This window comes from Dasypus novemcinctus, chromosome 1 (genome assembly GCF_030445035.2).
Source record: "Dasypus novemcinctus isolate mDasNov1 chromosome 1, mDasNov1.1.hap2, whole genome shotgun sequence".
Taxonomy (NCBI): domain Eukaryota; kingdom Metazoa; phylum Chordata; class Mammalia; order Cingulata; family Dasypodidae; genus Dasypus; species Dasypus novemcinctus.
In genome coordinates, this window is record NC_080673.1 from 130602193 (window position 1) to 130674281 (window position 72089).

The 72089-nt window shown below is 38.7% G+C and overlaps 2 non-coding genes across 2 annotated transcripts; one reads left to right on the forward strand and one right to left on the reverse strand.

Annotated features, from left to right (window-relative positions):
- Positions 1 to 27569: 27569 nt before the first annotated feature.
- LOC111761040 (U6 spliceosomal RNA) lies at positions 27570 to 27674 on the reverse strand. Its single transcript, XR_002794520.1, has one exon. It is a non-coding gene; the product is annotated as a U6 spliceosomal RNA (small nuclear RNA).
- Positions 27675 to 62132: 34458 nt separating this feature from the next.
- Positions 62133 to 62235, forward strand: LOC111761041 (small nucleolar RNA U13). The gene has a single exon (XR_002794521.2). It is a non-coding gene; the product is annotated as a small nucleolar RNA U13 (small nucleolar RNA).
- The last annotated feature ends 9854 nt before the right edge of the window (positions 62236 to 72089 follow it).

Sequence of the window (72089 nt, forward strand, 5' to 3'; positions counted from 1 at the left end):
GTAGGCAAACCTGGCACAGGGCTTTGTTCTTACCGGGCCTCCTCTCTCAGACTTACTGGCTTCACTTTCTTCCAGAGTTCACGTGTAAGCTCTCAGCCATATGGCTCTTTTCTCCCTGGGCCTCAGCTCTTTGAGCCTTTTGGGGGCTTCTTTCCTTGTAGCTCAGCTGTGGGTGAAACTGTAGTTCTTTCTCTCATCAATGCAGGATAAAATATTGCAGCCTCCTCTATCTGTATCTGTGTCTGTCTCTCTTTGTGTCTCCGATTATATTAGATGCAGCCAGAGGGTGGAGACCCAAGCTGACTCATACCTCACTGAAGTAGACCAATCAAAAGCCCTAAACTGATTGTATCAAGCAATCTAATAAAAAGAGCCTCAACCAAATTTAATGCAGTCAAAGGCTATTGCACCCAGAGGAATAAATTAGTTTAAAAACATAACATTTCTCTTTTTGAGAGTCATAAAATAACTTCAAACTGTCACAAAGTTCAAATCAAGAAATTGGCAGGACTTGCTTTCCCTGAAGTCTGTGGCATTCCAGCAATCCTCCATCACATGGCAAGTTTGTGCCTGATCCTCTGGTTTTGCTGACTTCTGGCTTCCACTGACTGACTGCATCTGAATTTTGTCTGTTTATAAGGGTCCCATCATATGGATTAAAGCCTAGCCTCATTCAGTTGGGCCTCATCTAAATAGGATCTTCAAAGACCCTATTCCCAAATGAACCCACATTTTACTAATAAGAAATTCATAGTTCCTGTTTACAATGGGTTCACACCTGCAGGACTGGGTGTTGGAACTTGAACATGTCTTATGTGGGAATTACAACATGCCATAGGATAGGGGTTCTTAACCTTTTTTGTTCCATGGATCCCCTTGTCAGTCAGGTGAAAACCATGGACCCCTTACTAAATCCATACTATACTGTGTATTATTTAGTAAATACATCATACCCACACCAACACATCCCCATAAGAATAATGTTTTTTTGAATTTCAATTCAAGCTGGTGGACCCCTTGTTAAGAACCCCTGCTCTAGGAGCATGTAAGAGGGCACTTGCACCCAGCCCAGTTTCAAAGCAGGATGGGATCAAGAAAATATTTACAGATCAAAGTGTGTTTAAGTAAAGTATATATTAGGCAAGAGGGGCTGGAGGGAAATGAAACTGCCAGGTTGTCCATCTAAGAATGATGCTATTTTTTAAATAAGAATTAAGGATGCCTTGTGTGATGGTTTAAATGTACTTCAAGAGGTAAAGACTGTGCTGGAAAATTCAGGATGTGTAGTCATCATCTCTCTTCCCTCTTCCTCTCTCTGTTAAGAAAACAGTCAATCTCATAAGTGGGCCCTTTTCCTAGTAGTGAAAGGGAACTAACAAATTTAGCACCAATCATGTGTTGGATGCTTTTCTGATGCTAGCTCATTTAATCCTTACAACCGCTCCATGAGATCAATACAATTTCCAATTTATAAGTATAAACAAAACAAAATAAAAAAACCCAACAATAACAACAAAAGAAACAATCTAGCAAACAAAAAACCCTGAGAATTCACAGATTTAAGCAATTTACTTAAGGCCACAGAGTTAGTAAGCACAGGAGCCAGGATTCAAACCTAGGTTTGCTTGTTCCAGATATTGGACCCACTCCACTCTTCTGACTCCAAGGTAATATTTTAACTTTTCTTAGAGTCTCTGGGAGCTGATTCTCTGATCTTGGTCGTTTCACCATATGAGATTCTAATGATAGAAATTTAAATCTGGCGGCGGACTTGGCCCAGTGGTTAGGGCATCTGTCTACCACATGGGAGGTCCGCGGTTCAAACCCCAGGCCTCCTTGACCTGTGTGGAGCTGGCCCATGCACAGTGCTGATGCGCACAAGGAGTGCCCTGCCACGCAGGGGTGTCCCCCGCATAGGGGAGCCCCACACGCAAGGAGTGTGCCCCATAAGGAAAGCCACCCAGCACGAAAGAAAGTGCAGCCTGCCCCGGAATGGTGCTGCACCCTCGGAGAGCTGACACAACAAGATGATACAACAAAAAGAAACACAGATTCCTGTGCCGCTGCCAACAACAGAAGCGGACAAAGAAGCCGCAGCAAATAGACACAGAGAACAGACGATCCGAGGTGGGGGGGGGAGGGGAGAGAAATAAATAAATTAAAAAATCTTTAAAAAAAAAAAGAAATTTAAATCTAAGCAGGCAAGGAGGCATTTTGATGTTTTAGGAAAACCAATCAGAAAGAAAACTACCTATAGATCTGAGAGCAGTGATCAATGTTGCTTGCCCTGCTTACTATTCTCTAACCTCCTGGAACAGGGATTCTCAACTTGTATGTTGCCAAATATTGCTCAGTGTGGTAGAATGAATTCTTTGGGTCCTGTTAAGAGAATTATTCATCCACTGGATTGCCGTGACCTCATGATGGGTGGAATATATCACCTTGATTTTTTGGGGACTGTCTATATGCCTTGGTTTGGGCATTAAGACATGAATTTTAGGATCAGCTTGTCAAACATTGCACCAAGCAAGCTGGTATTTTGATAGGGATTGTATTGTGTTGGTAAATCAATGGAGAACGTTTCAATCTTGACAATACTATCTTCCAATTCATTAACACGGGATGTTTTATTTTAATATTCCTTAATTTTTTTCAATAATTTTTTTGCTATCAGTGTTTGCGTTTTGTACTACTTTTGTTCAATTTATGCTTAAATATTTTATTTTTCTGCTATATTTAAACAGAATTGTTTTCCATATTTTATTTTCATATTGTTCATTGATAGGGTGCAGAACTATAATTGATTTTTAAACTGATATTGTATCCTGCCATATTGACCATTTATTCATTCTAATAAAAAATTTTTTGCATTCCTAAAAAAAAAAAAAAAAAAAAGACATGATCAGATGTGAGCTACAAAGATGCTTGAAATGTGTTTGTGTGACTGGAGTTGCCCTTCTTGCATTCTTCCTGGGCCCCAGAAAGTAACATGTGTAGAAGACATACAACTCAAAGCTTGGAGTCATGCCTAGCTGACCTAGAGCTGAGGTAGGGCTGCTCAGCTGAACCCAACCCAGATTAGTCAAACAGTAGCTGCCCTGTAGTTTTAGGAGCAAGAGAATACATGTTTGTTGCAAGCAGTGGACTTTGGGGGTAGATTGCTACTTAGCATTGTTACAGAAAGAGCTAACCAGTGCAATCTGTGTATAATGTTTCCTCTTGCTACAACTGAGTTTACCCATTGTTTTGAAAACATCAGTTAGATATAAATTTGAGCTGAGATACTTGGGGGGTGCTTATAGAGAGGAGTACAATTTGCTATTGGTAAGAGGTAAAATGTCACTGAAAATACATTGAATGCTTACTGGAATGAAAAGAACTTTGTCTCAGGAGTTTATAAGGGAGGAAATGAAGGGCAATAAAGAATTCTAGAACAGTGAAAGTCTATAAGAATGAATGATTGGATATTGAGTTTTTAATAAATCTTGTAAGACATTCAGCAACAATCATGATTACATTGTGATCTTTTCTGAATTATTTCATGTTTTGAAGCTTTTAATCCCTTTTTGTAATGGGCAAAAATTCTTGTTTTCACAAGTATGCTATGAAAACAAAAAGTTGTGCACTACTCTTCTAGGGTTAGGTTTTTAGAAGTTGTTACAACTCTACTGATTAAAGAGGGTTATTTACTTCTTATGCTATCCAAAATAATACAATTGTGACTGCCAAGGCATGTGCTTTCCTTATGTGGAAATTATGTATGGAAGCTTTGGGATGCTACTAATTTTTCTGTTACACGTTAGATTTTTTTTTTCCTGGCTTATATACACTCTATGTATTAGTAATTATTGTGAATTTTACCTTGAAAATGCTGAACAGATAGGCCTTGTTTTAATTATTTATTCAACACCTCTATTGAATGCCTTCCCTATACTAAGTACCATGATAGGGCCTAGGTGTGCAATGGTGAACAAAATAGACAGTCTTTGTCCATCAAATGTTTACAGTGGGTTTTAAACCTTAATGTACATTAAAATAACTAATACATCATTTAAAATATGGGTGCCCAGGTCTTACCCCCAAAGATTCTGATTCACTGGAGCAAGAGCCTCAGTATCAACATTTAAAAAAAAGTCACCCAGGTGTCCTTAATAAACAGCCATAGTTGAGAACTGGGGCTTAGTTTATGCAAAGCATTTATAAATAATTAAAATATTGTTAATATAATAAGAGCTTAGATAAATTGAAAATCAATCAGAAGCCAGATAAATAAAGCATTTCTGAAATAAGGATATAAATCTATGGAGAAATAGGAAATAGTTTCCTCAAATTTGATTTGTTCTTATTTTTCAGGAATTTTATCTACTTTAGAAGTTTAAGTTTTCCTGTGTTTCTCCCTCCCTCCCCCTTCCCTCACTCCCTTCCTTCCTCTGTTTCTTTCTGACAATAGGCCTGTTCTAGAGAGGACAGCTCAGTCTATGGGAGATCTTGAGTGAAGTTCACTCATAGGACTTTGTCATTGAAAACTCCCCCACTCAACCTTGATTTCAAAAACTTTTAAGGCGCCATTAAATTATCAGGCTGAAATGTGGGAATGTACTAATTCAAATTTAATATTACTCAGGCTGCTGGTCTCAGGCAAGAAAAGCAATGGAGAAAATTGCCTTGCCGGGCATATGCCTATGTTCAAGGAATTGAGAATTCACAGCCTATTTCAAAACCAAAGTGACCTTAAACCAAACAAATCATCAAAGCATTCTGAAAAAACAAGTGTTAAAACTTTTTCAAAGTAGTGTTTGGGGTGTGAGTCATGCATATTCTTTGGTTCGCAGCTGGCACCCGGCCCAATCTGCTGAGTGGGAGATGTTACTGCTACAGGGGGAGACAAATGGACACAAGCTTAAATTGTTACACTGAGCCAGAATCAGATTTTCAGCCATACCCTTGTCATTAAGTCTGCCAGACCTACATTTGTGTCAAATGTACACCAAGCTGTTGTCATCCAAAGTAGAATTGTATGTTTCCAAACACTGCTGACAAATGATTTTCCATCAGTTGCTGGCTAAACCTTTTCTGCCTACATGGAATCCATGAACATGATACACACCAGGACTCACATGCTGGGTACACCACATCGCAGGCTATCCATGGTCCCCGTGACTGGCTTAGAGAGATTCTGTGGTAAAGTCAACTTTAAATGCAATCAACAGATCCGAATTATTGTCTGTGCCCCCGTGTTCCCTTTCATGGAGTCGTAGATAATTCTACTTTATCTTTGTAGTTGCTTCTTCTTTCTTTCTTTTTTTTTTAAAGATTTATTTTATTTCTCTCCCCTTCCCCTGCCCCACCCCAGTTGTCTGTTTTCTGTGTTCATTTGCTGGGTGTTGTTTTTGTCCGCTTCTGTTGTTGTCAGCCGCTCAGGAATCTGTGTCTCTTTTTGTTGCATCATCTTGTTGTGTCACTTCTCCGTGTGTGTGGTGCCATTCCTGGGCAGGCTGCACTTTCTTTCACACCAGGCGGCTCTCCTTACGGGATGCAATCCTTGCGCGTGGGGCTCCCCTACGCGGGGGACAACCCTGCGTGGCACGGCACTCCTTGCGCGCATCAGCACTGCGCATGGGCCAGCTCCACACAGGTCAAGGAGGCCCGGGGCTTGAACCGCGGACCTCCCATGTGGTAGGCGGATGCCCAATCCACTGGGCCAAGTCCACTTCCCATGTATCTTCTTTCTTAAGACATACAAGATCATTTGAGATGAACTCATCCTTGCATAAGGAAATTTCTTCCTTTTTATCCTCTCAGCAAAAACTATATGTAATTTTTCTGGCATCTAATTCATAGAACACCATGACTTCTCTGTTTTGTTTTTTCTAGAGATTTTAGTGATAAGTGGACGAGATTGCAGTAGAAAAGTATCCCAGCAGAAGTCGACATCGAAAGGTTTCTGCTACGATCTCTTACATAATGGGAAAAATTACAATAACAAATTTTATCCTGGTCAGATAGAAGTAGCCTCCTGCTTCTCAAGAATCTTAAGAAGCCATGTTGCACTGCATGTATGGTTGTACATGGACTGCATGTGTGATTATTGCACCCTGCACACTGCATGAATAATTCCCAGCACTGCATGTATGATTGTGGTCAAAGTTTTCGTGAGGTGTCTCTGGAAACAGTAGGAGTTCCTTACTTATATTTATTCTAGTGGATTAGTTTGTAGCATTTCCCAAACTACAGTCTTTCCGTCACCACTTTTTTTCCCCCTTTCTGATGCCCACCCCTATAGCATAAGCAATTTTTTTGGCTGGCCATACCTTGACTCTCCATTAATAGCTTCTGGAACTTTTGGCACAATAAGACAAAAAATAGGAGCAACTAGCAAGTACCTAGGACAAACTGAGTTATCAGTATATTAAAATCAATTTGTTAATTAATTAAGCAAGTTGTGGAGGCAGATAGAGGTGTGAAGTACATCTGGGTTCTGGCATCCCATTTGGTCAGTAAAGTGCCACTACCTGAAACATGGTTGTATTCTTGCCTATAAGTTCTTCTGATGCTTCAGTTTATCTAAATTTAAATTACTCAATGTGATTCTGGAAGCTCATAGCTAAGCCTATTGATTGTACTTATAATTATAGATGCCTATACCAGACTCTCTCAGGTCAAGGAGAACATCATTTTGGTCTTTACATGCTCTTACTGCATCTCCTTCTCCATCATCACCAAAATGTCATCAATATCACCATTGCTGATTGCCATTATACCATTATTGAGCAATAATATGTTCTGGGTATTATATAGGCACTTAAAATATTTCATTTAATCCTCACCACTAAACTCTTATTTCCATTCTGCAACTAAGAAATTGGAGGTTTTATTAAGCCATATGCCACAGGACAAACATCTAATTATGGCAGAGGTGGGATTGAACAACATCAAAACATCCCCATGGCCAAATAGCTGCATCTAAAGGGGCAAAGTCAAAATAGGTAGTTGAAATAACTCTGTCAAGTCATCTGGATATCTGAGATGTAGACAGATGTTTTCAAAGAAGTGTGAAGAATACATTTCTGCAAGGCTGATTAATTTAGAGCTATTAAATTTGCTACTAAGAAATGACTTTAGAAGGAATTTGAATATGTTACTTGAAATGCAAGTTCAAAGAAATCTCTGAAAGATTAAGATACTATTTGTGCCGATGCTTTAAAAACTGGAACAAACATTTAATACACTAAATCCTTCTAATGCTACAGCATTATTCAAAACAGAGTAAAGAAGGAACGATTTATGCCTGTAACAGTCAAAGCAAACCTGGTTATGCATGGAAAGCTAATGGTATTCTTGTTTCAAATACTGGGCAGGAAATTAATTTCACCAAATATTAGCCTCCAGCCGAATACTTCAAATAGCTTCACATTTACCGTTCTATAAATTTGATGAATTTGTTTTAAATTGACTCTATACCAAACACTTTTTATGACTATTTCTTTTTCTTATTATCTTTGTTTATGACAAAGATTTGACACTGGCCACTTTCTAAATAGTTAAATTTGCTTTCCAAAACAGTTCAACTTTTAAAGTTAAGCATAGTAATTCATTTGTATTTTTATACGGATTTTAATAGGAGAAAACTCATAAGGAAAATGTCTGATAAAATGCATATATTAATACAACAATAGCTAAATGAATAAACCAAACTATTAACACTAACAGTGATTATCTCAGAATGACATAGCTCGTATTTGCTTGTATTTGCTTATAGGTATTTTCTATTTTTCTACAACGAATTTAGGTTGTCTCAGAAATAAAACTAGATGTCTCTAGAGCCCTCAGGAGCATCCCTGCTCAAGGCACTGTTTATTGTGGCAGACAGTGAGATCCTTCTGAGACATGTATAGACATAACCTCTGGAATGACCTCCTGACTCACTTTGAAATCTCTTAGCCATAAAAACTCATTTGTATTTAATATTATCCCCCTTTGGTCTAGGTCTTTTTCCAAATGAATTGCTAGTTGACACTTGGTAATAATCCCACACTGCCAGGGAGGCTCCTCCCCAGGAGTCATGTCCTAAACCTGGGGTAAGGTAGTAAGTTTATATGCTGAGTTTGGCTTAGAGAGAGGCCACATTTGAGCAACAAGGAGGCTTTCAAAAGGTAACTCTTAGGCAATATATATTACTAGGCTAAATTTCAAATTCATAAGAACAAGGAGTACAAGCATCAATAGCAAGGTCCTGGCATAATGGTTTGTCCTCCTTCACTAGGCACTGCCCTTGTTCTCTAGAGAGTTTTGGCACTCTATGAGAGAATGCAGCAGAACTCTCCAGGATGGAAATCCAGTATTCCATTGGTTATTGTGTGGGTCTCCACCCACTGAGACGACACACCAGGACCACATGAACACATTCACATTCCATAGAGGCATGGTCTAGGTGCATCCCTCCCCACACATTCCCCCACAACCAACACCCCACCCCTGCCATAGTTGGAACTCCTCTTCAATCCCAAACTTCCCCAAAACAAAGCAAAAAGAAAAGTAATACAATGAAAAAAAATATTTTTGCATTGTGCCTTTCATCACTGTAGGATCTGTTATCTTTTATGTACAGTGACAATTTCTTCTGTATATTCCCTCAGTGTCTTTTTTTTTTTTTTCACTTTATTTTCCAAGAAGTCTTAGGTTACAGAAAAGTCACATAAAAATATAGGGGATTCCCATATACCCTTCTTCCCCACAGAAAAGTCACATAGAAAATATAGGGGATTCCCATATACCCTTCTTCCCCCATATCCTCCCCTACCAATAACACCCTACGTGAGTATGGTACATTTGTTACAATTGGTGTATAAATATTGAAGCTTTGCTACTAACTATGGTCAATGGTTTACATTATGGTTTACAGTTTGCATTGTATGCTTTCACAGGTTCTTGCAAAATGCATAATGGCCAGTGTCCATCATTGCAAGATCATGGAGAATGATTCCAATGCCCTATGTTCCACCCATTCTTCCCTCCCCCTCTAAGAACTTATGGCAACCACTAAATTTTAATTTTTGAAGATAAAGGGTCATAGTTACATGCGTAATTATATGCATCAATATTGAGAGTTTGACATCTAAACACTATAGGAAGGGCAGGCAAACCAGGAAATTGGCACCCTGTCAGTGGACTTCACCTTGGAATATATGATAATCTGTCTCCCCAGTGTATCAAAGTTAGACTCATTTATAATTTTCCCACTCATGGTTCTTCTTTCATTTGAACCTATAATTAGTACTATACCTATTAAATAAGTGTCCCAGAGACTTAAATCTTCTGACTGTTCATATACTGGTTGAGCTTCACTCTCGGCAGAGTTGCAGCCAGCACCTACTCTCCAGTTCATTGGACTCACCCAGGACAACTAACAAAAGAATGATGATGGACAATGCCCATCCCCCAAAAAGGAGAGTATCTACAACTGCAAGCAAGACAGTTCCATTCATCTGCCACATGGTATCTAAGCCTCTCTCAACTGGAACCAGAGTGGGCACCACCATCCCCAACTCTTCAAGACTGAGGAATGAACAAACATAAAGGGAAATGCAAATATGGACCAAGGTAGACTAATTATTATTCTAATAATGGAAGAACTTGTAACATTAATATAAGGACATTGGTCACTAGAGATTCTGAGGAGAGGGAGAGGGAAGAATAGATGTAACATGGGGCATTTTTGGGATTTGGGAATTGCTTTGCTTGATATTAGAAATGATGGATATAGGCCATTATATATTTTGTCAAAACCTATAAAATTGTGTGGTGCAAAGTGTAAACCATAATGTAAACTATAGACCATGGTTAGTAGCTATATTTCAGTAGGTGTTTATCAATTGTAACAAATATACCACACTAATGAAAGATGTTATTAATGGGGGAAAGTATGGAAGGGAGTTGAAGTGGTGTATATGGGAATCCCCTATATTTTCGATGTAACATTTATGTAGTCTAAAGCTTCTTTTACAAATAAAGAAAAATGTAAAGAAAACTGGCTCCACAAATATTTTTGGGAATAATTGAATAAAAGACTATGGATTGGAAAGAAAAATTGGAGATAATGTAGGTGTTACAGGAAGAGTAGATATGATCCCAATGTATTGATATCTGTCCCTTCAGATTTAAATTAGACCCCTAGCTAAAGAGGCCTTGTCTGGTTCTGGGGACTGGACAAGAAGCACTTAACCACCTGTTTTTCCATTTCTTGCTTCTCATTGGGGTCATGACCTAATTCTTCACTGGAAATGCCCACCTCTCACTATAGAGGGTGAAATTCCAGAGCTTGTTTTCCCTGCCTCTTTGCAGTTTGAGTTGGCCACATAAACTATCCTTTCCAATGGTCCCTGAAGGGAACTTCTGGGAATGTTCCCAGGTTCCCAGGAAGAACTTCTGGTAAAGATTTTCCTCCTAAATAAAAGAGATGATCAAGAAGAAATTGTTCTCTTTTCTTTGCCTCTGGAAAAGGATATGAAGGGCTGGTTTTCTTGAACCATGAGGGGATAAGATTGATGGCAAAAGCCAACCTCCTGAGGTTGGTAGAACAGAAAGATGGGAAGATCATGTGTCCTTGATAATGTCATTTAGTCACTGCACCAATACTTAAGTTGCTCTGCCTCTATACTTCTTATTGGTTGAGGTAATAATCCCTATCATTTAAGCCACTTTTAAAAGTGTGATCTTATGTAACCATCTCCTTCTCCTTCAAGTAATAAAGCAAAAGCCCCAATGCACATCAGTTCATAAAACCCATGCCCAGGAAATACAGCTAACATTGCTGACTGCTCATTCCCATCGTCCTCCAACACTTTCATGGGCAGGACACTATACTGGGATATACAATGAATTCACTGGGACTGGGCTGAGGTTTCAGAAATAGGCATAGGGGAAAGGCTCAGTTAAGTTGAGCACATTGAAGGGAGGTTACCAAAGATTTCTCCACCTCAAGCATTCATTTCATTTGGCATTTGTGGGATCATGGTGAGACATGATGCTATCTTACTTTCTATCTTATTCCTTGCCTCTCTCCTAATTTGTTCAGAACTCAGTTGGTGAATAAGAGTATTGTTGATTAATCCTTTCTCAGCCCCATTGTTATCATTTACTTATCAAAGTCCCCCACCACTAAACTGACTCACAGACAATTAGTCAATAGATGTTTAATATTTTATTGTAGCTCAGTGTGATCTGGGATCAAGGCTCAGGCCTGACCTCTCTTTCCTGGTCATTAGTCTTGCTTATAATTGTTAGGCTAAAGGTTCTGACTACCGTGAACATAGAGCCAGGTTATATAAACCAAATGAAGTTGAAAATTCACAATGACTCAGTAAAGTCCGTGCTGCTTAGTGGAGTTGCCACTTGAGTGTACTCCAAGTTCTATCATTGACTGTCTTATCTTTTATTTTTAACAAATCAATTTTATTGATATATATTAACAAAGCATAAATTCATCCAAGGATACAATCAATGGTATTCAGTATAATCACATAGTTGTGAACTCATCACTTCAACCATTTTTAGAACATTTTAATTATTCCAATAATTATAATAAAAACAAAACAAAACAGCAACAACAAAAAACTCATCACCTCTCAATCTCTCTATGCTTCCCCTGCCATACATAGGTGCTATTCTGTTTCCTTCTCTCTAGTTTATTTGTATTTATATTTTGTAAAAAATTCTTATATCTACAATATCACCCGTATTTGTATTTTACATCTCTTTCAATGACTGTCATACCCATATAATAGCTCTGCTAGTCACAAACACTATGATGTGTGTTCGCTATTTCCATTCATTTCCAAAGATATACAAACAACCTTTTTATCAATTCTGCACAGATTAACCCTCAGCTTTACATTCTCTACTCTCATTCTATTTTCTGGTGACCTGCATTCTAATTATTAACTCCATGACTTTACACAATATATTGAGTTCATAATAGCCTTTTCTTTTGAAGAGCAATTTTATTCCCCACTTTCCTTCTCTAGGTACCGTGAGCAGAGTAACCTCACTAAAAACTGAGCTCCTGTATGTATCTGTGTTTGTGTGTGTTAATGTATGTGATTTTTGAAGTGAGGAGTTGATCCTATATATTCAGCATATGTTTATTTCCTGGGATGAGAATAATATTTCCTATGTTCTTTCTCTTAGTTGCTGGACTGTTTTGACCCATAAATGCAGGTGTGACTCCACAGCCCATCTCGTCTTGCAGTCAGATGAATTAGGCTGGTCACAACAGAAAGTTCCAATAGTCAGTATGCAGGAAGCATATTTAGGACAATAGTTTGACAGCTGTTCTATAGAAAGAGAGAGCTATGAACAGTGATTGGAGGATAGGAGAGGTGGCCCTATCATGCACATGGCCAAAGAGAAAGTGCTGTGAAGAGTGCATGAATCTTGGCACTCCCCTGAAGTTGGTATGGTCACCTGGAATTAGCTAATAGGGACAGGATGCCATAAGGACCCCCCTGAAGGTCATACAAGGATGGGTTGCCAAGGTGAGGAGGTGAGAAAGTGACTGAAAGGACATATATAGGCAGAATGATTGAAACAAAGAGGAGAATAAGGTTATTGATCTGGAAACTTGAAAGCTATTTGTTAATGCTCTTGACTTAGCCATAAATGAAGTGTTTGTTGTGGTCACTCTATCTGCATGGTGCCTGGTACCTGTCTCAGAGGTAGGTGAGAAGATGCTAATAGGATCTATGGTAGACTGAATAGGGAGAATAAATGTAGTGAATAGCCCAGAGAGGGAACTTAAGGATGAGTCCTTGAGCAGTAAAATCTGATGTAGAATTTTAAATTACTTCCTATTTGGTATTGTGACAATACTACATTGTCACTAAAGTCTTGAGGAAATGAACAAGGAGCCAAGTCCAAGCTTGGAGGAAATGTGGCAGAAGATGGCAGCATGCACAATTGGGTTGTATTGAAGTGAAGGGGAAATGCACTGGCAATGAGAGGAGACAAGTGGTCATAAGAGAACAACAAGCTGCCACAAACCTTTGGAAATATTGGGGATGCTACAGGATTTCCTACAACTTTGTGCACTAGGAGCACAAGCTATTTTGTTTGACTAATAAGAAGAAGGATGATTCTAAAAAGCAGAGTGCTTGAGAGATTTGGTTTAAATTACTATTCCCTGGTGATAAGGGACTGGATGTTTAAACCACTGTTGTTGTTGTTTGCAGTGTAATTGCATACCAGTAATTAATTATAATTTATGATTATATAGTAAAATTATAAAGCTAACTAGTTGGGTCCCTTGGCATTAGAAAAAATATGCTCAGCATCAAAAAGAAAAATGACAATAATGGATTGTAACATATCAAATTAAAAAGAAAGAATCACTGAATTCCATTGTTTTAGTTTGTAAAGGTTGTCAAACAATGTATCAGAAATGGATTGGCTTTTACAATAGGGATTTATTAATTTAAAAGCTTATAGTTCTGAGGCCATGAAAGTGTCTAAGTCAAGGCATGATCAGAAGTTGTTTCTGTTCTTCTCTCCCTTCTCCTCTGGACCTTGTTGCTTTCAGCTACTGGCTAAAGTGGCTTCCTCTCAGCCTCTGTGTTCCATTGATTCCAACTTCTGTTTCATGGGGCCCTGTCCTTCAGCTTCTGGGTTCCTCTTCATCTCTGCAGATTTGTTCTGAGTCTGCAGCTTTTTTTTTTTTTTTTAAGCTTTATTTATTTATTTATTTATTTATTTCTCCCCCACCGCCCCAGTTGTCTGTTCTCTGTGTCCATTTGTTGCGTGTTCTTCTTTTTGTCCGCTTCTGTTGTTGTCAGCGGCACAGGAATCTGTGTTTCTTTTTGTTGCATCATCTTGTTGTGTCAGCTCTCCGTGTGTGTGGGGTCATTCCTGGGCAGGCTCCACTTTCTTTTGCACCAGGCAGCTCTCTGTACGGGTGCACTCCTTGCACGTGGGGCTCCCCTACGCGGGGATCAGCATTCCTTACATGCATCAGCACTGCGGCTCTCCTTGCGTGCATCAGCACTGCGCATGGGCCAGCTCCACACGGGTCAAGGAGGCCTGGGGTTTGAACCGTGGACCTCCCATGTGGTAGATGGACACCCTATCCACTGAGCCAAGTCCACTTCCCTGTCTGCAGCTTTTTATTCCTCCATTTATAAAGGACTCCAATAAGAGGATTAAGACCCACCCTGTGTCACACAATCTAATTAAAAGCCATTAACTGAGGTGATTCAATCATGAGGTCACACCTACAATAGGTTTACATGCACAGGAATGGATTAGATTTAAGAACAGGATTTTCTGGGGTCCACAAATGACTCAAACCACCATACCCATTGTGATTTTTTTGCTTTTTTAATTTTTAAAAATTCTATTAGGGAAATTGTAGTTTTACAGGAAAATCATGCAGAAAGTACAGAGCTCTGAATATACTCCCTCATAAACAGTTTCCTCTATTAATACTTTGTATTAGTGTGGTAACTTTTTATAATTAATGAAATAATATTATAATTATTTTATTAACTATAGTCCATAGTTTACAATGAGATTCACTGTTTGTTGTATAGTCCTATATTCTAGTAATGTATATACAGCCCTAAAATTTCTCCTTATAACCACATTCAAAATATATAATTCAGTGGTGTTAATTACATTCACAATGTTTTGCTACCATCACCACCATCCATTACCAAAAGTTTTCCATCCACCCAAACAGAAACTGCATCTGTTAAGCAGTAACTCCACATTTCCTACCTCTACCCCAGTCCCTGCTAACTTATATTCTTGTTTCTGACTTTATGAATCTGCTTACTCTATTAATTCATATCAGTGAGATCAACAATATTTATCCTTTCGTATCTGGCTTATTTCACTCAATGTAATGTCTTCAATTTTCATCCATGTTATCATATGTATCAGAATTTCTTTCCTTTTTACAGCTGAATAATATTTGTTTATATATATATATGGTGTATATGCACACACCATATTTTGTTTATCCATTCATAAGTTGATGGATATTTTGGTTGCTTCTGTCTTTTGGGAATTGTGAATAATACTGATATGTGCAATTGTCTGTTTGTATACCTACTTCCAATTCTTTTGGGTATATATCTAGAGGTGTGATTGCAGGGTCATATGGTTATGTTATACTTAACTTTCTGAGGAACTGCCAAATTATTTTACAAAGTGGCTGCACTAATTTACATTTTCACCAACAATGGATGAGTGTTCCTATCTCTCCATACCATCTCTAATACTTGTTATTTTCCTTTTTTTAAAAAAAATAGTGGGTGTGAATTGGTATTGCACTGTGTTTTTGATTTGCATTTCCCTGGTGTCTAATGATGTTGAGCATCTTTTCATATGCTTATTGGCCATTTGTATACGTTTTTTGTAGAAATGTCTATTTGAGTATGTCCCCCATTTTTAAATTCATTGTCTTTTTGTTGTTGAGTTGTCACAGTTCTTTATATAGTCTTTTTTTCTTTTTTCTTTTTTTTAAAGATTTATTTATTTCTCTCTCCTTCCCTCCACCCCCTAGTTGTCTGATCTTTGTGTTCATTTGCTGTGTGTTCTTTTTTGTCCACTTCTGCTTTTGTCAGCGGCATGGGAATCTGTGTTTCTTTTTGTTGCGTCATCTTGTTGTGTCAACTCTCCGTGTGTGTGGCACCATTCTTGGGCAGGCTGCACTTTCTTTAGTGCTGGACGGCTCTCCTTATGGGGCGCACTCCTTGCGTGTGGGGCTCCCCTACACAGGGGACACCCCTGCGTGGCACGGCACTCCTTGCGCGCAACAGCACTGCCCGTGGGCCAGCTCCACACAGGACAAGGAGGCCCAGGGTTTGAACCGCGGACCTCCCATGTGGTAGGCGGATGCCCTATCCACTTGGCCAAGTCTGCTTCCCATATATAGTCTTGATATTAAACCTTTATTGGATATGTGGTTTCTAAATGTTTTCTCCCATTCTATAGATTGTCTTTTTACTTTTATGAGTGAGTCTTTTCATGCACAAAAGTTTTATTTTTGATGAAATCCCATTTATCTATTTTTTATTTTGTCACTTTGCTTTTGGTATTAACAAAGGTTTTCAAAACCTTGTGTTAAGCAAAGAAACCATTGCCTAGCACAGGTTTTGAAAATGCTTACCTATGTTTTCTTCAGGAATTTTGTAGTTTGAGTTCTTATACGTAGGTCTTTGCTCTATTTTGAGTAAATTTTTGTATATGGTGTGAGATTGAGGGCCCCTTCATTCTGTTGCATAAGAATATTCACTTTTCCCAGCACCATTAGTTGAAGAAGCTATTCTTTCCCCATTGAGTGGGCTTGGTACCCTTGTCAAAAATCAATTGGCCATAGATATGAGGGCTTATTTCTGAACTTTCTTTTCAATTGTGTTAGTCTATATGTCTGTCCTTCTGCCAGTACCATGTTGTTTTGATTGTTGTAGCTTACCATATGTTTTAAAATTGGGACGTATCAATCCTCCAACATCATTCCTTTTTAGGATGTTTTAGCTGTTTGGAGCCCCTTACCTGTCCTTATAAATTTGATGATTAGTTTTTCCATTTCTGAAAAGAAGGCTGTTAGAAATTTGATCAGAATTGCATTGAATCTGTAATTGACATATTAACAATATTTGGTCTTACAATCTGTGAACATGGAATTTCCTTCTATTTACTTAGGTCTTCTTTGACTTCTTTTAGCAATGTTTTGTCATTTTCAGTGTACAAGTCTTTTACAACCTTGGTTAGATTTATTCCTAGATATTTAATTCTTTCAGTTGCTATTCTAAATGGAATTTTTTTTTTTTAATTTCTTCTTCTGATTGTTCATTGCTTGTGTATAGAAACACTACAGATATTTGGGTATCAATCTTGTACTCTTAAACTTTGCTGAATTCATTTATTATCAGAAGGTTTGTTGTGGATTTTTCAGGATTTTCTATGTGTAGAATCATGTCATCTGCAAAGAAGAAAGTTTTACTTCTTCTTTTCCAATATGAAAGTCTTCCATCTTGATTATTACATATATAGCTGTATATAGGCCAAGAAAGCTCTTCTATACACAGGAATGCCAACTCACACATGTAGAAGGAACTGATTGACTTGCAAAATAATCATTTCTCCACCAATGCTGTAATAATCAATTCAGACAAGAGTCATCAATGGATGCTTAAATCAATTAGTGAAAATTTGTCAGGGTGAAGAATATTCACATCATCACAGAGAATCATTTATTATTTTATTTTTTACAAAGGGAAAAGTTACATTTACAATATGAAGATTGCAGACTTCTCCTTAACCGAGCAATTCAACTTAATACCAAGAATCAAGATATATTATGTACCTCCTAATGTGATGTAATGGCAATGACACAACATCACTTTTATAATTGTCCTCAAATATTTTTGTTTAAGTGGATCAATCATAGGGAAACAATCAGGCAAATCCAGGTTGTTGAACATTTTACAAAACAACTGATTTGGATTGAAAAAATGCTAATGTGATAAAAGACCAAAAAAGGGAAGGGGGAAGGAGATAGATAGGGTCAAGTCTTTTGGATTAAAGGAAAAATGAAAGACATGGGAACGAAATGCAATGTATCCTGGATTTTTTTAAAAAAGGTCTTGGATTAAAAAAATAGGGAGGTCAATTGGAAAAGTTTGAATATGAACAGTATTTAATACTAATAGTGATACTTTGAGTACAGTAATGGTATGGTGCTTATGTAGGAGACTATTCTTATTATCAGGATATATGCACTGATATATTAGTGACTTGATGTCTGCAACTTAGTTTCAAATAGTACAAACATACACACACACCAAGAGTGTGTGAGATAAAGCAAATGTGACAAAATGTTCAAAATTGGAGAATCTAGAGGAAAAGTATATTGATGATCCTTATATTATTCCTTCAATTTTTATACAGATTTGAAATTTTTCAAAATAAAAACACATTCAAGAATTATCCAGAATAGAATATCTGAAACAAGATGGTTTCAATAAATTATCCAGACACAATACTAGTATCCTACTGAAACATGGAAAAGACTAAGGACAGAAGACTTGTTTGACAACTGTAAGTTGACTTTTGGGAAAATAAAGGAAGAAGAGTGACAGCAAAAAAGGGCTTGATGTGAAATAAATGGAATGCGGAATATTCAAATACAAATTGACTGTTAAATTTATAGCTGGGAGATTTTAGCTCAGTTCTTACAGTCTAAATAGTTACTCTTTTATGCCCAAAAGTTAGGGTCATAGTATGTCTCCAATTTTGAAAGAATAAATGAAAGAACAACTGTACCAACCAATCAACTAAACATGAAAAATTGTGTGACATCATCACAGGGGATAATTTTAAAGTAATTTAAAAAAAAACAACTGACTCCTTTTAATATTATATCATTAAGAAAATTATATACACATGAGCAGGAGCAGTTTTAGAATGGTTGTCTCCAATGTCCATTCTTCCTAAAAGCTTCTGGAGGATGTTGTTGAAATGAAAGTCTCCTGGGATTCTTTTTAAGAAAATTCTTTTTATTAAAAGGGAAAAAATATTCTTTTAATTCCCATTCTGTAAGAGTGTCCTGACAGGCATTCTATTACATATCATTACTCTCAAAAAGGGAAAGTGTAGCAAATGAATTAGTTAATGTCTACTGAATGCTCAGTAGACATTTGTTGTTATGGCTGGTTTGAAAATGCCTGGATTAGAGGATTTAGACAAAAAGCAAAAAACAAACCCCCTCCTCAAACTCTGTGAGTTTAATTTAGCAATGTTATTGACAGCTCCAGCTGCCAAAATTCTAATTCTAACGAGATATGGGGACAGCTATACTGGCTTTAAGTTAAGTAGTATACCCAGTTCTATTTGTGTCAGAAAGACAGGTTTCATGCTTTGAGGGGGTCACATGAAACCATCTTAAGAAAGAAAGATAGCAAGAGAGAACTAAATAGAAAATCAATCAAACTGCATCATCTCATTTATAATAGATAAATTATTATTTTGGTAATTATCTGATATCTATGTGATACAGATTCTGAATAAAGGATGTTTAGCAAGTTTAGGCTTTTTGCCTCTGCATTTGGAAAGACTTTATTTTGAACTGCAATTTCATATATATTATGAAAATCAGGTAAGAAAATAAAGAAATGTAAAGTAAGTGAGTTTTCCATGTGGACTGTTACAATCTCATGTAAGCAAACTATCTTACACAAAAACTCCATGAGGTCTGCTATAATCCAGAAAAGTATCACTTACTGTGTTTCTCTGTAACTCAATCATGGGAAATCTGGCTAGGCCTCCATGAATAAGACCAGCTGCTCATGACAGCCAGATGGTGGCTCTGGATTGGTGGGAAAAGACATGGTCCATGTGTTTCTCAATGTTGGCATCAGTCTCTTGCTTTGGTCTTTTGGTCTTTGGTCCAAATTCTTGGACCTAACAGTCTCATAAATTGACTTCTGCAGGCCTAGGACTGTCCTTGTTCTTAAGGAATCACAGTGGTACAAAGTGTTCGGTGGGGCTTGCTATAATCCTGTTCAGCCAATACATAATCTGGAAGTTTGGTTTCAAAATCCCAAGTACCACGGCTACTATGGGAGATGTCTTGAACTCATCAGACTTGAATTCTAGTGTACCTAGAGAAAGTCCTGGTGAAATAGGCATTTTGACATAGCTCTCTTCAAAGTGGTTCATTAGTATGAAAAAGTTAGTTTTTATTTATTTTTTTTATTTGCCAGGTAGTATGTTATGAACATTCCCAATTTCCACCACATACCACCTTAACCTTAAGCCTCACTCTCACTCCATGCTCTGTGCTTGGGTAAGGATCCCTGTTGCCCAAATTACCTGATATTTTTTGAAATTGAAATTTAATTTTTATTAAAGACCTACATGCACATAATAGACAAATAGTTCTATAGTTCTCAATCTCACAGGTCCCTACCTTGAAGTTTTAGTCACCAAAAGGGAACATGTTCAACACCTTAGCTGTTTCTTCTAGTATTTACCTCCACATTTCTAATAACATGCTTGTATTATTTTTCTTGATTTTTAAAAATTTAAGACATTTTCTCTTGTTGTCTGTGGTGGTTTTATAGCTATGTGCCCCCAGAAAAAAAAACATGTTCTTAAACTTAATCCATTCCTGTGGTTGTAAACCCATTATACATAGGATGTTTGATGAGATGACTTCAGTTAAGGTGTGGCCCAATTAATCAGTTCTTAACCCTATTCTTAACCCTATTACTGGAGTTCTTTGTAAATGGAATGAAATTCAGAAACAGAGAGAGAAAGCCATGGGAAGCAAGAAGTTGAAGGTCAGTGGAACATGAAAGAGAAAAGGAAAGACCAGGAGAGTACACAATATGCATTGCCACATGACAGAAGTGTTTAGGACCAAGGATTACCGGCAGCCAGCCCCAGAATGGCAGTCTTTGGAAAGAAAGCATTGTCTTATTATTTTTTTTAAGATTTATTAATTTATTTATTTCTCTCCCCCATCCCAACCCTAGTTGTCTGTTCTCTGTGTCTATTTGCTGCATATTCTTCTTTGTCCGCTTCTGTTGTTGTCAGCAGCACGGGAATCTGTGTTTCTTTTTGTTGTGTCATCTTGTTATGTCAGCTCTCCGTGTGTGCGGCACCATTCCTGGGCAGGCTGCACTTTTTTTGCACTGGGTGGCTCTCCTTACGAAGCACACTCCTTGCGCGTGGGACTCCCCTACGCGGAGGACACCCCTGCATGGCAGGGCACTCCTTGCGCGCATCAGCACTGCGCATGGGCCAGCTCCACACGGGTCAAGGAGGCCCAGGGTTTGAACCATGGAACTCCCATGTGGTAGACGGACGCCCTAACCACTGGGCCAAGTCTGCTTCCTGAGCATTGTCTTGATGATGCCTTAATTTGGACTTCTCCTAGCTCAAAACTATGAGTCAATAAATTCCCATTGCTTAAGCTAACCAATTGCATGGTATTTGCTTGAGCAGCCAAGGACACTAAAACAACTTCCTAAACTGGAGATAAGGAACTTAGCTCTTTTACACCCTTTAGCTTTTTTACACATTCCTCCTATCATCTCTATATTTACATCACAATTTTTTGTTACATTGGCACCAGTTTTTAAAAATTACTCTGATTATATAAACAATGTTTGCAAAAGAGCACCTCATTTTATTATTATCCTATTTTTTTCTTGTACAATTTTTTGTTTTCCCTAGAATTAGTCATTACATCTCTTTGTCTGTTTTCTTATTTTCTATGTACCTAACTGCACTGTAGCTTCAAAATCTCTGACAGGACTCTAAAATGCCTCTCAATGCAGTAAGGCCTTACTTACTTACTTACATTGAGGCCTCTTTCTTGCTATGTTTTATTGGGTACATCCCTCCTGGATCTCCTCCTTCTCTTCCAGTCTGGCCTAAGTTGCTGGTCTCATGTACAGTTGTCATCCTGGAACTTCTTCTTCTTTTTCTTCTTTTTTTTAGGTCAGTAAGTTAAGCATAGGGAGTTTAGCCAATATATAGCCCTAAAATTCCATAAGAGGGAAGCAGATGTGGCTCAAGCAGTTGAGCACCTGCTTCCCACATGGGAGGTCCTAGGTTTGGTTCCCAGTGCCTCCTAAAAACAAAAAAACAAACAACAAGCAAATAGATGAAAAAATCAACTCAGAGGAACCAATATGGCTCAGTGGTTGAGTACTGGCTATCCCACAGTTCTGGGTTCAATCCCATCCCTGGCCCCACAAAAAAATAAAAATTAAAAAATTAAAAATCCATAAGCGATATAGTTTGAAGTCAAAATGGGAGCTTAAGAATAAAGCCATACATCATTATTTCTAGTAATGGCAATGCTGAATTTTCCACCAATTTCCCTGTAGCTTTAGACATTCCCAGCACTAAGTCCTCTGCATAAGTGCTGACCAGGGACCACAGGGAGGTGAGAAAAAAAAAACCCTGAGTTGATGGCAAAGACACAATGGGTCTCTCTCCAGGAACAGGAACAGGGAGAGGGTTGATAGTTTTTGTTAAAAACTTAAACTTTAATGGCTTGTTTTATAGGCCCTGAAAAATGACTTTTCATCAAAATGACCTCATCTAATTTGGGCCTAATTTCCTCTTTCCAGGTAGCATTTGATAGTATTTTTTTGTATTCTTGTGCATTGGTCCTGGCTGTAGGACTGACCTCCTTCCTTGACTCTTCATTTAATAGCTCTTTCCCTGCCTGCTTACATATCCTTTCTGGCACCAGGACTCAGCCCTGAGCCCAAGATTAGCACCTGCTGGCCCTTCTTGGTTCCTGTACTCTGTAGCCTGTACTCTTTCTACCTTCTGGTGGGTTCTGTCATGTGAGGGCAGGTTTCTGGGAGGCTCCTTGCTTCTCTAATACTATATCAGGCTAAATTTCCTAGTGTTGAGTGCTTGTTTGAACCTTGGGTGCTTGTTTGAACATCTCTGCAATGCACTGGGTTTTGCCAGTCTGCTTGGCTGGAGTTAATCTCTGAGATCAGGAGAATCGCTTTCCAGTCCTGTTCCACCAGCATGGATTCCTACTCATCTTGATTTCCTTTAAGTTGGAACCTCAACTCAGAATAACCACATGCTGGTGTTGGGTTAAATCTCAAGACTTAGATGAAGTTTTTGAAATCACTGGGGAAAGCAGAGTATGCTATAGGAGAATCACGGAAAATTGTGTTGGTTTGATCAACTTCGCTTGCCCTCAATTTATAATGATTAGCTTCTTTGGGAATAAAGAAAAAAGAAAGAATGAATGAAAGGAAGAGGAAAAGAGAGGAAAGCAAGTAGAAGAAGCACAAATGGAATATCTGTTGATGTTTTGAAGTTTTTGAAACTTGAATTAGAGTAAGAACTTCAAAAAATGATGTATCAACAGAGTGCCATACTGCTTATTCCCAGTTCTTGTACTTAGCAAGACCTGATAAGGCCTGGGGAGCTTGAACTGAATGCTGGAGGTAGAGGTTGCCTATTTTTTTAAAAGGACATCTACTTGGGATAAAATCCAGCTCCTCCACTCTTATACTTCTAGGGCCAATATCAAAATGGTTGCATGGAGGAAAACCTTAGGTTCCAGGAGAGAGGCTGTTTAAATGGCAGAACAGTATATAGCAGCAAAAACTGTCAGGGGAAGAGAGACACTTGCTACCACCTCCAAGGGAGGAGTTCTAGTATGTGAACCCACTCCATGGTTTGCAGGTGTCGGGGTACCCAGCAAAAACACAACTCACACAAGCATTGGATGGAACAAAATTTACTCACACAGGGAAGAGACAAAGCAAGATCAGCTTCACTAGTGGGCTGTTCACCATGGCCAGAGGGACTTATTCTGCATCCAGCACAGGGAGACGTTCTACATGCACCCCTCTCTGTGTGCTATATATGAGGGACCCCACTCTTTCCTTACCAGGAACGGATATAGTAGCAGGGGTGAGCCAGGTACTGTAAAATGCACATACCTAGTCCGGCAGTCTTCAGTGAATGCTTAAATTTGCCCAGAGCAAGTGAAGTCAGCCTACAGTTATTATCTTGTCCTAGGAGCCAAGCTAGCATATCTAGTCTAGAGCACAGGGTTTATTTGTGGATTACTGGGAAAGGTGGCAGGCTGTTCTCAGATAGTTTCCCTTTCCACAGAAACCAACTTTAGCTAATTCCAACAGAAAGATTTATTAATAGGAAGTACAGATGGCCTTAAACAAATGAAAAGATGATATACCTCCCTCATAATAAGACAGATGAAATTTAATGTGACACCATGATATAATTTTTTACCTATCAGAATGGCAAAAGTCCAAGAGTTGGACAACATACTCAGTTGGCAAGGCTGTGTAAGAAATGGAAATGATAAACTTCTTTGAAGGGCAATTTGGCAATATTTATCATAATTACCAGAGCATTTATCCTTTGACCTAACAATCCTGTTTCTAGGAATTTCTTTTAAAGATATACACAGTAACAACAGAATCAGGACTTCTCTTTCATTAGTCTAAGACCCACCTAGAGAAGTGGATGCAATTCTTATCAGCTCAACTCCCTGCCTTGCTTAGGAAGATGAAGTTTAACCAAAATTAGGAATAAAATTTTTTTTTTGGAGTCAGGTAGTGCTGACTAATGCTAGACTTTTATTTTGACTGCTTTATTGGTAAACCAGCAGATTATAAACAAGCTAACACTAGCTCTGTTTTCCTTCTTTTCCCACAGCAGAATAATACAAAAATGTACTTTTAGAAGTTTCCATCAGTAACTATATTAGTGAATTCACATCCTAATATTTCTGGTGTATCTTTTCCTTTGCCCTTTCAAGATCTGAAACAACAGTTTTCCTAGCATGAGACAGATTTGCTAACAATAATTTTACTTTATTGACAATAAACCATTCAAAAGACATAATTTAAGGGAACTTATTGACAAGGAAATTTGTGCTAGAGATAAAGCACAGCCCATGCAGTTGTATACAAGTGAATGCAGTAAGATGACACAGCGTTTGTTGCACTATTTTATTTTGCAAGTTGTTAGCGTTTTAATATGGGGGATATATTCAGCTTAAAAAAAGTTAAAAGCAAGGTTTGTGGCCTCCCAGTCAGAGAAAGAAAATACCGTTTGAAATTGTTGGAGTCATTCCTCACACATCTCATTTCTACTTATAGCAACGAGAAACTGGGACTCTTTTTTGAAACTCATTTTTGGCAATATTAAGTATATTTCTGGTAGAGGTTTTAATTTAGGTACATGGTTCCTCCCTACACGATGCCAACAATCCGTTGTTTTTTGTTTTTTGTTTTTTAATTTCAATATTATCTTTCTTCTAAAGGACATTAAAGGTCCAGATTCTGGACTTTTAATCACAAAGGGGGCACAAATCAGTTTTCCAGCCTCAGTATTAGGAATGGCCTGGCAAAGTGAGGACTGTGGGGTCATGGAGAGTGAGGGAGGTGAAGGGGACAGAGATAGCAGGTTTGTTACTCCTGGCTATAGTAGGCAACAGCAGCTTCTTTATGGACAAGTTACGTTATGGGCTCTTCAGACTTCATGGTCTGTGATTTCACCCCAATCATGCTAGGATTTATTGCTATCTCACTGTCACTGACTTGATGGCAATGTCAATCATGCTGAAGAAATCCATTTGGTGAAAGCAAGATAATGGTCAAGAAACAATGGATTCAAAATTTGAGCAACAGGATTCTTATTTTATAGATATACTTTCATTATGGCATCCCTGAAATGGTTTTGACAAATTTTGACGTTGGTTTATTAAGACCCATATTTCTTTCTTCCCTTTTCTTTAGGGAGTAGTTCCCACCATAGCTTTTGGCTTTCCTCACTGTGCAAGGCAAACATTGGTCACTTACTGGTCAATGTATTATTTAACAACAAACAAAGGCTTTGATCGTTAGGGTGGGAAGCTCATATAGACTAAATTAACTGGATATAATTGCAAACACTCCACTTGCCCTGGAGTTGTCAGAGGCATCTCTCTCATGGTCTGCAAGTGGGATTCAACCCCAGGTCCTTCATATTGTCTTTGCAATCTGCTTTTCAGCACATCACAGTCCTGCACACATACCTGTTAACCCATCATAAATGCATGTAATTTGGGAAACATTAGTTGGCAAAAGAAAGAGTAAATTTCTCCTCCCCAATCTGTAATTTATGGTTTGACTTAAAATTAGCAGACTTTTAACAAATAGTGATTAATTTACTTAGAGAGTATTTATTAAAACATACCATGTGCTAGGCACAAGAGGATTCAGCAGTGACCTTCCTTCCAGAAAAGGGCTCAGCTCTCAAGAAACTTCCAATCTGGTGGAAGGAAACAGATAGTAAGCAATTATAGAAATAAATGTGGCAATTCTAGATAGTGATAAATACCATGGAAAGATGAAATAGTATGATATGCTTAGTTTGAGTGGTCAGGGAAAGCTTCTTTGAAGAGGTGGTTTTTGACTTCTTAAGCTACTATTTATTGAATTTATTTCTAGGTCTGCTCTAAGGGTTATGTATATTATTTCATTCAATCCACACAACAACCCTATGTGAGAAGTATTATTGCTTCCTTTCTACAAAAGAGGAAACTGAAGGACAGAGCCACGTGGGCTCTTGCCCCATAGGACATAGCTGGTAAATGGTGGAGCCAATTTTGAACCCAGGGCATTTAGCTGCAGAATCTGGACCTTTAATCACTATAGGATGCTTCAAGCCTTAAGCTGAAACCTGAAGAAACCAAAGATGCTGGCTATGTAGAGAGCTCGAAGCAGCTGTGCTAGGCAGAACGAACAGCAAGTGCAAAGTTCTTGAGCAGGAAGGGGTTTGTGGAGTCTGAAAAGCAGAACAAAGACCATTGTAGTAGAGCACAGTGAGCAAGAGCAAGAACATTGGGTGATGAGAGCTCAGAGGTGGGCAGAGGCCAGACCATGCACGGTCTTGTAAGCTTTAGTATGGATTTCAGATTTGATTCTTAAGGGAGGCCATGGAAAGATTTCAGCTAAGTTGCTGGTCTACCCTTAGATGGAATATATTAGTTTCCTAAGGGCTGCCAATGCAAAATTACCAGAAAACAGTTGGCTTTCATAATCGGAATTTCTTAAGGTAAATCTTATAGTTCCAAGGCTGTAAAAATGTCCAAATCAAGGCATCATCAGAGATCCTGTCTCACAAAATGTCATGTGGCAAGGCAAAAAGGCTGGTCTCTGATTTCTACTCCAGGTTCACTTTTTCCCTGAGCTCAGCTGTAGGTGATGAGGCACATGGCTCATCTCTTCCCAGGGTATGACTCTGTGCTTTGCGCTGCTCTGCTAATCCAAGCCTCTGGTTTCTCTCTCTGCCTCTCAACATTTATCTATCTTTTGGCAGCTGTAAGCAATCCTGGAGTCCTCTCTCACATGGCAGGGTAAAATGGTAGCTCTCTTTCTTTGTGTCTCTCTGCATGTCTCTCCCATGTATAAAAGGTTCCAGAAAGAGGGCTGAGACCCATCCTGGGTCATGCCTCACTGAAGTATTCAAAGACCCCCAATCCAATCAAAGGGTCCCACACCCATAGGAATGGATTAGCTCTAAGAACCTGATCTTTTCTGGGATTCACAAAAGCTTCAAACTGTCATACAGAGTGAGGAGGACCCTTGTCCTGAGCTCTATGATTTAGCGTGTCCCACATATGCACGCACACACACACACGATACATAATTTTCATATTGCTGTATGGACCTAAATTCTAGATATTGCTAATGGTGAAAATAGTGATATAAATGATAAAATTTTGGATGATAAAGTTCAAATATTTTGTAATACTCTCTGCATTAATAATTATCTGTGCAACCCCATTAAAAAATATCTGAACATGATATATAAAATTTATGGTTTATTTATTTTTCTCTTTCTAAAATGTGTTTATTTATCCATGTTTGTTTCCATCCATGCCATGAACACATGTATTATAAATCCTAAGATAATAGTTAAGAATCATAATTTTGTGTTCTATAATGTTTGAGTTAACATTCAAAGTTATTTTCTGATTGATTCAAAGCTGTGTTTAGAATTGCATAAAAAATATGGGAAGCATCAAGAATTTGCTGTTTCCTTGTGCAGGGGCCATGCCAATCTTCTCTGTATCTCTCCAATTTTAGTGTATGTACTGCGAAGGCGAGCACTGTGGTTTATTTTTTAACCCAAATGTTGTTTTAAGAATTCTGTAGATAATTCATATTTACTTGTCAAAGTAGGAGGATGGGATATATTTTATTTGTTTGCTATCTTGATGTATATATTTAAATAAACAGTACATTCTCTCTATTTGTCCTTCTACCCTGGGCCCTGTAAATGTTAGGGAAGTGACATGATATGATTCATGCTTTCAAAGGATGAAAAAAACCAGAAAAACTATACTTATTTCTAAAAGTGACATAATCTGATTTATGTTTTTAAAGGTGAAAATTCAGTAAAGCTATATTCATACCCAAAACATGATATTTAATAAGGGGTCTTTTATTGACTGATTTTTAAAATTAGTTAGACAATTTAGTATGGGGAAGAAGGCACAGGTGGCTTGGCTTAGTCCTTTCCAGATATGTCAGATATGGATTCATGGATGCAGTAAAATGCAAGAATACCTGTGGGTTAAAAATATAAGTGATGTAATCAGGAGGCAGCCTTAGTGGGATTTTAACTTGTGACCTTTTTTACCAGTCTCAGGGAAATGGCATAGGATATGATTAGAAATATTATTGGACAGAATAAATATACAGTGTATTCATATAAATCTACAAATCTGGATTTACAATGCTCATGAGAGGTTGTTCACAGAATCCCAAGACTGAAATGTGGTCACCATGCCAGTGGATCTTTGAATACATTTAATGTTGGACTGAGGACAAAGTTCATTCCCAAGCATTATGACAGACTGAGTGATGATGCTATAGTGAGGGACAGAGCACCTGAGCCCACAAACAAGGTGCAATCTCATGAGAGGGTAAGGAGCCTCTGCCACAAAATATCACAGCAATTAAAGTGGTTGTTGCCCAGGTTCCTGATGAGCAACAGCCCCGTCTTTGATCTGAGACAGTGACTTGCCTTTATGAAGGGAAACAATTAGGCTCTTGAAAGGACAGAACCAAGGAAAGTGCAGAATACAAGATGTCCTCAGGAGTTCTCCCTTGACCATAAATCACTACTTCTGGGGTTAAGCTGATTTATGGACTATAGTTCTTCGTTAGTGTTTTGTCTTTTGCTTTTTGATATTTTTCCATTTCACTGAACTCTTTCACAGTATTTTGTCTCTTCATATATATTTTTTATTGTTGTCAAAGTTTCTCTCATCCCCCTACCACTACCTTAGTTCAAGCCACTATCCCTTTTTTGCCTGAATTGCTGTAATGGTCTCTTAGCTGCTTTCCTTGCCTCCTGTCTTTCAAGCCTCTAAAGCCATTCTCTACATTCTCACCATCATGCTATGTCCTTTTTTTTTTTTTAAGATTCATTTATTTATTTCTCCCCCCCAACCCCCCCTCCCGCCCTAGTTGTCTGTTCTCTGTGTCTGTTTGCTGCATCTTCTTTGTCCACTTCTGTTGTCAGTGGCATGGGAATTTGTGTTTCTTTTTGTTGCGTCGTCTTGTGTCAGTTCTCTCTGTGTGTGGCACCATTCCTGGGCAGGCTGCACTTTCTTTTGCACTGGGCGGTTTTCTTTACGGGTCGCACTCCTTGCGAGTGGGGCTCCCCTACGCGGGGAACACCCCTGCGTGGCACGGCACTCCTTGCGCTCATCAGCACTGCTCATGGGCCAGCTCCACACAGGTCAAGGAGGCCTGGGGTTTGAGCTGTGGATCTCCCATGTGGTAGTCAGACGCCCTAACCACTGGGCCAAGTCCCCCGCCCATGCTATTTCTTAAGTGCAAATCTATTATGTCACTCCCCTGTTTAAAAATCTCATTACTCTTAACATGAAATCCAAAACTCTTAATAAGGCAACTTCAGAACCATCCCCTGCTTACCAATTCCATTTCCTCTTTTTCTGCTACATCCCTACCCTCTGGTCTCTGATTTCCAGCATAGGGTAGTCCATTGACTCCCTGCATCAGAATCACCCAAGGTGCTTGTTAAACACTCAAGATTCTGGCACCCATGCACTACTAATCGGGCCACAATCCCTGAAATGCCCAAGGTGAGTCTTCTATGCAACAAGGCTTGACTCTGCTACAGTCTGATATTTTGACTTTAGGTAAGTAATTTTATCTCTCTGAATCTCCATTTCCTCATCTGTAAATGGGTTTAACAATGTTGATAGGTCTAAAGGAAGTGAAGGAATCTTTTTTAACTGTTAAATGCTGTCAGCCAAGTTGGCAGTTCTTGTGGCTTTCTCAAGTCCTAAGAAAGAGGACGTAAAAGAACCCAGAAAAAGCAAGTGAGAGGATATTTAGGATTAAGGCTCATCTCACATGCTTTGAGCTTTTTCACCTTGTTTTTCCTTAGGCGGTAAATTAAACAAAGCAGAAATGCACTGTAAGCATGGCTAAAGGACTCCCCTGATCCGGCGCCACAAAGGAGAACCTTGTCTCTCAGTGAGAAGGTGATTTATTGCGAGTGCACAAGCAAGGAACTGGGAGAATCTTCCCAAAACCAGCTTGAAGTGAGAATGGGAGCTAGGGCTTTTAAAGGCAAAGGAAAAAAAAGAAAAGGAGTTTTGTGAAGAGGGTACATTCAACTTGTCCTGCGTTCATTAACCCTACATTGTCTCAAGGATGTTCAACTTGCCCTTAGTTTTAGCGCCTAATAAACCACAGCTTAGCAAGGTTTTCATGATTGCTTTCTCAGCCAACCACTCAAGGATAACAAGCTTTTAGTCTCTAAGAAAAATTACAGATTTACACCATTCTGTTTGGTTTTGCTTTGAGACATTATCTTATTCCTGTAAGCAAAACTGAGAAGGTCTGGTTAATATCCTTCAGAGAACTAAGTGCAAAGAGTAAATTTCTAAAATTAGATTAATAGAAAACCAGCTCAATTAGTGTGTCAGAGTTTTCAGAGTTGCACAAGAGAAGAAATTTTTAGTAAGCACATTTTCCATCTATCAGAAAGTCCTGTTTTTTAATTTCTGCAGAAGATTTATAGGGCCCAAAACAATGATTTCTAATTTGGAAAGGCAGGGGAAGGAAGTTCTGTCACTCCATCACTGTTTGATTTAAAGTACTCACAATCTCTCCCACCCCCTATTCAAAGTGTTTTATGGCAGAGAAAACAAAACTTTTTTATGATACTAATCCCAGTCCTGTGAACTGACTGTTACTTTAGATGTGAGTTGTAAGGACTTGCTGCAGTGAACACGATTTGGCTTGTGCTATATCCAAATTGATGCAACCCTCTGTCTGTCAATCTATCTCTACTTTTCTCTATCAGCTTTAAAATCCAAAGGTTATTTTCATTATCTATTCAAAATTATCTGTTAAAAACTATTGTTTTTCTGAGAAGGCTGAGGAAAATTGAACTAAACACACAGTTGTTCAGATGTCTGATGAATTTGACCACTCTTGAGATTAGGGTTGAAATTGTTAACCGTTCAAAAAGAATGAATGTGTCTTGCAAATAGATTGAAAATGATACCCAAGAACTTGAAAATGATAGAGATAAGATACCTTAAGAGACACTATGAAATCAATGTCAAATGGATTGGAATGGATATATACAAAGTCAAAACAATTCCTGGGCCAATAATAAACTATCTTAATTTGATTGAAGGTGTAAAAATATACATAGAAAAGGGTATTAAATAATTTGTCAGCAAACACAGTGTTGGTAGATCATTGAGGAATAGGACATTTAAAAAATTCAGTAGGAAAAGACTGCCTATACCCATTTTGAACTCAGTGTTGGGAAAGGATTTCTTGTTTGGCCAGAGAGGTTCTAGTCTACCTGGCTGATATATTCCTGATTTAAGATTAATAGAGCAGAATATTGGAGCCTCATCTCATGAAATATTCAAGATAGTTTTATTCCACTCCCACCAATTAACCCTCTGATAATTTGGATTCTGATGAAGGTATCCTAGAAGGAGTAGAAACTCTCAGTCAGGCTGATATGAACACCCAGTGACTTACTGTCTACTATACATATAGTTACAGTTATCATTGTAAATCAGCCAAATGATGCTTTGGTTTAAACAACAGTTTCTTGTGAACTCTGTTAGTGTGAGTCATCATCTCCAAATCTGATGGACCCTGGATCACCAACCTGGGTAAGTGTAACTCACTTACAAAACTCATTGATGACTTTTATGTTGCAAATTCAGTGGTCACAGCTCTCAAGTTACTTCACCTTTCTGAAGCATCCAACATTTGTTTGCTTCCTTCTTCGTGAAACACAGTCTTCTCATACTTACTCTATCTTGTTTTTATTCTGATTTTACTGGTGTTCCTCCTCAAGACCTTTTGCCATCTCCCCATTCTCTGCTTGACCTTTATGCCAGAGGATATCCAGATGTTCTCAACCAAGAACCCTGTTTGAAACAGTGATGATATTCAGCCCTTTGACTAAAACCATGTATGTGCTAATGACTTCAAAATTTATCTCTCTGTATGAACTCCAGACACGCATTTCTGATTACTTACTCAACATCTTCACTTGGGTATCTCAGAGACATCTCTGATTTAATGTTTCTGGAAGAAAGCTCTTGATTTCATTCCCAAATCTGTTCCTCTCCAAATCTTCCCCATGTCATAAAATGGAATCACATCTATTCAGATGCTTAGGATCACCGTTGAATTATCTCTTTCTTTAAACTCCCATTTACCATTAGCTGCCTCTTCTAAACCTATTCAAAATCTCTTCACTTCTGTCCATTTCTCTTGCTACTATCCTGGTTGAAACAACTGCCTTTTTTATCTTGTCTACCACAAAGGTATCATACCTGGTGGTCCCAGTTTCTCTTGTCTCACAGAAATCTATTCTATAAGATAATTTCTTTTTGAATGAAGTCTTAAAAATTTTATTTCAAACAATTTCAAATTTACAGAAAAGTTGCAAATGTAGTACACAGAAGTTTTTTTTCTGAGTTACTTGAGTGTAAGTTGCCTATATGAGGCCCCATCACCCTTGGTTACCTTAGAATACATTTCCTACAAAGGAATTAGCTTATATAACCATAATGAACTACCAAAACCAGGAAATTGACATTGATACATTACTACCATCTAATCCACAGACGCCTTTCTGGTTTCGCCAATTTTCCCAATAATTCATTTACAGCAAAAATATCCAGTCCCAAATCACATATTGCCCTTATCATATCCCATTAGTTTCTATCAATCTATCGTTCTGTGGTGGTTTCTCAGTCTTTCTTTGACTTTCGTGACCTTGACACTTTTTAAGATTTTAGATCTGTTTTTATTGTTGTTTGTTTTCAGGTTTTCCCTTGATTTGGTTTGTCTGTGGTTTCCACATGATTAGATTCAGGTCAGGCACCTTTGGGAGGAATATCACAGAAATAACATTGTTATTGCATCCTATCAGGTGATACACACTTTATTTGTCCCCATGCAGATGATACGAACTCAAATCACTTAAAATCTTCCAGGCTTTTTGATCATGAGGTTATCCATTTCCTACTTATAATTAATAAATATTTTGTGGGAAGGTACTTTGGCACTATGTAAGTATTCTCTTTTAATCAAACTTTTGATTTATTTATTCATCTACTCACTTTAAAAATTTAATATTTATTTTAAAGAAATTTTAGATTACGTAAATGTTACAAAATATAGGGGATTCCCGTATGCCCCACTCCCTCTCCGTCCCACACTTTCCCACATTAATAACATCCTTCATTAGTGTGCTATATTGTTACAATTGATGCACACATATTGAAGCATTGCCACTTACTGTGGATTAGATTTTACATTATACTTTATACTCTGTGCAATTTTTTTAAGTTATGACAAAATATAGAATGACCTGTATCCATCACTGTAATGTCATATAGGACAATTCCAATGTCCCAAAAATGCTCCCATATTACGCCTGTTTTTCACTCTCCCTCCCCTCAGAACCTCCAGTAGCCACTGCCTGGTTTGCTCTCAACGATAAAAGTTCTTCTATTCCTGAATAACAATGTCTATAATAGAATAATAGTAAGTCTACTTTAGTCCACTGTTCATTCCCAAATCTTGAGGATTTGGGGATGGTGATGCCCATTCTGTCATCGAGAGCAGGTTTAGGTCCCATGGGGCAGATGGACGGAACTCTCGTGCTTGCAGTTGCAGAGTCTCTCTGTTTTAGGATGGATGTTGTCCATCATCTTCACCTTATTAGTTGTCCTGGGTGAGTCTAAAGATCTGGAGAGTTGGTCTTGCAACTCTGCTGAGATTCATTCACTTTTTACATTAGCTTGTACCCAAGAGATCCTATTTTATTCAATTAATTATAAATTTTGATGTCATTATTTGTCACCAATTTCTGTCACCAATTTGGCCAGTGGTGTCCCCTTCAATCTGGCTTTCATATCGTTCTTGAACACTTCCTTGCTATCTGACATGATAAGATCTTCCAGAATCTTCTACCACTCCAGCATTGGAATCAGCCATTTTCCAAGGAATCATGACTCCTTTTAGTGGAGAATGATACTTGGAAGCCAAGATCTGTACTAGTTGTGTTAATTGTTGCTGGAATGCTCCCAGACTCTCTCATTGGACAATCTGTATTTAGTTTTTAATGTATATGTATACTGATATCCATCAGTTCACATCAATACCTCAAATTCTCATTCAACACTATAGGGTTAAATTTGGTTTTCCCCTTTTGTAACTTGCTCCTCTGACACTGAGAATCCTGACTCCTGCTATCTCTAATGTTTTCACTTTTTAAATCAATTCCTCTCTCTGAGCTCACCTCCTGTTATTCTCCCTGTTCCTCCCTGCACTTCAGACACATAGATGTTCTTTCTACTCCTCAGTCAATCTGATTCACTCCCACCTCAAAGCCTTTGCTTAGCTATTCTCTCTGCTGGAAAGCACTTCTCATTGCTTACTCCTTCTTGTCATTCAGGTCTTAATCCAGTGTAGCTATCTTTCCTCTTACCTGACTTCTTATTTTCATTCACTATTTATCGGGTTACTTTTATCAAAGGACAGCTCAGAGACCAATGTGATCTTTAAGAAAATTTTTTTACTTGCAATGTTGCCAAGAATATCCAGCGTTATGAAGAACTAGGCTCTCTGAATAAAGATCACAGCTGGCATTTACAGGAAAAAAACATGAAGTTGCAATTAGCATGTTCATTATTCTCGCAGGGCAAAAAACAATAGTTTCCTCACATTATTGTCATATCTGCAAGGGTTGTTACATATGTGTATATGTCATTGTCACAAAAGTCATAAGCTCAGTTGTTTTCTTTACAAAATAACTCAAGACTTTATTTTCTAGGGGACTAGTGTTAGGGTATTTTGTATTTTGTGGTCTATCTCAGGATACAAAGTTTTTCCTCTGACTGTTGTATATTTTGTATATGTTAAGGTCTAACACAGGGGTTCTTTTTTTTGTCTTTATTTTTTTAATATTACATTAAAAAAATACAAGGTCCCCATACACCCTACCCAACCCCCTCCCCCCCCCAACAACAATCTCCTCCATCACCATGAAACATCCACTGCACCTGGTGAATACATCTCTGAGCACTGCCACACTGCATGGTCAATGGTCCACATCATAGCCCCCACTCTCTCACATTCCACCCAGTGGGCATGGGAGGACATACAACATCTGGCAACTGTCCCTGCAGCACCACCCAGGACAACTCCAAGTCCTGTAAATGCCCCCACATCTCATCTCCTCCTCCCATTCCCTACCCCCAGCAGCCACTTTGGCCACTTTCTCCACACCAATGCCACCTTTTCTTCAATTACTAATCACAATAGTTCATGAATAGAATATCAGAACCTTTTTTGTTCCACAGACCCCTTTGCCAGTCAGGTGAAAACCACAGACCCCTTAACTAAGTCCACACTATACTGTTTACTATTTAATAAATATATCACACCTGCACCAACATGTCCCCACAAGAATAATGGTTTTTTTAATTTAAATTCAAGCTCATTGACCCCCCCCTTGTTAAGAACCCCTGGTCTAATGGCTCTAGGGAGTTTGGAGAAAGGGGCTGGTTTTGCCTTCCCTCTGTTTTATTTTTTTCATAGCATTTATCATTACCTGAAAGTGCTCATTCATCTATCCATCCATCCATCCATCTATCCATTCAGTTATTCAACTGATATTCTCTCTCTATCCTACTATATTATAAAGCCCATTATAGCAGAGATTGCTAATTCACTTGTCTGTTTCTGTCTCCCCAGCACACAGGACAGTGGCTTGCACATGGTAGGCATGCAGTACACCTTGTTGAATGACTAAATAGATGAGTTTCTGAACATGTAAGGCTGCAACTCAGGCCATGAGTTGTCGAAACTTGGCTGAAGCTATGTTTTTTGATCTTTATGTCAGTGGGTGTTTCCCCAATGATACCTTCATCTCTGCATTTGGGACTTATTATTTATCAAACACTCACATTTTTAAAAAAGATTTCTTTTTTAAATTTCTCCTCACTCCTTCATTGTTTGCATTTGCTGTGTCTGTTTTTGTTGTGTGCTGCTCTTCTATTTTTTTTTAGGAGGCACTGGGAACCAAACCTGGGACCTCTCATGTAGGAGAGAGGTGCCCAATTGCTTGAGCCATCTCTGCTCCCTGCTTTGTTGTATCTCTCATTATGTTTTCTTCCATGTGTCTCTTGTGTCATCTTGTTGTGTCATCTCGCTGCTCCAGCCTGTCGATCAGCTCACTGTCTTGCTTGTCTTCTTTAGGAGGCACTGGGAACTGAAACTGGACCTCCCATATGGTAGGCAAGTGCTTCCCAACACTTGCATTTTGACAGAGGAGAGGGGAGACTATTTGCTCCTCTTTTTAATATTGTTATGACTGTTAAATCCCAAGATACATATTTCCTGAGACCTGAGATCTTGAGAAGAGAAGTCTCTTAGAAGGGCACCATGAAAAATAATTTCTGGTAATGACATCTCTTAACTTCTCCTGCTACTTAAAGACTTGATTATAAGATGAATCTTTTAGAAATTTTTCTGTAACATTATTTTTTTCTATCCTGATATTTTGCCTCCAAGTGAAGCCATAGTACCCCTGAGCTAACGTTTCCCCACTGTGGTTGTAAAGGTCCCCCAGAGAAGATTGTGATTTTAGATGTAAATCAGGCAGCAGGAACAGGTCAAATGTTTGGATTCAAAAAAACTGTTTCTGTGAATCTGACTGTAGTGATACATGACAGACGAGGGGAATAGTTCTGTGATCCAGAAACAGGTTCTAGAAGACAGCGTTATTTTGACATTTCTCAGGGTTCTTCAGAGTTGTAATGAGTTTTCTTTGTGCCTACTACTTACCTCTTGAGGGTCCTTGAAGAATATTTGTGTGATGGCTGTTTTTGACTGTCCTTCATTCTACAAAGGTTCTTAAGGAAAGAGACTGGTAGCTTTGTCCTAAGTGGTATTTACCTGTACTTACCATGACCTGGATTTGATTTTTTGAATAAAGACTTCACCAATTTCTATCTAAAATATTTCCATTCACCCTGGCAAGCAAGGAAATGTAGAAAACCAACTTTTTCTGCTGAACAGCTTTCTCAGTCTCTCTGTACCCGTACATCTGATAGCTTCCTTTCTTCAGAATCAATGCCTCAAGGTGTAGGTAGAAGTACAGTCTCTGGAGTCAGATTATTGAGGTTCAAAGCCTGTATGCTCCTGGGTAATTCACATGACTTCTTTAAGTTCCAGTTTCTGCTATTGCTGAAAAATGATATTGTGAGGAACTTTCTTGGAAAGTTCTTAATTCAGAGCTGGCACATAGTGTATGCTAAATGTAGTAATTTGGTCATTTTATTACTATCCACCTTACTAGTCTAAAATTATTATTTTCAAAGGGTCAGCATTCTGATTGTTTAGCAGGTCAACCTAACTGTGAATTTTGCTTTCTCTGGGTTCCCATGGTATCTTCCAGAGACCTCTGCCACTCCTTATCAAGTGGTACAGGCAGGGTTGAGGTAAATCTGGCATGCCTAGCTGTACTGGCCAACATCCTTTCTATTGGTTGGTATCCATAGTATGAGGATAGTTACATATTTTGAATATCTCCCTGATTATAACTGTTTACCTTTGTGTCTCCCTTGTTGGACTGAAATCTCCCAAGGGCAGAGATTATACCTTATTCACACCCAGTGCCTAACTTATCAACAAAAAAGTTATCTCATAACTTTTTTTGTTGAATCAAAATAAATGGTGGCATTTTGAAGTGTTACAGAAAAGCTAGCCACCTTTGGGTGGAAATGACAAAACCAAGGATATGGAATAGTTGCCTCCAAGAAAGAAGGTTCCCAGGAGCCCCCATCTCAGCTCTGAATGTCTGAGAGCCTGCAACCATGTTCTCTGGCTTGTAGCAATCAGCATCAACAGCCACCAGTGCATTAATTCTGGAACTCTTGGAGACTTACTCTGGAGGCATCTACTACTTAGCTCCTTTGTGGTGTTTAGGAAGGCAAATTGGTTATTAGCTGCTGTGTAATGACATCTGAGCTGTGACATGTTCCCTCATTGCCTCTACTCCACCCCCTTGTCTCCCTCCCAGCCATCCCCATCACACGATTATTCGAAGCACTGCAGTCAGCAAGTGGGCTCATCTGTCCCAGCCATAGTATAGCTGGAGAAGTAGAGATTCCAAGATGTTTTCCAAAAATAAATGGGGGTGGAATAAAAAAAAAAAAAACCCAGCTTGTTCAGTTGGTTGAAAAGTCCAAAATATAGTCTTTTCACAGTGAGAGAGTTCACGTGTATAATATCTCTTTCCATTCCATGGTCCTGTGGTGGGGGTGGAGTGAGGTGGGAGTTTTTGGACCAGCTAATCTTCATGACCTTCTCAGAGCTGGGGTTCTCATTTTGGGGGTGCAGGGATAGGGCTTGAATCAAAATTCATTTAAATGTATAAGAAGAGTAACTCCATAAGAAGTAGCAATAGGATATAATGCACGTTAATAATTCACATCAGAAATGAAAGTATGTATTCCATTTATCATAAAAATTAATAATCACAGCTTGAAGGTGGACAGAGTGCCAGGAGGACCCCTGTGGGATCCCTCTGACCTGCGGGACCCACTTTAAAAACCACTTTCATAATGATAATGAGACCACCTAACGGCACTATGAAGAGGGCTAAAACTGGTTTGGGGGGAAGTTGTCCTAAAGATCAAATTCTGATTCCTGCAGGATGAGACAAAATGTGTGAGTGAGAAGTAGAAACACTGAGAGAGAAATAGGGAGACAGAGAAAAACAGAAAGAAATATACTGATTTTTTCCAGGCTTTTTCTCTTCCTCTTGGAGACGGGTGCTGAATCAATGCAAAAAACATGGGGGCAGGAGTCGCGAGACTTGGGTTCGGGCCTGGAGCACAGCATCCCTTAGGCTATAGCTTACCTCCCTGTACAGCTCTGTAAATTGTTAAAGACCTCACTGGGCTATTGTGTGGAGATTAAAGAGTTACCGCTGCCTTGAAAGCAAACTTGATAATAATGAAGGTATAACTACTATTATTTAAAAATGTAACATTGCAATTAATAATTAATAGATGTTGGTGTCATGGACCTATACACACCATCGTAGCCAGTTTCTAACATGACTGAAACGTGTGGCAAGTCTTGTGGTTACTGGATCATAACAAATAGTAATATCATGTCACTAAAAGGATATAGAAGCAATTATCTCTCAAAACAAGATGGGTAAGAGAATTAACTTAGAACTCTAAGAACAAGCCTCAGGAAATTTTAGAAAATAAATACTGCAAGAGGCCCTGTGACAAATATTTAATAACAGAAGATGTTTTCCTCCCTCCCTTTTCACACTGATTCTCTTCTTCAAACAATAATTGAGCACCATCTATGTAAATCACTGTGCCTAGCTCTGGGAGGGCTACCAAATACGTAGGGCATGATCTCTGCCCTCAGGGAGCTTCCTGTCTGCTGTGGGTAGCATTGAGGAGATAGAGAAACCAGTTAGTAATTAATCATGTGTTCCGATTCAGTAGGCATATGATAGAATCAGGGCCAGGACAATGACATATCATTGTGACTTTGTCTGTACTATTCCATGCAGCACAAATGCCATCTGAATTTCTGTTTAAATGGTGAATTCCTTACAGATACAGTTTAAGAATTCACTCCCTTGAAAAGTCTTTACTGTTCACCACTGCTTCCAGAGCACTTCAAATCCGACAGAGCTGGGGTCAGATCTGGATTCTGCCTCTTGAAAGTCATGTACCACTGACTGTGGGCAAATTACTTAACCTTTTTGACTACCAGTTACGTTGCCTGTAAAATGGGGCCAACAATGTAACAAAGTAACCCTCAAAGTGGTGTTGTTTTGAAGATCAAATGAGATAATTATAATGTAGATGCCCGGAATAGCTGGTGATCCTCAAAACATGCGTTCAACGTATAATAGCATTTATTGTTTTCTATTAAAAATATTTATAAAGCATTATTCCCACACTAGACTGGGTACTTTTTGAGGGCAGGGACCATGCCTTCTGTATTCATTGCTGGGGTTTTGTCCAAAGTAAGTTCTCTATAAATGTTTGATGAATGAATGAGTGAAAGAATGGATGAAAAGTGATAATAGTGGATAAGTAAAAGAGATGATAGTTATAAATATGTCCCTGACCAAATAATAATTTTGTGAAATCATTAATGAAGTGGGAGTGCAGTGGCACAAATAAATGACTTCATGAGAACATGGGAAGCAATTGTCTACAATCAAGAAATGTTGCTGATAAAGTCAACTCTGTTAGCATATGAAATGAGTAAGCTTCTAGCTGGACAACTACCAGACTTTATGAAGAAGGTAGTTTTTCAAAAATATAACACATTGTCATGTCACCAGATTGTTTTTCCTTCCATTAACAGAATATTATAATGTTTGGGGGCAAGAGTACTCCTCCTGCACTAATGAAATTTATAATAGATTAAGATGAAGTATGCAAATGAGATAATCATAATTACAGTTAATTTGGATTTATGATTTCCTTTATTAATTACTCCCCCATAGTTTAGTAGTATGAGAGTTAAAGTGTCAAAAATTACTGTGGTTTTATGTATTACCACCCTTTCTTTTTCCCTACCAGAAATATAAGTTTATTAAATGCATATCTATCAAGGTGAAAATGTCCTCATCTTAAGATCTGGTGCTGAAGTTTCTCATAAAGAGAGAACTGTCTTTGATCAGAAAAATGTCTTGATAAATCACTTGGGGGGAAGGTGAGACTCTGAGAGTATCAGATGGCAGAATCTAAAGAAATAAGAGACAATGGAATTCCATAGGTCTTTGAGGGTGGGAGGAACGAGAGCTTGGAGAGAGAGAGGGAGTGGGGCAGGATGGAGGACTGAGCCATGTGGCTGGAGGCTAGAGTACAAGTTCTAGAGCTTGCCAAGGGACTTTGAGGAGTGTTTAAAACTAAATTTCAGGTTGTTTCTGCTGCTGGGATAAAAACCTTTAGAAAATCTTTGGATCAAGATTATGGGGCAGGTTGAATCCACTTCTGGTTTGATGTCGGCCAACACAGGGAAAGTATGAGCAGAAGATCAGAGCCAGAGAGGATCTTGATTAGAGAGAAGTACTCTTCCATCCCCATGCCCCACCCCACCCAAGAAATCCTGGGGAGGGTTTCAGACTTTTCATGATCTCTGGAAGGATTAATTTGATCTAGATCTTCAAAGAAGGGAAAGTAAAGAAGTGGCTAAAAGCGTGAGTTCAAATCTCTGTTATTATCCTATATTAAGTTGGGCAAATTACTTAAATTTTATAAGCCTTATTGGTAAAATGAGGTTAATAAAAATAATGGTACCTAATTCATAGGGGAAGATTAAATTAGGAAGGCATATAAAGTACTTAGAACAGTGCCTGGCATAGAGTCAGCATTCCATAAATGTTAGATACTATCATAATTATTGTACATATGAAAACAATCCATTTCCACAGTGTTTCAGGTTAAAATTACTCTCTTGCTCAGGAAATTCAGGCAGTGAAGCCTGCCTTATACTATCCAAACAATTATCAGGGTGAGTCTGTCTTAGGTGGAAAGAATATTTTTTTCTCATCATCTTTTCAGGGTGCTAATACAGATACCATATCTATATCTATATCTATATCTATATCTATATCTATATCTTTATATCTATATCTTTATCTATCTGTCTATCTATCTATTTATCTATATCTTCCTTCATTAGGACAGTAGCTTTTACTACTGTTCATCAACTCATAGTTTCCAACTTTTTGATGGTGATGATGGAGTGTTTTGGAAATGTGCCTGGATCATCATACTAATAGTCCCTGAGGTTTACATAAACTTTTTGAGTTTAAAAATGACTATATATAGCCTTGTGAAGGAAGGTATATTTATCCTCATTTTGCAAATGAGAAACTGTGGCTCAGAAAGCTATTTGATTACCAAGGTCACCAGATCCAAGGTATACGGTAGCCATAAATTAGAACCCAAGCCTTTTTACTCCTTTTTCATTGATTTTTGGAAATAGGAAGGGATCTTCTTTATCATCTAAAATAACTCTAGGTTTTAGTTTGCTAAAAACTGTTGAAGGCAGTATACCAGAAATGGGTTGGCTTTTCTAAAGGGAATTTATTAGGTTAAAAGCTTACAGTTCTCAGGCCGTGAACATGTCTGAATTAAGGAATCAGGCAAAGCTGTCTCTCTGAAGGTCAGCTACTAGTGATCCTGGACTCCTGCCATGTGGCAAGGCACAAGGATAGCTCTGCTGGTCTCTGCCTTCTCCTCCAGGCTCACTCTCCCTGAGCTCAGCTGTGGGTGGTCAGGCACATGGTGATATTCACCTATCTCTCCCCTCTCCTCCAGGTCATGTTTTAGTTCTGCTTCAGGCTGCTCTGTGAATTTTCTCTCTCCTGGGTTCCTCTCTGGGTTCCTGGGATCCTTTTCCCTGTTTCTGTGGCATTTTCTCTATGTGAGTCTTTGCATATTTCTCCCATTTATAAAGGATTCCAGTAAAAGGACTAAGATCCACCCTGGGTACTACTATCTATTTACAGGCCCTTATCTGAACCAATCTAATCAAAAGTGATCTAATCAAAAAGTCCCTTAATGGAATCTAATCAAAAGGACCCATCTACAATGGGTTTCTAGGCACAAGAATGGGCTTACTTTAAGAATGGAATTTTCTGAGGGCCACAGAAGACTCAAACCAGCACATGCTAACATCTGCAATTCCTATCCATAGAAAGAAAAGCAGTGGCAGATATTTTTTTAACTGTTTTGCATATCAAAGGAGATAGTTCTCCTTACTTAAGATCAGAATTTATCTGTCCAAATTAAATACAGAGTTCTAGTGTTAATCTTTTATCTTCCCTTTATTTTAATCCCTTTGGATTTTGTGATTTCCTTCTGTCAATCAACTAACTTAATTAAAATAAAACTATAGACCCAATCTTTGGAGAAATTCTCTCAAGGTCTCCTTTTTGAACCAACAAAAACAAAAATAAAAACAAAAAAACAATTCCCTTGACCTTCCCGTATTCCTTCCTCCCACAGCTGAAGCTCTTACCCTGAGCCTGGCACTAGAGTGCATGCCCTTTCTGAGTTAAAGGCGAAATACCAGTGGCTGCCTCAGTTTCTCTACATCTTCTGCCTCCTATTTTTATCTTATGTGATCATGAGATAAGGAAGCTATGATCCATAATGCTTTAGAAGGCCAAATATTTCGAGAGCCAGAGCTGGTGCACTGTGGAAAAGGAGGGCAGACAAGGGAAAATGGCAGCAGCAAAGAAGAGAACTTTTACCGGTGAAGAAGCCTGATTGGAGAAGAAACTAGAAACATTGTAAAATCTTACCATAAGTATCTCTTAAGGAAACTAGACCTGAAAAAGCTTTATAAGCTTGCAAGGAGCTAGAAATTCAGGACAACTGGAAAAAGTACCTGTTGAATTATTGCCTAGTGTGTGGAGAGCATAGGGTGTTACCTACACTAAGGAGCATTGAGCCTTCAGAAACAAGTCTGAAGGGAATTTAACTTTGAAAAAGAGCAGAGCACTTAAAAATATCATGTATAAATTGACTTCAAGTTTTCATTTAACACCTTCCCAGGGGTCCTTTCTTAGGGATATGTATGAGTGAATGGAGAATGAGAAAAGTTACTAATGAAAGGGGTTTCCTGTTGTTGTTCTGTAGCTATAAAAAGGAATGTTTTCTAATTTTGGCATTGCAAATTGATTTGGGTAACCCTGCTTTACTATCCCAATTGAAGGAAAGAGAATAAAGGAGATTAGCCCTTGAACAGAATGCTCTTTTGTCATCTCTTGATTCCAGCAGGAAAGAAATGGTTTAACACATTGGGATGCTTAGAGTAAATTGTATCCCATCTGAACATATAATTAATGACTGCAAAGCCTTTTGAAGGAAGAAAGATGGTAATACCTGGCAATATTAATTAACAATGTATACATTTGAAACATGCTCTTCAGAAGGTTTCAAACCAAAACCTAAACGATGTGAAGGGTCTTCAAAAGCAATTAAGGAAAAGAAACATATCAATTAAACTTTTATCATCTTCACTAATTAATATTTATTGGGTACCCAGACATCTTGCTTAGCTTTGAAAAAGGAAAAGAATCTGGAATATTTATGATAGTTGATGAAATACTTATGAGTTCAGAGAAAAGGTAGAAAAGGAATAAATGGAGTATTTGGGCATGATGTGAACTATTTGAAGAAATGTGGAATTTATCAAGGTGATCCTGCGTATCTCTACTTAGAATCAATGGGTTATACATCTGAAATATCAATTTGCTTCTTTTTGAAGAAATATAGCTACACTGTGGGAGGACCTTGGCTAGTATTTGAATGTCAGCAACTACTCTTCTCCTGACTCTTTTTAATTTAATTTAATTTAATTTAATTTAATTTCTTTCACTGTTATTATATGTGTTTCACTTAACTAGTATAGTACTAGCAGGCTTTTATGGGTAAGATATAAATTAGTAAAATAAGGTCATTTCTCAAAGACCTAGTGGTTAAGAGACTTGGATTCTGGTCCTGGCTCTACCTCTTCCTATGCAAGCTTAGGCAAGTTATTGATCTTTCCCAAGCTTCAGCTTTCTTATTGTAAAATGAAGGCAATACTATACTAGTATCTATTTCATAGGGTTGTTGGGATGATTACATGAGATGATGCTTGTAGCTGGCATATAATTAAATGTTTAATTAATCTTAGTTATCATTAATAGCGCAATGACATTGACTACCACAGTTAGGCCAAACTGCACAGGCTGAAGTTGCAAACCTCCACAAGACTGCTCTTACTTCAGACACCAGCCTCACATTCAGTGGTTCCCAGGGCCCCTTTCACTCCTGACCAGCTGGCTACAAATCTGGGGATACCACTACTAATTCAGGTTTGATAATTCACTAGAACAACTCACAGAACTCAAGAAAGTGCTATACTTTTCACTACAGTTTTGTTTTTGTTTTTTTAAATAGCAAAAACAGATAAAAATCAGAACCAGTCCAAGGAAAAGAGAGATAGGACGAGGTCTGGGAAGGTCCCAAATGCACAGCTTCCATTGTCCTTTCCTCATGGAGTCAGGACATATCTACCTCCTGTATATCAACGTGTGACAATACAGAGTCTTACTAACCAGGGAAGCTCACCTGAGCTTCAGTGCCTTGAGTTTTTATTGGGATTTCATTACTTAAAGCATGATTGATCAAATCATTTCCAGTCCCCTCCCTGCCCTGACTGATATGACCTGGGTCAAATCCCCAACCCTTAGGCATCTGTTTGTTTTTTTCTGGTATGGCCAACTCCTACCCTGAAAGTATGCACATGGCCAGTCACAGTCTAAATCATTCCATTAGCACAAACTCTCAGGTGTGGTGGAAGCACCACAAATAACAAAGACATCCCTAACACTTGGAGAATCCAAAGGTTTTGAGGTTACCCTCAAGGAGCCAGGGTATGTGTCAGATTTCTCTTTGGGTGAACTTAATTCTCCACTACCAAATTATATTAATAGAAACTGTATAACCCTCTGGGGAGATTAAGACATGAGCAATCACTCATTTAATGTACCCTCCATGCCTACTCTGTAATGGACCCTGGCTCTAGAGGGACAAGATGCATTGATATTCTCTTGGCTCCTGAGAGGGTTGGCGTCTAGAGGGAAGACAGATGTGCAGTCAACCACAGGTGAAAGGTGGCATGTACAAGGTTACATGGTTTTATTTGTGAATCAGGCAGCACAAAACTGAAAGTGATAATGAGTTCTGCTGAGCGGGTGGGAGGGGGAAGTTTATATAGGGTAAGCATGTGAGGAAATATTCTGATTAGCTGACATTAAGTTTCCACTTATATGGGGGGGGGGGTTCTTACCAAATGGGGGAAGATATATATATATTGATTGGAATGGTATGTCCATTCTGATAAGCTATCTCTCTTGGATGTAACTGATTTATTACCAGGTGTTGCTTATTGGCAATTGGTATGTCATTGCCCAAATAAACTTTAACAAAATTTTAAAAATGCCTCAGGTAGCTTTTCACCAGTAGTCTGCTCAATACTCAAAGTGAAACCTCTGCAAATCCCTGTTTCTCTCTCAATGCAACAGTTTTCTCTCTGTTACTTTGTCCTGCAAACTCTGGCCACTTTGAGTTTGACCATCTCTTCAACTCAGGGAGTCTGCCAGGTTCTGCCTGAGTTCCTACTCTATTATATTTCTAATATTCATTTTGAATAAAATTTATTCAACTTTATAAATTGGTTTAATAATTTTTTGTAAATGACAATGGTGATAAGATTATATTATTTTTATAATACTGTAGATTATATACTAGTATTCATGACATCAAGCAAAATACTTTTTAAGAACTGTGTTTAGGTTTTAGTTACATAAATCCATTTAGGCTATGAGTCGTCAATAAAATGGCTTTTTTTTGGGACTTCGCATCTTGTGAGGATGGATTAAAAGCAGAATTTTAACTCTGGAACCTCAAAATTTTGCAAAGATGAAAGACTCCATAATCATGTTCAACAGCATCCATGAAAAAGCATCCTTGATTAAGATGTAACAAAATATGAAGGAAAAAAAGTTAGAGAAAAGTGAGATATGTATAATTACACTTTGTTGAACACAGAATCTGTTAGAATATTTTAAGATGATGATTCCTTATGGTTTTGTCTATGAAGTCTAAGTATTTAAATAAAAGAATTGGGAAACGGACTTTGGCCCAGTGGTTAGGGCGTCCGTCTACCACATGGGAGGTCCACGGTTCAAGCCCCGGGCCTCCTTGACCCGTGTGGAGCTGGCCATGCGCAGTGCTGATGCGCGCAAGGAGTGCCTGTGCTACACAGGGGTGTCCCCTGCGTAGGGGAGCCCCACGGCGCAAGGAGTGCACCCATAAGGAGAGCCGCCCAGCGTGAAGGAGGGAGCAGCCTGCCGAGGAATGGCGCCGCCCACACTTCCCGTGCCGCTGACGACAACAGAAGCGGACAAAGAAACAAGACGAAGCAAAAAGATACAGAAAACAGACAACCGGGGGAGGGGAGGGGAATTAAATAAATAAATAAATAAATAAATCTTTAAAAAAAAAATAAAGAAAGAAAAGAATTGTTAACGGAATTATTATAACTTGTCTATAATTTTCAATAGTCGAAGAACGATTTTTGAGGTATTCACAAGTTGTGAATCCTAGATGAAAGCCTTCCAGAAAACACACTACTGAATATTTCTTTTCCTGAATTATATTCTGCCTTGAACACAAAGACAGTAACATGATTAAAATACAACTTTTATAAATCATATATCAGACATTTGGGCATGCAGATACAATCAAATGTTTCCTTAAAGTATGACAGCCTGGTGGATTAATGATAAATTCAACTATGCTCCTGTTTACTAGTTTGTCAAGAGATTCCATAGTTCTCACAGCCACTAATGTAATGATTCTGATTGAAGAAATATTTACTGAGCAGAAGATGAGAAAAGAAAATTGTCATGTGATTGACACTGACAACAAAACAGTCATGGTGAAAGCTATGTGTGATTTAGGACTCATGATCAATATTTTGTTCACATTCATCAGTGGTGTGTGCAGAAAGAAATTATAGCATGGGAGAATATAACAGGATCACTGAACCGTAAGTAGGAGATGGTGGTCCATTGTCAACATTCTTCTTCAGTTAAAGGCAAAGTTCATGAACTACAAGAAATATTTAAACTGCCTCTTCAAAACTTATACAAGGTGTTCAAATAGGATAAAATAGCAGTTATTACCAGTTACAAACTAAACAAAGAAAGGCTTAATATTATACTTGGCAGACGAAAATACCAACATAGGATTTACTATCAACCAAAGGGTTGCTTGAAGAGAAAGTAGTTTGCTTTTAGAATCAGCTGAAGATGTACCTTGACTGTGCAAATATTTCTTACATTATACCTTATATGATCCTTCTAACGTTGACTACAGAGAAGGTTCTGATTTTAGTGTTCATGAGATAAAATCTGAAACACACAAGGAAAGTAAGAGATACTTTTGTTATCTTGAAAGAAAATTACATTTTTTTGGGTCATATTTCTACACCCAAGGTGTAAGGACAAATTTTCTCATGTGATTGTGTGAAAAAGTAAATGCACGCAAAAATATTAGAAATATAAGATCTTAGCAAGGGCAGAACCTAAAGAGAGTCTCTGAAAATGTTCAGAACACGTTTTCAGGCAATGCACAGAGCTCGAGTTTGTGGGATGGGTTCAATGATATATATCACCACCCTCAACCAAATCTTCAACTCCTAGAAGTTGAAGAGGAGATAAATCTTCAAATATGTCAGTTACTATTAGAAAGGAAAGAAAGACTTGGTGGTGACATCATCAGCAGTGTCTGAAAATGGCACTCAAATGTCATTGTTTCTCAACCACCTAAGTTAAAAGTCACATCCCTTTGGTATTGCAAATGTATGCTATACAGTAATATTTTGATGATGTTCTTTCATAATCTGTAACAAATGTTCCACAACAATGCAAGGTGTTGGTAGAGGGGTAATATATGGGAATTCTGTACATTATGCATGATTGTTTTGTAAATTCACAACTTCTCAAATAAAAAATTTATATTAAAAAATTCATGAAAGGAGGGGGTGTAGCTCATGGTTGAGCAGCTGCTTTCCATGTACGAGGTCCTAGGTCCAGTCCCCGATAGCTCCTAAAAAAATTCTATGGAACTCTGCCAGATATTAATTTTAACAGATAAAAGATGATGGTGGTTTGGATAGCATTAAAGGGACTGCGATGTGATTACATTCTGGATACATTTCAAAGTGGAATTGAAATGATGCATTGATGATTAGATGGGGGATATGACAGAAGGAGGGAGCCTAGGAGGATTTGGTGGTTTTTGGTCTGAGCAACTGTTTGAATAGAGTTGCTATTTCCTGAGAAATGGAAGACTGAGAGAATTCAGATTAAGGTTGGGAGATGATGGATGCAAGAGTTTGGTTCGGGACATGTTAATTGCCTTTTCAGCATCTTCTCCTTGGCTGTATTGACAGCATCAATTCAGTATGTCACAAATGGAGTCACTAATCTCCCCCTCCAACCTGCCTCACCTCATATTTCCCATCTCAGTTCTGGTGACACCATCTTTCCAGGTGATCAGAACAAAACCCTTGGAGTCAGTCTTGACTTCTCTGTTTCATTTATATTCCATATCCACTCTGACATGAAATTTTATTGGCTCAGTATTTAGAATTAAATCCATAATTCGATCAATTCTCACCACCCCAAATGCTAAATCCCTTCTTTGCAGCCACCAACACCTCTATATTGCAAACACCTCCTAATTGGTCTCTTTGCTTGCCTCCTACACCTGGTTTTCAAATGACTTGTAGAATGACATTTTTAAAACATAAACTAATCATTTGTATCATAATATCATTGTATGCTTAACATGCTCTAAAGGATTTCACTCAGAGTAAAAGAGAAATCCTAACAACAGCTGCAAGGCTCTATACAATCTGGTCACCCCATGCCCTTTGCCCTTACCTCTTTGACTTCATCTTCTACTTCGCTCTCACTCACTCTTGATGTTTTAGTTTGCCAAAGGGCTGTCAGTGCAAAGTACCAGAAGTCTGTTGGCTTATAACGGGAATTTGGGAAAGCGGACTTGGCCTAGTGGTTAAGGCGTCCATTTACCACATGGGAGGTCCATGGTTCAAACCCCGGGCCTTCCTGACCAGTGTGGAACTGGCCCATGTGCAGTGCTGATGCGCACAAGGAGTGCCGTGCCACACAGGGGTGCTCCCCGCGTAGGGGAGCCCCACATACAAGGAGTGCACCCCGTAAGGAGAGCCGCCCAGCACGAGAGAAAGTGCAGCCTGCCCAGGAATGGTGCCACACACACGGAGAGCTGACACAACAAGATGACACAACAAAAAGAAACAGATTCCCATGCTGCTGACAACAACAGAAGCGGACAAAGAAGACATAGCAAATAGACACAGAGAACAGACAACTGGGGTGGAGGGGTAGGGGGAAAGGAAAGAGAAATAAATAAATAAAATAAATCTTAAATATATATATATATATATATATATATATATATATATATATATATAAAATGGGAATTTATTTGGGGTATTTATTAGTCAGCCAAAAGGGTGCTGATGCAAAATACCAGAAGTCTACTGGCTTTTATAAAGGGTATTTATTTGGGGTAGGAGCTTACAGCTATCAGGCCATAAAGCATAAGTTAGTTCCCCCAGTAAAGTTTTTTGCCATGTGTTGTTCCAAGATGGCTGCTGACACCTGCCAGGGTTCAGGCTTCCTGGGTTCCTCTCTTCCCAGGTCTTGCTTCTTTCTGGGCTCAGGTCCTCTGTTTTCTCACAAGGTCAGCTGTAGTCTATGAGGCTCTCTAGGCTTTGCCTCTCTCCACAAGGTCAGCTGTAGGCTGTTAAGTGAATTGCTCTGTCCCTCTCTGCGGGGTTTCTGGCATGTCTAAGGAGCTGTCTCTATTCCTCTGTGTTTCTCTCCTGGCTCAGGTCCTCTCTTTCCATGGCTTGCTTCTCTTTCCTCAGTCAGCTTACTTCCCGGGGCTCCAGCTCAAGACTCCAGCACCAAACTCCAAAACAAAACTCCAACATCAAAAACCCTCCAACTCTGTTCTTCTCCATGCTTTTTATCTGTGAGTCCCCACCTACCAAGGAGTGGGGACTCAATGCCCTAAGGACATGGCCCAATCAAAGCCCTAATCATAATTTAATCATGCCCAGGTACAGGCCAGATTACAAACACAATCCAATATCTATTTTTGGAATTCCTAACTATATCAAACTGCTACAGGGTAAAAATTTACTGTTCCAAGGGTATGAAATGTTCAAATTGAGGCATCAGCAGAGATGATTCTAGTAGTGTTGCCATATGGTAAAACTAGATGGCTGCCCATCTCTGTGGAGGTCTCTGCCTTCCCCTCCAGAAGCTACTGTCCCTTGGAGCTCAGCTGTGAACAATCGGGCAAAGGGTTTTTCTCTGGGCCTCATCTCTTTCAGCTTCTCGGGGGCTTTTGTTTTCCTGCAGTTCTCTCTTGCACATGGAAGAATCAAACTTGGCAGCTCCCTTTACCTGTGCGTGTCTGCGTCACTGTGTCTCTCCCTTTTTAGGCATCAGAGGCATCAAGGGGGCAGAGACTCAACATGAAACACTCCCCACTGATGTAATCCAGTCAAAGGGGCCTCACACCCACAGGAATGGATTCATTTTAAATACAATCTTTTGCTTTTTGGGATTTACAAAACGGTCACACCTTGCTATTCCACTAATGAGGTTGGTGCGTTATTACCATCAGGACCCTCCTCTACTTGCTGGTTGTCTGCCAGGAATATTCTCCCCACCACCTCCTCCCCCCTCACAAATGGCAAGGCTCACTTTCTCACCTCTCTAGGTCCTTGCTCTTCTCTTCTCAAGTCCTTCTCAAGGAGACCTACTCTAATCATCCTGTGTAAAATGTATGGTTTTTTTTTACACACATGCAAGGCACACATATCCTTATCTGTCAATTGCCCCATCCTGCTATTTTTACTCGTTTTATAGCACCTTTCTTCTTTTTGATACTCTATAATTTATTTTAAAATGCCTTTTATTTATTCTGGTTCTCCTCCCATGAGAATGTAATATAATCCCCCAGGCCAAGAATTTTTGTCTTTTTGTTCTTCGATATACTCCAGGTACCTGTAAGTCAGTAATTATTTCTTGAACACCAGGGCCTGGCTCTCTCCTTAGGCACTAATGTCTGTGATTAGGATGACATCAAGACATGGCATTTAGGAAGACCAAGCTGACTGATAATTTGTTGCCCCTTCAAATGGGTATTTTAAAAAATATTTATTCTATGTTTACTTAGAAGGGGGCCTGAGTCCTGCAGTGCTAGTATGTGGAAAGGCAAAGAACGCAAATAAGGCTCAAGCTTTTCTTTCACATCCCAAGCAATTCAGCTCTAGACCTAAACGAATGCACAAAAATGCACAAACAGAAGCCCTGCAGTTACATACACCCTCCTTAACACACACTGGTCAGTCACTTAAGCCCTTTGAGGGCCTCACGGGACCCTGCTCCAAAGTGGAGTATCAGAGATCTGCAGCCGGTGCCCTTCCTGAGAGAGGTGGCTGGGCAAGTGGAGAATTTTCCATTCCATGATATTCTCAGGGATGCTTCAGTGCCCCTTAGAAACTGGTGACTCAGGCAGTTGGCTGTGTCTCTGAACTTAGCCACGGGAGGTCTAGTCTTCCAGCATAGCCCTCTTCAGTGAGAGCATTTGAAAAGCTCTAATTTGTGTTCTCAATATCCTTTCTCTTAGAGCTCCTGCTTCTTTTCTCTACAGGCCTAAGCAGAAAAATAGTAATAGTGGTGAAGAGTGTCACTGTGCTTGAGAAGGAAAGACACTCCCTGCACCCTAGGTTTCCTCAATGACAGAATGTTTCTGTCCTTTTAAGCCATGTTTTTGGAAGGATATATTCTAATTTCTCCTTTCCCACAGGAGCTCACGCTGGGAACTCCTTTTTCAATATTTTACATCCAATGTACTTCTCAAATTACATGCTGCTCCTAGTAAGGTTTGAGATACAGCCTAATGTAAACTAGAAAGATTTCTTTATTTTTTTCACTTGTAAAAAAATGGGACTTGTAAATAAAATTAATTTTTGATTAACAGTAAAACTGTTTTCATTATAGGCAGTGAATGCATATTTGTAAAAAAAGGGTGAAACCTCATTTCCTACCTATCAGAAGTCTTTTGAAGCTCACATGAGATGAAACAGTAAATGGGCCTAATTATAACCTTTTCCATTTCATAGAAGAGCTTGTCTACTGACCTGGAAAGAAACCAGTGCAGCAAATAGAGTTGTTATTTATTCTAAACTTATGAACTGAGGAGGGAAAGCAGGTGTGATTTTGATTTCTTTGTTCTTATGGAAACTGCCTGCTTGTGCTTCTCATTGGGCACAAAATGGAGAGTCACCTGGACTCCCTTGGAAAAGGGCAACAAGTACCCTGAGGCTCCCATGGAGACCTGCCTGCCACCTACTCAATGCCCCCCTTATTCTCAAGCTTGGGTCTGAGGGATGCTGGTGGGAGGAGCCCAGGAAGGGAAATTCACAGGTTCTTCAGAAGTTTGAATATCATTGTTATCAACAGGAGACCTCAAAAAAGAGATTCTTAACCCATCACTAATTCTTTCTTTTCTCATCACTTGCCATGAATTAAATTAAGCCCCCCAAGAAATAGAAGTGCTAATTCCCAGTATCTCAGAATGTGGCCTTATTTAGAAATAGGATCAGAATAGATGGAATTAGGCAAGTTAAATGAGAACATACTAGAGTAGGGTGGGCTCTTAATCCAATATAACTAGTGTCCTTATAAGAAGAGGAAATGTAGGTACAGTAGTCATACAGACAGAGTGAGAAGACGACCATGTGTTGGAAGCAGAGATATGCTGCCACAAGCCAAGGAAAGCCAAGGACTGCCGTTAATCACCAGAAGCCAGGAGAGATTCGTGGAACAGATTCTTCCCTAGAGACATCAGAAGGTACATGGCCTGTTGACACTTTGATTTCACATGGCTAGCCTCTAGAACTGTGAAACAACAAATTTCTGTTGTTTTAAGCCACCTACCTTGTGGTACTTTGTTACAGCAGCCCTAGCAGGATAAGACACCCCTCATAGATCCTCAGCCTCTCTTTTTTCTCACCAACCTTAAATCCTGTGGCACTCAGTGGCCCCTTTCTCCTTATAAATTTTTAGGCCTTTGCAATAATTTAGAAGGAGCAAAACCTTGGAGCTGGTTAAAATATTTCTAGTTACCTGTCTCTCAGGAGGCAATTTCCAGGGAAAATTGTAGGAAACTCCTGTTATTACCACCATTTTCTATGGATAACCCCCCTGCTCCCAATGATTGGATTCTTTTTAGAGTCTACATTTCACTGACTTTTGCTTCTGTTATTGCCTTTTTTGAATTCTCAGAAGTAGACTCACATGTCCTCTTGAAAAAAGTCTACTCAGCTGCAGCCCATTATGTGCCATTTTTTTCCTTTTCTCTCTCAGCACTTTAAGCTTTAAAAATCTTATCTTTAAGAGTTTACTTATAGGAAAGGGTATGGAATACTCTGTGAGGAGAGGATCTCTGGGGGAGAATTTGAGGAAACTGGGGCAAGAGTCAGAGAAATAAGAGAAATGTTGTTTGTAGAGAAACTAGCAGGAAGCTTTATGATATGGAGGTGTGTGTGTGGACTTAAGAAGGTGTGAGCACACAAAGGATAAAGAGAAGAGACTCTCTTTCTCTACTAACTTTGGGTAGGTAGCCTGTGAGGCACAAGAGGAACATGAAAACTTTTTCTAGAATTCCACCATGCACTAGGGCACACTTTTGGAAAATAAAAACTTTTCTTGTTTTTCTTCTATGTTTCAGAAGAGCTGAGAAAGAGGTGGAGGCTTTTATCTCTATGCCCCTTACTTGCGTGGGACATCCTTAAAGGAGCTGAGGGTGTTGCTTTTGAATTTAAGATTTGGCTTTAAGATGTTATTACTGTTTTACTTTAAATTAAAATGATCAACTGGTAAGTTCTTAATTGTGTCCTTCCTCATTGGTGTCTCTCTCTTTGGAAGGCCATCAGTGATCCCATTCCAGGGCAGAGGGCATCAGCAAGAGAACCTTCTCAGATTTCCAAGAATAACACCAAGTAGAATATCTGCTGAGGAAATTATGGAAAGTGGTGCATTTGGGGATGGTGGAATTAGGACATCCTCCATACGCTTTCACATCCCTTGTTAAAGGACTACTTCCTTAAGAGGATAGGGGTTAGTTGGACATGTAGTTCTTTTTGCCTTTATAGTGTCAAATATCTTTTCTTTTTACTTGAGTGTCCTTTAAAATGAGATACTATGTAAATTTAGTGGAGAGGCCTGTGATCCAGGGACCTCTATTTTTGTTTTTTTATATGGTAGAGTTAAGATTATTTATTTAAAATGTTTTAACTTGGAACAAAGAAACTGTAGTCATGTTAGTATGTGCTATTGCTTTAGATTCTCCAGTTCATCAGGGCACAGTACTGAACTCTCCACTGTCTGAAATAACAACATGATAAAAGCTTCAGTGCTTTTTGCAAAGGTGAGCAAAGGGGTCATGATGTCTCCAACTCACCAAACTTGCTCTGAATGGTCTTCCCTTGGGGTGTTCTCAAACTTGCCCTCTGACTTGCAGGGCCAATACTTGGACCCCCCAAAATAATTTGGCTATAAAATAATAGCAATGGTAATACTTTCCCCTATTTTTTATAAAATTTATTTATTTTATAAGTAGCTAATAAATCACCAGGGCAATTAATGCATGCATATGATACCAATTCCAAAGTACAAAGGCATTTCCACTGGAAAACATGTCTTTCTCCCACTCCTGTGCCTGCAACCAGCTAGTTTTCCTCTTCAGCAGCTACTACAGCTACGAAGGATTGCAGTTTAAGTATATAAATAAAAGGTTATAAATAATGTTATTCATAAACTTAGTAATTCCATTTAAAATAGGGAATAGCCTCTTTCCCCATGAATGATTGCAGAAGTGGTTTCTAGATTAATTTGATAGTCCCTTTGTGTTTAATATTCTCTACCCTCTTAAATGTAATTATCCCTAATGTCCCCGAATCTCAAAAGTTTCTCATTTCTGGGAACACTGGAAAGTGAGACCCTAGGGATTCTTTAAAGTTACTGAAATGTCTTCTTCTACTCAAAATAAATAACGAGAGCTTCTTTTTGTCTTCTGACCTGTGCGGAAAATTGGACTTCCTAATTTAGTTCGAGTACAAAGTAATTAAAGACAAAATTAAAAAAAGGATTAGTATTAGAAAATTGCAGGCACCCAATTCAACTTTTGCTCTTAGCTAAAAATGATGAAATGGCCTTTTTCCATCCTTATACAGTTTGTAGGAATTCTTTCCCCTTAGGTTATTTGGATATTTTACTGTCTCTTTTCTACTAATGACCGAAGGGAAAGGAGAACACGGCTTACTGTATTTTGCAAGAGATCTTTGTCACCAATTTTGGTGTTTCTGAAGGTACTATAGTTCAGACTTCCTAGGCCACCCCCTTGTTTCTCCTTTGTACTGAGGATGTTAAGGGAGGGAGTGAGTGAATTGAGGGCAGGGGACGAGATGTGTTTCTCTGGGACCTCCATCTCCTTTGTGCCTAGAGTAGAAATCAGGAAGGTGGAACAGAGGTTTGAGATCCCCAAGAGACTGTGAGTATGAAACAGTAAAATGCTCATGAAATTTTAAAATAAAAATTTTGCAGGAGGTGTGCTTATTTTTATCATTTAGAAATTTGAAATGAGAAAACATTTAAAAATAATCTAAAAATGTGGCAGTGCCAAATGGCTGTCCACCCAATTTTCATTTTACCTTTGTCCATATTGATAGAATGCTGAGTCTCTTCAGGGAATCAGTGCATTCAGCTATTATTCCCCAAACATCTTTGCAGTTCTAGAGGAAACCCTGGGGCACAGTTCTGGCCAAGAGGAATAAGCGGTAGTCCTTTAGGAGGACCGTCTTCCTGAATAAAAAGAGAAAGCCTCACAAGGAGAGAACATTTTGTTCTTTGCAGTTTGCCCTTTGCTACTAATTCCTGCCTGGTGGCACAGCAGCAATCTTGTGAATGGGAGGATGACAGATACATGCTAAGCACAGGCCAACAAGAAGATACAAATATCTTGGGTCCTCAGATTCACTCTTGAAAAGCTATACTTTCCTAAGCATTCAGACTTACTGTTCTGAGAGGAAAAATAAACCTTCACTGTTTAAATTACTCTTCACTGTGTTTTTTTTTTTTCACCTGCAACTGAACAGTGATATATACTAGAAACTCAAAGAATATTAATCTTCCCTTTTCACCATCTCCTTTCATACAAAGTGGAATATATCCCAGTCTGATTTGATACTTATGTAGTGATTGCAAATCTCATTCCATAAGTTTAGTGTATAAGAAATATCAGAATTCTATATTTTATTTTATTAAAAAATACATGGGTATAGTTTAAAAGGTTACTCATACTACAAAGTTATTATAATGAAATGTAACAGTCCCTTGTACTACTCATTGCCATCCCAGATTCATGATGCCCAGAAGCAACCACTGTCACCTCTTCATATTTTTCTTCAGATGTTTCCTTCCATATTATTAAATATGATTCTTACTCTGATATTCATTGTTTTCAATTTTTAGACATTATCTATTGACTCCTCTTTCCCATCCTATATACTCATTTACTTGTACAATATTTCCAATAATGTATTATCATAGTTTTAATTAAATGGATATTTAATATCCATATTATTATACCTATGTAAATATTGTTCACAGCTTAAGTACATCATATTCTATAGCATCTCCTTTTCTAAAGAAAAGAATTGTTTTTACAGGATTAATAATTGCCTCATTTTAAAAAATGCTTTCTTAGTTTTCTATGAACCTATTAACTGATTTAGCCCCCAAATTCTAGGCCACACTTATAAAAGCCTTTCAAATTTGTCAAACATATCGGATGATATGTAAATTATATTTATTTTCTTATATATAGGTTATATATAGGTTATTCTTTAGGTCTCCCACATCAAATGTATTTTTAGATCTTGCTTTCATTTTTATCCCAAGAATTCCCTTTATTTCCTTTCTCTGCAAATATCTTGTTGTTGTTTTTCCTTCTATTTTGATTATGTTTTTGAATCTCTTGATTTCTTTCTTAGTTTATTCTATAATTTGGAGGAGCAAATCATGTAGTTTCTTCATGAGAAAGGGTATGTAAGAGATAATTTTTTTTAAGACTTTGCATGTCTGAAGATCATGCCTTTATGCCTAACTAATAGTTTAGCTGGGTATAGAATTCTAAGTTAAAAGTGATTTTCCCTTAGAATTTTGAAAGCGTAGGTCCATTGTCTTTAGCACATTAGTTGGAAAAGCTTTTTTCCACCTTTGTCAAAAATCAGTTAGGCATCTTTGGGTGGGACTGTTTATGGGTCCTCTATTTTGTTCCATTGATCTATATGTCTATCTCTCCACCAATATCACACATACAATAAGTCTTGAAATTGAGTAGACTGATTCCTCCTATATTCTTCCACTTTTACAAACTTATTTCAGCTATTCTGGTTCCTTAGATTTTCCATATAAATTTTAGAATATTTTTGTCTATATCTACACAAATCTCGCTAGGATTTTAATAGGAATTAGGTTAAACCTGTATATCGGTGTATGGGGGAATTGATATCTTTACTATGTTGCATTTTCTTATCCATGAAATTAGTTTATCAATTTATTTCGAGCTTCTTTGATTTCTTTCATGAATGTTTTCTAGTTTTCAGCTTACAAGTTCTGTACATGTTTTATTAGATTTTCACTTGAGTATTTCTTTTTTCAAGTCAAGCTAAACGGTACTATATTTTTAATTTTGGTATTTATATGTTCATTGATAATACATAGAAATGTGATACTACATTTCTGAGAGGAAAAATAAACCCTTACTGTTTGAGTTACTATTATCTGGTTTCCTACGACTAACTGCTGAATTAATTTATTATTCCAAGAGGGTTTTTTTTGTAGGTTCCTTGGGACTTTATGTATAAATAATCATTTAATTTTATAATAGAGGCAGATTTATTTCTTCTTTTCTGATCTGTATGCCTTTAACTTTCCATTTTTTTAAGATTTATTTATTTATTTATTTCTCTCCCCTCCCCTTCAACCCCCATGTTGTCTGCTCTCTGTGTCCATTTTGCTGCGTGTTCTTCTTTGTCCGCTTCTGTTGCTGTCAGCTGCATGGGAATCTGTGTTTCTTTTTCTTGTGTCATCTTGTGTGTCAGCTCTCTATGTGTGCGGCACCATTCCTGGGCAGGCTGCACTTTCTTTTGCACTGGGCAGCTCTCCTTATGGGGCGCACTCCTTGCGCATGGGGCTCCCTTATGCGGGGGACACCCCTGCTTGGCGCTGCACTCCTTGCGCGCATCAGCGCTGTACATGGGCCAGCTCCACATGGGTCAAGGAGGCCCAGGGTTTGAACCGCGGACCTCCCATGTGGTAGATGGATGCCCTAACCACTGGGCCAAGTCTGCTTCCCCCTTTAACTTTCTTTTCATGCCTTATTGCTTTTCTAGAACTTGCAGCCTTATGTTGAATAAAAGTGGTAGGATTAGACATCCTTGTGTAGTTTCTGGTCACAGGGGGAATGCATTCAGTATTACACCATTAAGGATGTTAGCTGTAGTGGTTTTTTTTGTAGATACTCTTTATAAAGTTGTGGAAATTCCCCTCCTTTCCTATTTTTCCTGAAATAATTTACCATGCATAGGTGCTGTATTTTGTTAAATGATTTTTCTGCAGATTATATAACTATGTGATTTTTCTTCTTTAGCTTGTTAATATGCTGGATTATATTGATTGATTTTTTAATGTTGAAGTAATCTTTCATTCTTGAAAAGCCACACTTGGCATGGTGCATAATTATTTTGATATATTGCTTAATTTTATTTGCTAATATTTTGTTAAGGTTTTTATGTCTATATCTATGAGAAGTCTTGGCCTGAAGTTTTCTTTGCTTGGTTTTAGTATCATGGTAATAATTGCTTCATGAAATAAATCAAGAAGTATTCCTATCTCTTCTGTTTTCTGGAAGAAATTGTGTACAATTGGTGTTCATTCTTTAAACAGTTTTTAGAAATTCTGAGTCAAACTATTCTGTCCTGGTGATTTCTTTTTGGGGATTTTTAGAATTCGATTTCAATTTCCTCAATACTTATAAGAATGTTTAAATTATATATTTCATATTGGGTGAGTTGTGGTAGTTTGTAGTCTTGGAGGAATTGGTCCACTTCATCTAAGTTGTCAAATATATGCATGCAGAGTTGTTTTCATTATTTCTTTATTATCTATTTGATGTCTGAAATATCTGTAGTGTTATCCCCTATTCCATTCCTGACACTGGTAATTTGTGTTTTCTCTCTTTTATCTTTGTCAATCTTACTAGAGGTTTGTCAATTTTATTGATCTTTTTAAAGAACCTACTTTTAGTTTCATTGATTTTCTCTATTGTTTTTATGTTGTCAACTTCATTGATTTTTGCTCTTATATTATTTCCTTCATTCTGCTTACTTTGGGTTGGTTTTGCTCTTCTTTTTCTAGGTTCTGGATTTGGAAGCTGAGCCTATTGATTTGAGACTTTTGCTCTTTTCTAATATAACCACGTAGTTGCTGTAAATTTCCCTTTCAGCATTGCCTAGCTGTGTCCCACAAATTTTTGATATCTTGTATTTTCTTTTTCATTCAGCTTAATGAATTTTTTGTATTTCCCTTGAGACATCATCTCTGACACATGGATTATTTAGAAGTGTATTGTTTAGTTTCCAAATACTTGGATATTTTTCTGTTATTTTCTGTTCTGTCCTGGAAGGGAGTGAGAACTTTCCCCTTGAGGCTTCATGGTAGGATGATTGTGCAGGAACCAAACATTTCTTTGAAGGAAGAGCAAATTAAGCAAATGCCAATTGCTGAAGGTCTTTTCTCTTAGGATGTTTAGTTTTTTTTTTTCAGGGAGTTTTATTTAAATGTCCAGCTGGGGCTAAGCATGGCTTTAAGCATTCTAGTAGCTGAGGGGGGAAGGAAGTTGTATGTCCCACTGTTCGGTATTCCAATTTTTACTTAATCCCTCTGCTTTTAATACAGTCTGTCACCCTTCTCTCCTCCCCAAGGTTGTGGTGCAGTTTCCATGTCTATGGAGGACAAAGGCAATGGGAATACTGGGCTGCTGTCTGCTCCTTAACCAGCAGTCCATACAGGTCATAGGTGAGACAAATGCTGTCTCTGTCCACAGAAACTTCAATGTTTGGAGAATTTCCCATGGATTTCTTGTGTTTCTATTGTCTTCAGAAGAGCGGCACCGACAGATTTTGTTCTGGATGAACTTTTCAAGGATGTTTGCATAGCATGCAACATTGGAAGATATAGTGTCTCTCTCCAAGGTGGGGGGCAGATTTGTTTGCTGCCCAATATAATAAAGATAATGTTGGGCAAAGGCAAAGGTTGGGCAGATTTTCTTGCAAATCCTTTAAAAGACTGGGGTTTCTTAAGATCGAGATTTCTCAGCTCTGATAAAGAAAAAACCGCTGCATGAGCAGCATCGCTGTGTCACCACTGTGGGACTTGGGAGACAAAAAGAACAACGTGAACATGAAGATTGTGATGGTTAGGTTCATGTGTCAACTTGGCCAGGTGTTGAAGACAGGTTGTTTGGTTAAACAGCACTGATCTGATTGTTATTGTGCAGACATTTTGTGGACTTAAATCATTATAAGTTGATTCCATGTATGGCTCACTACATCAGAAATCAAAGGGGGAGCTTGCTTTCAACAATGAGAGATGTCTCATCCAATCAGTTGAAATTTTTAAAAAGAAAAGTGATCGTTTCAATAGTCAGAAGAGAGAATTCCCATCTCTACTTCAACCAGTCAGCATCTCCTGGGGAATTCACTTAAAATTTTAATCAGAATTCCTAGCTTACAGCCTGCCTTGTGGAATTTGGACTTGTACATCCCTACAGTCACGTGAGATCATTTCCATAAAAATCTCATACTATTTACAGATATCTCCTTTTGGTTCTGTTTCCCTAGAGAACCCTGGCTACTGACTAATACAAAGGGCATGCTGCCCGCTTTGCTGCCAGAAATAAAGTCCTTTACCTCCGACCCAGAACCTCGTGTCTTCTGCCAGCATCCAAAAACTCTAGTTATTTACAAGTAAGCTTATCAATAGGGTAAAATCTCAGATTCTTTATACATCTTGACACACAATTCTGTGGCTTCCCAGTGTCACACCACCATGTGTGGGACTCAAGAATTTTTATGAGGATACCTCTTGTTCTGTCTTTATAAAAACTCCATGCTGATGTTTTACTTCTGGGCTTGCCACTTTCTTGGTATAAAAGTGAAAGACTGATCCTTTTGTGGTTCATAAGCATGATGAATGGGTATTCATGCATTTGTATGAGGTGTGCCTCCCTCAAAACTTGTTGGATATTGGCACATTACCCATCTGACATGAAAGAAAAAAAAAAAAGTAAAAGACTGAGCCTACCTCCTGCTGCTTTAGGACTCACAACTTCTCTCCATTTTTCCTTTTCCATCTTGGGAATATCTCTTTTAATTCTGAGAGAAACTCTTCTCCTTTCATATTTTTTCAGGCTACTCTGATTACTTCCACAGATTTCCATATCCTCAGGATTTAGATTTTTGCAAGACAAAAGTCAGAGAGCCTTTCAAGATTTTTCTATTTCCAACCCTACCACTCAGCTCTTCTGAGACAAAGAGCAGTCTCTTTGATGTTTGATTGTGGGAGGAGAAGGGGGAATACAGGGAGGAAAAAATCCCACATGAATTAATATCTGAAAACACTATTCAATCACATTTATTTTGTGTCTGACAAGTGTCTCCAGTTCTCTAATATAACTCTACCATTGTCAGAACCCAAGGAGCCCACCCACCCTCCTTGGGACTTTCCCATGGGGATTTAGTAATTTTGAAATAACTTGGTCATAGTAAACAATAAAGGAGAGAGATGAAAGGTTCTGCTATCACAGGACCAGTTGTAAAGAAGTGTGCAGACTTGTGGCCCAGGATTGTATCCAATGCTGGTAGCATCGCATGATTCTCCAGTATATTTGTGTAAAATGAAAAAACAAAACAAAACAAAACTTTAAAAATCATTTGCTTCCAGAAAAAAAAAAAAGAAAGAAAGAAAAAAGAAAGAAAGAAAAGAAATAACTTTCCAAAGCATATAGTAGGGAAAGAGAAAGGAAACAATGCTGACCCCTTTCCCATCCTTCATCCTCAGGTTTCTGTATCTACCCTCCTTCCTGCTTTATTCCCATCAGTGTTTGTACCAGGAGATGTTACGCTCTAGAGGCCCATATGAGCTCAAGCTCGATATATCCTGGAACAGGGTCAACTATCAGGCCCCTTCCAGGCTGCACAGAGCTCTTGGAGGAATATGACAGTGCTAGGAGAAGGAACAGAGGGAAGGACATTGTTTGCTGAGAAAACAAAGAATGAGACTTGGGATGGATGATGCAGAAACATTTAGATTCCTTTAGCAGACTGTGCAGGGGAAAGATCAGAACAGCATCTACTGGGCTTGATTGATTTTGGGTCTAAGAAGGTTAAATAGAGAAGAATGACCAATTTTTCATCTGCTCCTTAGGGAGGTGACCTCTGAACCCAGGGGAGAAAATGGCAATAGCGAGGTCAATCTCAGAATTCAGCTAGAGCTAGAAAAACAAGTATATAAATGAAAGTTGGGAGGAGGCTGTTAAAGAGGCCTATAGCTGTCATTTTTATGTCCCTGATCTATTCAACCCAAGTCTTGATTTCCAGATTGTCCTCACGGCTAGCAGGAAGATCACCCTCCCTTAGGGACTCCTGCATATGGGGTGATCAGATGTCACTGTCTTGAAATATATCCATCTCTGACCTCTAACCCAGGGACAGAAAATTGGGCTCCTTAATTGAGCTTGAGTACAAAGAAATGAAAGTGCTCATATTGGTATATGATTAAGAGAAAAAAAAGGAAAATTTCCATGTGCCTAATCTAAATATTGCCTTTTACTAAAATATTTGATTATATCCTGTCCTTGAAAGATTGTGGGAGTATTTCCCAGGACCAACTGATGTATAGTTAGTCTTTTCTTAGTATGGCTCATGGAGAGGGAAGGAGATGTAATAAACATAGTAATGTGATTTCAGTTCTCATCAGTAATATAACTTTCCCTGACGGTCCCACACTTCTGAGACTCTGTGCTCCCTCTCCTTATTCCCTAGGTGATGAGTCTCCTGCTTTTCTAATGAGTATTTGATTATAGTGTGTTCTAGGACTGCAATTCCTACCTTGATTACAGCATAAGTCCTCTGCATTTTTATTTCAATAAAATATTTCTATTTACTCTTTTTTACCACAGTCCCTCTCTCTATTAGGAAAAAAAAAAAAGGAAAAAAAAGATACCAGTGATTGGGGAAGAAAAATCCCATCTTGCCTCTCAAGGCTCTCTGGATTTTTTACATTTTCTATATTTTCTCCTGAGCCATATCCAGACAACTGAATGGAGAATGTAGGGCTGACACGGAGGAGAAGTTGTTGTGGGGGCAGAAAGAAGAAAGGGATTTTGTTCTTAAGGAGACTTGGGATGGATGGGGACAAAGGCCTTGCAAAGTCTTGCAACTTCCTTCACTTGTTAGATGGAGGAGAGAAAGTTACCAGTTGAGGGGCTGGAGCAGTTTCATAACGTTAAGTTTTATAGTCTTGAATATCCCTCTACCAGTTAATTTAAGAACTTGAGGTTACAAATTCATCAATACAAATTAAGACAATATTTATGGGACAAGAATGGGGAGAAGTAAATATCCACTCTATTATAATGGCCTCTCCTTAGAAGGAAAAGGGGTGAGCTGATATGGGAGATAGGATGGTTTGGGGTGAATATTTTTCTTACAGTCCTTCAAATATCTTTTTCCCTATTGTCCTTTTAAATGGAGATGTAAGTGGAGAGGACAATGACTTTAATTATTGAAGGTGAGGAGAATTAATCATTTCAGTTGTTTTAAATCAATGGTTCTTCCTTTCTCAGGAGATGCTGATTTTAATTACCATGGAGATCTCAGCACTGATATTTTTAAAAATATCTCCTGGTGATTTTAATATGTAATCAGTTTGGAGTACCAATGAGTAATATAGCCTTTGACCGTCTACTTCCAGCCCAGTAAAGAGACAATGTGTGGATTCCTCTACAATTTAGAATGGGAGAAAACCCTTACAACAGAACTCCTAGCAAAGAGGGAGACCTATTTTATGTCATGTTGACTTGCTTTGTGATGTGCCCAAGAATCACCTTGGATTTGAAGTACAAAAATGTGGTCTTCTTTATGTTGATTGAGCATAAAATAATGATAAGAGTAATTGAGAGGGTATATGGGGACCTCATATTTTTTTAATGCAACATTAAAAAAATAAGTAAAGACAAAAAAATAAAAGCATAAAACATATTTTGTATTGATCCTGTTCAACATGTAAAATGGCCCTTTCTTACTAAGTGTAGGTTTGTAGAAATGATTCTGAAGTTATTTTGATCACCCCTTTGGGGTGGACATTCCCTTCTGTTCCATGTTTCCAGGCTGATTCCACCCTGGAGGAGAGAGGGGTGTTGCAAGTGTCCCATACCTGTGGAGAAGGAAGAAGAGAGCAAGCGCTTGCTCCCCAGACATCATTCCTGTTTCTAGCCATGATGCATATATCTATCTTCCTCCTAACAGAACAGAAGCTAGAGGTGCCCTGGGCACATGGGTCTACCTAGACGGTGGAGAAAAGAGACCCAAGAGGGCAGCAGAATTTGTGGCAGAGCATGAAAGAAGTGAGGAGAATTTTGCTTTGAGGAAGAACCGTCAGTGGGATTAGAGAGTGTTTTCCACCCTAATAGTGGCACATGGACCTTTAGTTTCAAGGGCTAAGAAGGTTTGGGAGCCTTCCTTGGGGAAGTGAGCAGTGAGCCTAGCCCAAAAGTTAACATGAAGGACGTGTTACAATCAGATACTTGATTCTGAAGAGTAAAATATTAACTGTTCTTATTAAAAATAGGTAAAACAAGATCAGGACATATCCCTGATGAGCTCCACCTGATGCTCTGCGGAGCACACTGCAGTGCCCAGCCTGGAGAGCAGAAACGTCTGCACTGGGCAAATAGGCAGCTTGGCCTGAAGGGGCCTCTGACTCTGAGGTGACCCAGTCTGTGGTCAGAGAACTGGGGTCCTTCAGAGAGTCTGAGTATGATTTTGTTTATGTAACTATGGAATCATTAAACATTCTTTAAGAATCCAACTCCCATTCTAAATTTTTAAAATCATCCCTTCTGCTCTGGATATGACTGTTGGGATGTTTTCCAGGTAAAATTGTTACCTATTTTGGGTTTGATATTTTCTCAAGCTATACCTGCCTGAAGTTCTCAGGACTCAGGTTACTCAGGTTACCCAGTTCTATTCCAGCTACCTGGATAGTAGCATAGTAAGCGTTCTCCCTCTCGGGGTTTGGCAATGGTAGGGGGATTTTTTCCTCCAAGTTTTTGGTTGGAAAAATGTAGAGAAATTGTACTGATGTTGGATATCCTTTTAATCTAAAAATGTAACTAAACCACTTTTATGGGGCCATTTTGACATTTGGGACATTTTGATTGTGTTTAAAAGTAAATCGCTAATTTTTTAGACATATTTACTGTAAACCCTAGGCCTTATCTTTTCTTTCACTTCTATCCTATCACCTCCATGGCTTATCATAAAGAAAGGTTTGCAATGCCATGCTGGTCAATTAAAAAATATTTTAACATTTTGACTTGGCTAATTGGGGGGTGCCAAAATGTCTGCATTCTATGTCCTGCTTCCATCCTTGCTACAAACTTCAGTCCCCACTGGGGTTTGTGCAGGAAACCACATACCTTCCCTAAGTACTACTGCCAGAGACAGAGTCTGCCTGAGATGTTACAGAGTGGCTGGATCTTCAGAGCTGCCATATGAGAAGAGACCTCTTAGAATAGGGCAGAGAAATGTCAGGAGCATGAAGTAGATTAAAGAAATCTTGATTTTAGAGAGATCGAGAATGGTGCTTGTTAGTAGGAGTGGTGGTGGGAGGGTGGGATAATGATAAGAGGAGTTTGGACTATTTCTTTTCTCCATAGGAATGATGAGAATGCATTTGGTGAGAATGGTGTATAACATGGGAATGAAAACATTCTCTGCTTCCTTATTTGGAGGGTCACCTCCAATTTCTGAACAAAATAGAGGCTGTGAAAAAATGGATCATTCATAGAACACTTTTATGATCTGGGTCTGTTTTTGAAAGACATGCACATGATTGTAAACCTTCCTTGCTGCTTTTGGGAAGAATCAGGGAAGAATGAGTTGATGGTGATCTTGACTTTCTCCAGGTAGTGGAAGCTCCTACAAGCACAGGGCTGGGTTATCGAGTCATTCTTTTTTCTTAAATTTCAAATTAAGACTGTATGTAAAGTCAGATAAGCAAAAGTGCCTTTTTTGATTTGTGCTGCGGTGATATTTATTGTTTCAACATGAAAAGCATAAGTTAACTCTCTCTGTACTCCTTATCCTGACTCTTCTCTTTTTGGACTGTCAGAGTAAGTACAGACTTGAGTCTTTCATCAGTTGTCATGCAAGAGAGTCCCCATCAGGGACATCATCTAGGGGAAGTGAAGAGGAATCAGAGAGAAGGACTTCTGTGCCTAGAAGAACTATTCACCCCTGATCCTTGGACAGAGAAATAAGCTTTAATAGAGCTCACATACAGAATAATGAAAGTACTAATGTAATTTCAGGAGCAATGAAAAAAAAAATTCTGCAAGAGACTAACCTAAATCCTTTCTTTGGCTTAAACCTTTTGATACGAGTTCTTCACCATCTTGAAGGGTAAAAGGAAAGTAGCATCTTTCTTTTATGGCTCACAGAGAGAAGACATCAAATTGTAAAAGAGTAATTTAAGTAATTCCTCCAATACATTTGTCTACAAGGTTTCTGTCTTTTAACTTCCTCTTCTAAACATCACAAAAATGGGAACAGGATGACTACCCAACCATTGTATGGATTTCAACTTGGGTAAGGTTTAGTATTAATCAGAGATGTAGGCACAGAAGAACAGATAGGTCTGCGGCAGCGGCGGTCTGAGCCTGGCTGAGGGACGGGCGGCTGTGGGCCAGGCGACTCTTCCCGGAGGCGAGGGCGAGGCGGGAGACTTGGCCGGGTCTCCGGTGGAGGCGTGCAAGGTGTGGAGGGCGGCGGGGACGAAAAAGACGAGACACTCTTGTGGAGCTGTAACAGAGCCGTTTATTCCGGGATGTACACAGGTTATATAGGGCTATCGAGGGGGCGGGGCGGAGCTTTTACTGGGATGCCTTATAAGGCGTGCTGGGGAGACTCGCAGCAAGGATTGGTTGTGGGAATACATGGAACTGTAAGGACGTGTAAGTGGGGGACGGGGGGGAGGGGGGTTTGTTAGGGGAGAAGGCTGGTACATGAGGTGGGAGAGGTGGCGGCAGGGGATTGGCTATTGCTGTTGCTGGGGCTTGAGCTCCTTAGGCTGTGGCGGGAAATAGAGAACAAGGCAGTTGCGTAGGGGGGGAAGGGGGCGGGAGAGGGAGGGGAGGAAGAAGGGTGGAGTGGCAGGGGCCGACCAGGTGTTGCGTTTAGGCGGGAGATTATGGGCGCAGCCTCTGCCGGGGCGGGCTTGAGGGCGTCACGCCCGTGCCGGCTGAGGACGTGGCCGCCCATTCCAGCCGCCCGGTAGTAGGCCTGGGCAGGCTGAGGGCTTGCGCCCGTGCCAGCCACCCTGACCCCTGGCTCAGGCTACGCGTCTGCCTTCCGCCGGGGCTGGCCGTGCCTAGGGAGGCTTGCTGTCCCACATAGGTCAAGATCCAAATGTCCCTTATTCTGAATTTTCACTGTAAAAAGTGTCTTTTTAAAAATTTCCTTTTAAAAAAATGACACTTATTATTTAAAAATTAAATAAAAAACAACAACAACAACACTAATGCATGCTCAATTAAAAAAAGTTAAGATAAAACAACAGGGCACAAAGAAAAAAATCTCTCCAGGAAAATCTTCCTACCTGAAAGCTTATCCTGAATGTGGAACTTTGTTACAAGAACCCCCAGATGCCTGTATAGAATACAGTGTGGAGGCAGCGCTAGTAGACAGAAGGGAGGGATTCTGTCCTTGAGTCAGGTGAGGATGGTTTTTCTCTTCCTTGTGTGAAGGACACAGAATTGAATTTTCATGGTCCAAGAAGAATTGTGGTTTCAAGAAAGGAGAGGAAGTATATTCTATTTCCCTCCTCCCTTCTATCTTGGCAGGATGGCAGGACTTCAGCCTGGCAACAGGTGGGCAGCACATCAGGTCTCTGAAGGTGAGAATCATGTGCCACATTGCCTGGGCTGGACTCAGGTCTGAACGACCAGGAAGTATTCTAAACCCCTTGGTCTCTGAAGAAATATGGAGAAAAATCATGAATGTGGGAACTTTGACCTGGTGCTTTCTTTCTTTATCCTGCCACACAGAGATTACTTTCAAGGAATATAGGCTTGTTTCTTACATTGTTATACGTATCCTTTTTCTTCTTTTAATTACGGTACTGGGGATTGAACCCAGGATCTTGTAAGTACAAAGCAGGCACCCAGCCTCTGAGCTACACCTGGTCTGTTTCATACATTTTAATACAGGGGTTCTTAATTTTTTTTGTTCCATGAACCCCTTTGCCAGTCAGGTGAAAACCATGGATCCCTTACTAAGTCCACACTATACTGCTCATTATTTAATAAATATATCATACCCACACCAACACATCCCACAAGAATAGTGGTTTTTTAAAATTTCAATTCAAGCTCATGGACCCCTTGTTAAGAATCTCTGTTTTAATATAAATATATCTTTTAAGCTAAAGTGCAACACATACATTTTTCTATTATCTTTTTAAAGTAAGGTGATTTTCACTGGAAAAGTTAATTAGGTATGCATATTGATTTAGATTTAGAGGTTTACAGTAGCTAACAGACATAAATAGAGGTAAGAAATGGTTTACCAATGAGAATATTTTTAAAAATCAGCACGTAATGTTTCCTTGATTTCTCTACTTCCAAATCTGTGAGCTAACTCATGGTTATGTAGAAATCGTTTCTCTACAGTTCTTACCTCCCCATCCTCAGAATGATTCTCTGAAGCTCCCCCATGATGGTTGAAAGTCTGACCTCTGAACTGTGAACAGAAAATGGATTTGCTTGATGTGGTCTCTGCATGCATTATTCACTGGGCAACTCTAAATATTGTATATTCTCTGTGTAGGAGCTCCACTCATATCACTATGTCTAGTACATTTTAAGCAGTCTATTTTGCTTTCTTTTATACAGATTCTATTTTATTTGCTTTTGCTTTTCTCACTGTCTTAAATGATCTTTCTCTAATGATTTCAAGGTTTAAGACTCACAAACTTTAGTGACTGGTTAATGTCTATTTCTCCAGTTCCCTGGGATATGTGTGATGAGTTTTAGGGGAGGAGAAGAAGAAAAGAGGGAAAGCTGATACCTATGTTTCTCCTCATTCCTGCACACTAGAGTCTTATACAGAAGAGTCCAAGAAGCAAGCTCTGTGCAAAGAGTCACTCCTAAGAATACCAGGACAAAAAGCAATGAACAAAATTTGAATGAAGAAGAGGCTGTGTGAGAAGGACCAAGGATTGGGGAAAATTTCAAGGCATTGAGGAAGCTACATATTCTAGTTTGGGGAAGAGATGGAGAGGTGGGAGTTCCCTCCCATGTATCTTGCCCTTGGGGTGAGGATCAATGGGACAGCCCAGGAGGAGAGGGCCCTTAGGAAGTACAGAGACCAACTCTGCAGTACACAGGCTGGACAGCTTGGTGTGAACCAGACCCAGCTATTGTCATGTAGACACAGACTGTGGCTGTGAGACAATTAGGTGTTTGGCCAGTCGACTTTCAAATGGCATCTGTCAGCTAAAAGAGTAGTTTCTATGAATGGTTGAAAAGGTTTTAGAGAATATTTCCATAGCAATGCACTCCTAGCACCTAGGTCTTGTCTTCTAAATATAATGAGAATTCAGGGTTTCTTGGAGAAATGGCTAATTCTAGGTCTTGGGCAAGAAAAGTACAATATGAGCTTGGAAACTTTTCTTGTACAACAAAGCATGGAAGTGCCAAAAGAATGAAGATACCATGGGCAAAGAACAACATAGGAACCAGCTTGATGGAGCTACCATTGGCAAAAGAGGGAACAATTTGGCTATCATACTGACTAATGGTAGTAATGGAATATAACTCATAGTGAAAAATAAAAGTGTATCAGTCCATACTGGTATAAATGAATAATTAAGCAAGTAAGTGGGGGAGAAGTAGAATTCCAGATGCAGAAAGAATGATGGAATTAGAAAATCACCATTTGGCAACCACCATAGTAATAATAATTTTAGGCCCAATCATCAATGAATGCTAAAATTAGAGGGCGAAAGTATGATGAGAAATAGGATATTTACATACTCGGAGAATCTCCTACATTATACTTACTAATTTCAAAAGAATCAGAGGAAAAACATGAGAGAGACCACCTTAACCAAGTATTCAAAGTTAAAATCACCAATAACAGAACATGTAGACATCTGTCTCCTGAGTATGACATAAAAACTCTTCTATGACATTCCTGCTAAAAATGCATAACTAGAATCTAATCATGAATGAACATCAGACATACCCCAATGGAAAGACAATCTACAAAATAACTGACCTGAATGCTTCAAAATGTCAAGGTAATGAAAGACAAAAAAATAAACGAAATGTTCTAGGTAAAATGTGACAAAGGAGACATGAAAATGAAATTAACTTGTAATCCTGGAACTAATCCTGGATCAGATAAAACACGTTAGTGAGACAATTGGCAAAGTTTTCATAAGATTTGTCTTCAAATTAGGTAATGGTATTGGTAATTATAATGGTATTATATCCACAATGAGTATCCTGGCTTTGGTAATTTTACTGTGCTTATGTAAGAGTCCTTGATTTTAGGAAAATCCTAAATATCCTTGATTTTAGGAAATACAGGTGAAGTATTTGAAGAAAATGGGATATTCTGTGTTGTTCCAAATATTTTGGGAAACAAATCATATATCCATACATAGAAAGAGAATGATAAACTGTGATAAAATGATATTTGAGGAATGTGGATGCTGTACATGGGAATCCTTTGTATTATTTTTGCAGCTTTTCTGGAAGTCTGAATTTATTTCAAAATTAAAAGTTATCCTAAAAAGGCTTTAGAGAGGTGGTTTTAAGAGAGTGTGTCAGTTTT